At 48.7% G+C, this 72,089-nt stretch overlaps 1 protein-coding gene across 1 annotated transcript; it reads left to right on the plus strand.

Annotated features, from left to right (window-relative positions):
• Nucleotides 1-18,421: 18,421 nt before the first annotated feature.
• Nucleotides 18,422-45,671, plus strand: LOC132388547 (NACHT, LRR and PYD domains-containing protein 3-like). Its single transcript, XM_059960924.1, has 10 exons — nucleotides 18,422-18,711; nucleotides 20,466-20,562; nucleotides 22,441-23,053; nucleotides 23,630-23,796; nucleotides 25,372-25,543; nucleotides 25,644-25,709; nucleotides 29,726-31,460; nucleotides 44,439-44,525; nucleotides 44,681-44,851; nucleotides 45,147-45,671. The coding sequence occupies exons 1-10, from the start codon at nucleotides 18,422-18,424 to the stop codon at nucleotides 45,232-45,234; spliced, it is 3,486 nt and encodes a 1,161-aa protein (XP_059816907.1). The 3' UTR covers nucleotides 45,235-45,671.
• The last annotated feature ends 26,418 nt before the right edge of the window (nucleotides 45,672-72,089 follow it).

The following is a 72,089-nucleotide window of genomic DNA, read 5'->3' on the forward strand; positions in this document are numbered from 1 at the left end:
AAGTCAAGGCGGTGGAGACAGTCTTCATCGAATTTAGAAGGGATTTGCCGAGGTCTCGCATGGGAGGACTCTCAAGACTGTCCAATCACGCGGCATTAAACAAACTGGGTGATAGATTGTCTTGGTGGGAGAAACCGGAGAGTAGCAGCATCTGGTTATCTCTCTGACTGGAGCCCTGTGACTAGTGAGAAGATGCAGAGATCAGTGCTGGCTCAGTTGTTCTTCGTCATCAAAAGCAACAATCCACATCACACTGTAGTTATTCGGATGTTGCCTGGTCTGGGTGTCCTGAGTTAAAGGACAGATTGAGAGGATATTATTGAAACTATGAGGCATATGGGTAGGGTAAGTCCAAGCAAACTTTTTCCACTGGGACTGCAACCGGAGGTCATGGGTGAAGGGTGAAAGATGAAAAGTTTAAGAGGAACATGAGCGGAAACTTCTTCGCTCAGACGGTTATGAAAGGAGCGGCCAGCAAAGATAGTGCATGCGCACACGATGTCGCTGTTTCAGCGATCGTTTGGTGGGTAGGGGTATGGTGGACTGTGGCCCACACTCAGACCGGTGAGATTAGGCGGTTTAAATTCCTCGGCCGAAGCGTTGTTTCTGTGCAGTACTGTTCTATGACTCTTTGATTCCTTGATCTTCGATCCATAATGCAGACAACAGTCTGATTAAATGATGGCCCAGAATAAATATCAAAAGTTTAATTATTCACAACTAATTCCCTAAGAATATTCCAACGGTGCAGATATGCTTGAAGTCGTTTCACACTGTCCGTCCCACTGCACCACACGCTCCCTCACGCCGATCTTTCGTACCCATGGAACACACTCAAGATGCCGGAGGGACTCAGCAGGTCAAGTAGCATCTATGAAACTGAATAATAATTTGATGTTTCGGGCCAAGTTCCCTCTGTAGAATTGGAAAGGAATGGGGAAGAGGCCAGAACATTGATTTGGACGATGCGGGTTGTTGTTCTGAGCTCAGGGTCTGCGTTCCGGCTCTGCTGGTCCGGGCACATTTCTCAGAACAGGGAAGGGCTCTTTGCTGAAATCAAATCTAATCAGTTTAACAATTGCTCTCCCTCGAGTTGAACAAGGTCTCTTTAATATTGTATTTAACCATTGCAGCTGCAGGTAGAGAGTAGGAAATTTAACATGATTTAAAGAACATTACCTAGTATCTCGAACCCGTGACGTTACCATTAACAGTTGCTGCCCTGTTTGCTGCAGCTTTGCAGCATCTTGTGTTTACCTCAGACTCGCATCATCTGCAGTTGGCTTAAAATAATCTACAAAGACCTTTTAAATAAATCAGTCCATGGCTCTCCCAACCCCGACTTCCCTTAATGTGAAGGACATCACTTCGGAGCTGGAACCTGCGCGTTCCCAGTTACAGATTCATCGAATCGTTTCAGTGCTGCCGAGGTGAGGGTGAGGGGCCGGAGCAGAGTGAGGTGTGAACAGGATCAACAGGATGCTGAAAATCAAAGTGAGTGTAAGGGGAGACTGCAGGGAGAGAGAAACCCAGAGGGGGGAGGGTTAAAGAGAAAAGGGGAGGGAGAGGGAGAGAGAGATAGAGAGAGCTGGAGAGGAAGAGATGGAGGGAGAGAAATGGAGTGGACGGTTGGTGAATGGTTGTGTGAGAAGGGTGGAGAGGTGTGGAGATTGAAGGAAATTGGAGAGAAGAGGAGTCGGAGGAAGGAGTAAGGGGATGTGTGAGCTCAAGGGAAAGTGTGAGGGATAGGAGTAAAGACGGAGAGACGGGTGTCTGAGTTAGGGAGAGGGGCTGAGGATCGTGGGGTGAGAGAAGGAGTTGAGGGATGAGTGTTGAGTACGTGGGGGTGTGGTGGGAAGGGTGACGGACAGGGTAGTGAGCATGAAGGGCTGAGTGATAGTGGAAGCGAGGAGAGAGGGATGAGTAAGATGGCTGACAAGGGTAGGCTATGTGGACTATGCAGTGAGGATGAAGGGTGACGAAGAAAAATGGGTGTGAGAATGCCGTCAATGAAAGAGGGGTGAGGGAGGGATTCGGGGGCAGGAATGAAGGTGTGTGGAGCAGAGAGCAGGGTGAGTACGAGCGAGTGGCGATCAAGCAGCGGTGAGGGTGAATGCTGGTGAGTTGGGAGGGGAGAGGGAGAGGAATAGAGAAGAGACCAGTGTGAAAGAGACATGGATGAGTGAGACAGGCACTGAGTGTGGTCAAAATTATTAGACAAACTATTGATTCATGGTCTATCACAAGTCTATCACAAGTCTGTCACAGTGTGGAAAGCGGCCAATGAGTGAGTGGGCCAGTGAAGGCGTGGGGATTTGAGTCTGTGACTGGAGAGGCTTCGACGAGAAGAGGCGGAGGACGAGCTTCTCTCCAAGTGAGGTAAGGTCGGATAAGTTCTTTTCAAAAGTTGAGGCAAGTATTGGGTAGGTCATGGCAGCTGAGATCGGCCCCGTGGTTTGTTCATCCTGCAGCATGTGGGAAATCAGGGATACTTCCAGTGTCCCCGATGACTATGTGTGCAGGAAGTGTGTCCAACTGCAGCTTCTGGCAGACCGTATTGAGCGTCTGGAGCTGCGATTGGATTCATACTGTTGATTCCGCGATGCTGAGAAAGTCGTGAATAGCACGTTCAGTGAGTTGGCCACACCGCAGGTAAAGGCTACACAGGCAGAAAGGGAAGGAGTGGCCACTAGACAGCGTAGCAGTAGGCAGGTATTGCAGGAGTCCCCTGAGGTCATCTCCCTCCTAAGCAGATATACTGTTTTGTATGCTGTTGGGGTAATGTCTCATCGGGGAAGGCAGCAGCAGCCGAGTTCATTGCACCATGGTTGGCTCTGCGGCACAGGAGGGAAGGAAAAGGAGTGGGAAAGCTATAGCGATAGGGGATTAGATTGTAATCGGAACAGATAAGCGTTTCTGCGGCCGCAAATGAGACTCCAGGATGTTATGTTGCCTCCCTGGTGCAGGGGTCAAGTACGTCTCTGAGCGGCTGTAGGACATTCTGGAATGGGAGACTGAACCGCCAGTGGTCGTGGTGCACATAGGTACCAACGATACAGGTAAAAAAAAGGGATGAGGTCCTACAAGGTGAATTTAGGGAGTTAGAAGATAAACTAAAATGTAGGACCACCAAGGTAATAATCTCTGGATTACTACCAGTGCCACGTGCTAGTCAGAGGAGAAACAGGAGGATATTTGAGATGAATGCGTGGCTTGAAAAATGGTGCAATAGGGAGTGATTCAAATTTCTGGGGCATGGGAACCAGTTCTTGGGTAGGTGGGGCCGTTACAAACAGGACGGTCTGCACCTGGGCAAGACTGGAACCAAAGTCCTAGGGGGATCGTTTGTTACTGCTGTTCAGGAGATTTCAACTAATGTGGCAGGGGGATGGGAACAAGTGCAGAGAGACAGAGACGGGTGCAGAGAGGGGTGTAAAATGAGGGTAGCAGCAAAAAATAGTAAGGTGAAAAGTAAAAGTGGCAGGCAGGCAAATGCACGGCAAAAAGCAAAACGAGCCTCTTTTCAACATAATTGTATAAGGGCTACGAGTGTTGCAAAAACAAGTCTGAAGGCTTTGTGTGTCAATGCGAGGAGCATTCGTAACAAGTTGGATGAATTGAGTATGCAGATAGTTATTAAGTAATATGATATAGTTGGGATCATAGAGACATGGCTGCAGGGTGACCAAGGATGGGAGCACAACGTCCAGGGATATTCAATATTCAAGAGCGATAGACAGGAAAGAAAAGGAGGTGGGGTAGCATTGCTGGATAGAGAGGAGATTAACGCAATAGAAAGGAAGGACATTAGCATGCTGGATGTGGAATCGATATGGGTAGAGCTGCATAACACCAAGGGACAGAAAACGCTGGTGAGAATTGTGTACAGGCCACCTAATAGTAGTAGTGAGGTTGGGGATGGCATTAAACAGGAAATTAGAAATACGTGCACTAAAGGAACACTAGTTATAATGGGTGACTTCAATCTACATATAGATGGGGAGAGCCAAATTGGCAAGGGTGCTGAGGAAGAGGATTTCTTGGAATGTATGCGGGATGATTTTCTGAACCAACATGTCGAGGAAGCAACTAGAGAGCAGGCCATACTAGATTGGGTATTGAGCAATGACGAAGGGTTAGTTAGCAATCTTGTTGTGCGAGGCCCCTTGGGTAAGAGTGACCATAATATGGTGGAATTCTTCATTAAGATGGAGAGTGACATAGTTAATTCAGAAACAAAGGTTCTGAACTTAAAGAAGGGTAAATTTGAAGGTATGAGCCCCGAATTAGCTAAGATAGACTGGCAAACCATACTTAAAGGATTGAAGGTGGATATGCAATGGCAAGCATTTGAAGATCGCATGAATGAACTACAACAATTGTTCATCCCAGTTTGGCAAAAGAGTAAACCAGGGAAGGTTGTGCACCCGTGGCTGACAAGGGAAATTAGGAATAGTATCAAGTCCAAAGAAGAAACATATAAATTAGCAAAACAAAGCGGCACACCTGAGGACTGGGAGAAATTCAGAGACCAAATTAGGAATTAGGACTTAATTAGGAAAGCGAAAAAAGATTATGAGTAAAAGCTGGCAGGGAAAATAAAATCTGACTGTAAAAGTTTTTACAGATATGTGAAAATAAAAAGATTAGTCAAGACAAATGTAGGTCCTTTACAATCAGAAACAGGTGAATTGATCATAGGGAACAAAGACATGGCAGACCAATTAACTACTTTGGTTCTGCCTTCACTAAGGAGGGCATAAATAATCCTCCGGAAATAGTAATGGACCGAGGATCTAGTGAGATGGAAGAACTGAGGGAAATACATGTTAGTGGGGAAGTGGTGTTAGGTGAATTGAAGGGATTAAAAGCTGATAAATCCCCAGGGCCAGATGGTCTGCATCCCAGAGTGCTTAAGGAAGTAATCCAAGAAATAGTGGATGCATTAGTGATAATTTTTATAGCACCTTAGATTCTGGATTAGATCCTGAGGATTGGAGGGTATCTAATATAACCCCACATTTTTAGAAAAGGAGGGAGGGAGAAACCGGGGAATTATAGACCTGATAGTTTGACATCGGTGGTGGGGAAAATGCGAGAGTCGGTTATCAAAGATGTGATAACTGCACATTTGGAATGAGGTGAAATCATTGGACAAAGTCAACATGGATTTATGAAACGAAAACCATGTCTGACCAATATTTTAGAATTGTTTGAAGATGTATCTAGTGGTGTGGATAGGGGAGAGCAAGTGGATGTGGTATATTTAGATTTTCAAAAGGCTTTTGACCAGGTCCCACACAGGAGATTAGTGTGCAAACTTAAAGCACACGTTTAGGGGGTATGCTATTGATGTGCATAGAGAATTGGTTGGCAGACAGGAGGCAAAGTGTGGGAGTAAACGGGACCTTTTCAGAATGGCAGGCAGTGACTAGTGGGGTACCGCAAGGCTCAGTGCTGGGACCCCAGTTGTTTACAATATATATCTTAATGATTTAGATGAGGGAATTAAATGCAGCATCTCCAAATTTGCGGATGACAAGAAGCTGGACGGCGGTCTTAGCTGTGAGGAGGAGGCTAAGAGGATGCAGGGTGACTTGAATTGGTTAGGTGAGTGGGCAAGTTCATGGCAGATGCAATTTAATGTTGGTAAATGTGAGGTTATCCACTTTGGTTGCAAGAACAGGAAAACAGATTATTATCTGAACGGTGGCTGATTAGGAAAATGGGAGGTGCAACGAGACCTGGGTGTCATTGTACACCAGTCATTGAAAGTGGGCATGCAGGTACAGCAGGCGGTGAAAAAGGCAAATGGCATGTTGGCATTCATAGCAAAAGGATTTGAGTACAGGATCAGGGTTGTTCAACTGCAGTTGTACAAGGCCTTGGTGAGACAGCACCTAGAGTATTGCGTGCAGTTTTGGTCCCCTAATCTGAGGAAAGACATTCTTACCATCGAGGGAGAACAGAGAAGATTCTGCAGATTGATTCCTGGGATGGCAGGACTTTCATATGAAGAAAGACTGGATCGAGTTGGCTTATACTCACAGGAATTTAGAAGATTGAGTGGGGATATTATTGAAACGTATAAAATTCTAAAGGGATTGGACAGGCTAGATGCAGGATGATAGTTTCCGATGTTGGGGAAGTCCAGAACGAGGTTTCAAAGTTTATGGATGAAGAGGAAGCCTTTTAGGACCGAGATGAGGAAAAACTTCATCACACAGAGAGTGGTGAATCTGTGGAATTCTCTGCCACAGGAAACAGTTGAGGCCGGTTCATTGACTATATTTAAGAGGAAGTTAGATGTGGCCCTTGTGGCTAAAGGGATCGGGGGTATGGAGAGAAAGCAGATACAGGGTTCTGAGTTGGATGTTCAGCCATGATCTTACTGAATGGCGGTGCTGCAGGCTCGAAGGACCGAACGGCCGACTCCTGCACATATTTTCTATGTTTCTAATTCACTGAACAAATCCACAGTGAGGTTACGGTTCCCTGTCTCGCGATTCCACTTGGGGAGTTTTGCGCACACTGTTCCCCGTCTCCATCCCCGAGCAGGTGTTTTACCATGCACGGTTCCCAATCTCCGTAGCCCACATGCGGACTATTACCAGACACAATTCCCAGTCTCTCTATCTCGTTAAGCGCCATTATCAATCACCATATCCCAATCCCGGAGCTTTACCGTGCATGATTCACAATCATCATATCCAACACCGGGCGTTTTGCTGTGCAGGGTTCCCGGTCTCCCTGTCAAACTCCATGCCAAGCCCATTGACCTGCTCTCCATCCCCTACCAACCATGTATTTATCCAGGTTTCTCAAACAGATGTTGTTAGGATCACAGACAAAGTCAGGAATCACAGGTTCACCACGGTACGACTGATGTTCCGAGCTGCGTACATTTCAGTGCCAGAAGCATTGAAGGAAAGGCAGATGTGCTCAGGGCATGGATCAACACGTGGAATGGTGACATTGTAGCCATTCGTGAGGCTTGGTTGCAGGAGCGGCAGGAATGGCTGCTCTGGGTTTCCATTGTTTTAAATGCGACAGTGCATGTGGAATTAAATGCGGGAGGGGTGACGGGAAAATGTCCAGGCAGTGCACAGTCAGGAAAGACTGAAGAACTCCTCTGGGCAGAACTGAGGAATAAGAAAGACACGACCACATTAATGGGGCGATATTACAGGCAACCCCACAGTCTGTGGGATTTATTGGAGCAGATTCGCTGAGAGATTGCAGTCTGTTGTAGAAACATACTTTGTGGTGTTAGGTGAATTTAACTTTTCGCATATGCACTGGAACGCCCATATTGTAAACGGACTTGATGTAATAGATGGACCCCATACAGATTAGAGAGGAGGAATTATTTGCTGTCTTAAAGCACATTAGGGACGATTAATCTCCAGGACCTGTCCAGGTCCTCCCCTGCATGGTCTGGAGGCAAGTGCAGAAATTGCAGTGCCCGAGCAGAGATCTTTAAATCATCCATTGCGACATGTGAGGGCGCGGAGGACTGGTTCCACTGCTTCAGAAAACCTCCAAATATAAGCCAGGAAATTCGAGGCCGGGAATCCTGATTAAGTAGTGGGAAAGTTGTTGAAAGCTATTTTAAGGGACCAGATCTGTGATTATTTGGGTAGACTTTGGCTGATTCGGGATGGTCAGCATGGCGTTGAGCCTGGTAGGTCGGGCCTCAGCGTTCTTATAAAAGACAAGACAGTGGATGTTACCTACGTGGGCTTTAGCAAAGGCATTTGCAAAGGTTCCACTTGGGAGCTTAGTCAAAAAGTTTCGGTTGCTGGACACTCAAAATAAGGCGGTAAATTGAACGAGACAGTGGTTTGGTGGGAGAAGCTGCAATGTGGTTGTAGATGGTCGCCTTTCTGACTGGGGGCCTGTGAACAACGGAGTGCTGCAGGGATCAGCTCCGGCTCGGCTGTTCTTTGTCATCAAAACCAACAATCTGGATGATAATGTGGTCAACTGGACCAGCAGATTTACAGATAACGCCAAGACTGGGGATGTAGTGATCAGCATCTATGGAACTGGGTCATGTCGATGCTTCAAGCAGACACCCATCAGTGAAATTGGAAACGGAGGGGGAAGGGGACAGATTATGGATTGATTTGAAGGTTCGGGTTGTTGTTCTGTGAAACTCAGTGCTCGGGGCCTGTGTGTGAGCTGCTGCCTGTTCACGCACATTCCTCAGAACAGGGAGCGGCCCCACTCCAGAAATCAAATGCAACCGGGTCTGAAAAAAAAAAACGCCCTCAGGCAGACGCAAAGAAAGTCACTTCAATATCGTACTTAACCCTTTCTGCTGCAGGGAAGAGCGAGATGATCTCTGACATGATTTACCCAGGGTCCCGAAGAACGCGCAACATTAGCAGTTACAGTTGTTGCCCTGGTTGCCGCGAGTTTCCAGCACCTTATATATATCTCAAAATCGAACCATCTGCAGTTGACTAGAAAATATTCTTCAGCGATTTTTTTTTTAAGACCTTTCCCGGGAAAACCTCTGATTTGCCGGAAACCAATTCCACAAGTATTAACGGCGGGGTGTGAACCAACAAACATTGCTTGTGAAAAAGAGACACGCTGTTAACTGTGGGCGAGGGGGTTTCTTGTAAAAATAGTTGTCCGGATGGAACTGCAATAATCTCTACTGTTAGAGTTAATCAATTCCCCTGAATCGAGAGGCGCTGAGGAAATCTTTGACCAGATTTGTTACAGTTGAGTGTGAATATATATAGTCGGAGGTGTTTGGATTAATTTCAGCAGAAAGGCGGCTCCCCGCACCTCAACAGGTGAGTGACGTTGGAGCTGAAACTACCTACACCGGGCAGTCCTGTTTACACACAGGGGGCGGAAGCTCAGACCCTCCCAGAACCCGGGCTGGATCAAATTTTTAGCCTGGGACTGGCTGTGTTAAACAGAGAAACTCTGTCCCACTGGTTGCGATGAAAGAAAAAGGAGCGATCTATACGGTAATCCGACAGAAAGTTTAACGCAGCCTGTTTGTTTCCCTCTTTAGGGTTGCTACATTGACCCCACTCCCGCCTCCTCCCGCAGTCAGACCCGTCCTGACCCGGTGTGAGTTCGTGCGACCCGGACCGCGACAGTCCCGCTCTACCCCGGCTCACCCGGCCCCGTCCATCGGTTCACAGCCGAGCGGCCTCGGGAGCAGCAGCATCGACTGAACTCTCCGGACAGGGAGAACAAACCGGTTCCAGGCCCATTGACGTCACACCCGGATATCGGACTGTTTTCCCGGGACCACACTGATCACCAACCGGTTACGATATCAGAGGTAAGAGTTGTCTATGATTCTGCACAGCTATTCAGCGAGGCTCGGCTCTGTTCGGGATCGGGAGTGGATTTATTGGGAGAAGGGAGTCCTGACGTGTTCGTGCTAACGAGTCCATTGTCCAGATGGATGAAGAGACGCGAGCTGGGTACGACTGAGTGCGAGCAGAAGGAATCTTTCACCCTGGTAGAAACATATAAAATATCCCCCGGGACGGCGACCCGTCACCGATCTCTCTCGAACAAGAGAAATCAGCAGATGCTGGAAATCCGAGCAACACACACACAATGCTGGAGGAATTCTGCAGGCCAGGCAGCATCTGTGGAGAGACAGTCCGGTCACCTTGGAGGCCCCAGGTCGTGTTCTTTACTTCGCGCCATTGGTTCCACCGCTCTTCCCTGGAGCAGAAAGGGTTAAATACAATATTAAACTGCCTTCACATCTGAACCACAGTGTCTTGTCGTACCGGTTGTATTGGATTTCAGCGGAACGGCCGCTCCCTGTTCTGAGGAACGTGCTCTGACGGGCAGCCGCGTACACACAGACCCTGAGCACCGAGTCTCACAGGACAACAAGCCCCACCTTCCAAATCAGTCAATCATCTGCCCTCTTACCCTTTCCACTCCAGTCCTGATTAAGGGTCTGTTTACACCTATCCAGAGATGCTGCCTGACCTGCTGAGTTCCTTCCAGCATTCTGTGTGTTGCCATGGTTACGAAAGTTCCGTGTGCGGCGGTGGGCGGCGCTATTTCTAAGAAACGGCCCACAGTACCCACATTGTTAGAATCTTCTTGGGCAATTAAGCAAAGAATAATTCAACTTCTGATATTCTTTTTCGTATTTATTTCCAACTAACTAGTTATCTGTGCTTTGGATCAGCGAACAAGGAGATATTTGTGTTTTTTTTTAGCTACTTCTGCTGCTGGTGCTCTTTGTGTTCCTACTGTTTTCTGTGACATTTTCCACAGGTCAGGTGAAGTTTAACATCAGCGCCCAACAGTTTCAAAGCAAGGGAGCGAGATGCAAACTGCAAGCACCGTCTCTGTTTCCGGAATTTCCTATTTCAGAGCAATACATCTATTGTTCCTGTGTCGATTAAGGGTGTTTTGAACTCTTCTCCACAATGGCCAGTGGAAGCAAAGACGGTTTTGAAGTGATGCAGGGATCCATAAGGGGGAATACGTATTGAAATTTTAAATCAGTTCAGCCGTGATCTCATTATCTGCACAGCGTTTTCGAGGGGACGGGTGGTCCAATTATGGGTTTTGTTGCGTTGACTGGAAAAACTCTGACAATTCAATTAATGTGAGCTTACTAATATGTGAAGGGAGATATTATTTTATTTATATAGTTGAACTGAGCACAAGCGGTTTGCTTGATTTAATGATTTGCGTTCAGCTTTGTGTGTTAAACGTGTGCCCAGCTGTGTTAAGGTGTCGAACTTCTGACTCATTCAGTGAGCGAGCCAGCACAGTACGGGACCGAGGGACGCGCTCCCCGTTCCCCATCCCTGACTCTGCAGCCTCCACATCTGCCGCGCGCACCAGCTCACCGCCCCGCCCACTGCCCTCGCGCGCACCATCTCACCGCCCCGCCCACTGCCCTCGCGCGCACCGGCCCACCGCCCCGCCCACTGCCCTCGCGCGCACCAGCTCACCGCCCCGCCCACTGCGCTCGCGCGCTCCAGCTCATCGCCCCGCCCACTGCCCTCGCGCGCACCAGCTCACCGCCCCGCCCACTGCCCTCGCGCGCACCAGATCACCGCCCCGCCCACTGCCCTCGCGCGCACCAGCTCACCGCCCCTCCCACTGCCCTCGCGCGCTCCAGCTCACCGCCCCGCCCACTGCCCTCGCGCGCACCAGATCAGCGCCCCGCCCACTGCCCTCGCGCGCACCAGCTCACCGCCCCGCCCACTGCTCTCGCGCGCACCAACTCAACGCCCCGCCCACTGTCCTCGCGCGCACCAGCTCACCGCCCCGCCCACTGCCCTCGCGCGCACCAGCTCGCCGCCCCGCCCACTGCCCTCGCGCGCACCAGCTCAGCGCCCCGCCCACTGCCCTCGCGCGCACCAGCTCACCGCCTCGCCCACAGCCCTCGCGCGCACCAGCTCAGCGCCCCGCCCACTGCCCTCGCGCGCACCAGCTCACCGCCTCGCCCACTGTCCTCGCGCGCACCAGCTCACCGCCCCGCCCACTGCCCTCGCGCGCACCAGCTCACCGCCCCGCCCACTGCCCTCGCGCGCACCAGCTCACCGCCTCGCCCACAGCCCTCGCGCGCACCATCTCACCGCCCCGGCCACTGTCCTCGCGCGCACCAGCTCACCGCCCCGCCCACTGCGCTCGCGCGCACCATCTCACCGCCCCGCCCACTGTCCTCGCGCGCACCAGCTCACCGCCCCGCCCACAGCCCTCGCGCGCACCATCTCACCGCCCCGCCCACTGTCCTCGCGCGCACCATCTCACCGCCCCGCCCACAGCCCTCGCGCGCACCAGCTCACCGCCCCGCCCACTGTCCTCGCGCGCACCAGCTCACCGCCCCGCCCCGCCCACTGTCCACTTACTAATATGTGAAGGGAGATATTATTTTATTTATATAGTTGAACTGAGCACAAGCGGTTTGCTTGATTTAATGATTTGCGTTCAGCTTTGTGTGTTAAACGTGTGCCCAGCTGTGTTAAGGTGTCGAACTTCTGACTCATTCAGTGAGCTGGCCAGCACAGTACGGGACCGAGGGACGCGCTCCCCGTTCCCCATCCCTGACTCTGCAGCCTCCACATCTGCCGCGCGCACCAGCTCAGCGCCCCGCCCACTGTCCTCGCGCGCACCAGCTCACCGCCCCGCCCACTGTCCTCGCGCGCACCAGCTCACGGCCCCGCCCACTGCCTTCGCGCGCACCAGCTCACCGCCCCGCCCACTGCCTTCGCGCGCACCAGCTCACCGCCCCGCCCACTGCCCTCGCGCGCACCAGCTCACCGCCCCAGCCACTGTCCTCGCGCGCACCAGCTCACGGCCCCGCCCACTGCCTTCGCGCGCACCAGCTCACCGCCCCGCCCACTGCCTTCGCGCGCACCAGCTCACCGCCCCGCCCACTGCCCTCGCGCGCACCAGCTCACCGCCCCGCCCACAGTCCTCGCGCGCACCGCACGTGGCCAACTCATTTGGGCTTTTCAAGCCTCCTCGTCAGCTGTCTGGCTCCACTTCTTCAAGTATTGGCTTGTCCGATCTTCTTGCTGTCGGATGCACTCTTAACTCTTCAGCATCCAGTTTCAATGTCGTCGATTATTTTGTAATCAGCCTCACTAACAGTCCAGCTCTCACAGCCATACATCGCAACTGGAAATACCATAGACCCGACTCTCCGATTCTTCGTAGACGATGTTATGTCTCTGCGCTTCAGAATTTTATCTAAATTTCCCATTGCTGCCCTGTCCAGAAACAAGAGCTATTTAATTTCGTGGCTGCAGTTACCATCTATAGAAAGCTTTGTTACTGTGTCCACTTCCTTTCCATTTATTACCATGAAGTTGATAGGGCTGGCCGGTGTACTTAATATTGAGGAACAAGTCAACTTTCCCACTTCCTTCTTCCATGCTCATCAGAAGCTTCCGCAGATCCTTCTCACTTTCAGCCATTGGAGTTGCACCACCCGCATGTCTGAGTCTGTTAATGTTTCATCCGGCAGTTTTACAATTCCTCCCTCGGAGTGTCAGGCGCCCTGAGCCAATAGGCTGGTCCTGGACTGATCCCACTTTTTCCAATTACTGTTATTCAATTATTTATGGTTTTATATTGATATATTTCTGCACTATTCTTGGTTGGTGCGACTGCAATGAAACCCAGTTTCCCTCGGGGTCAGTAAAGTATGTCTGTCTGCCTGTCTGTCTGTCTGTCTGTCCTTCTGTCTGTCTGTCTGCCTGTCTGTCTGTCTGTCCTTCTGTCTGTCTGTCTGTCTGTCTGGCTGTCTGTCTGTCTGTCTGTCTGTCCTTCTGTCTGTCTGTCTGCCTGTCTGTCTGTCTGTCCTTCTGTCTGTCTGTCTGTCTGTCTGGCTGTCTGTCTGTCTGGCTGTCTGTCTGTCTGTCTGTCCTTCTGTCTGTCTGTCTGCCTGTCTGTCTGTCTGTCTGTCCTTCTGTCTGTCTGTCTGTCTGTCTGGCTGTCTGTCTGTCTGTCTGCCTGTCTGTCTGTCTGTCTGTCCTTCTGTCTGTCTGTCTGCCTGTCTGTCTGTCTGTCTGTCCTTCTGTCTGTCTGTCTGTCTGTCTGGCTGTCTGTCTGTCTGGCTGTCTGTCTGCCTGCCTGTCTGTCTGTCTGTCTGTCCTTCTGTCTGTCTGTCTGCCTGTCTGTCTGTCTGTCTGTCCTTCTGTCTGTCTGTCTGTCTGTCTGGCTGTCTGTCTGTCTGCCTGTCTGTCTGTCTGTCTGTCCTTCTGTCTGTCTGTCTGCCTGTCTGTCTGTCTGTCTGTCCTTCTGTCTGTCTGTCTGTCTGTCTGGCTGTCTGTCTGTCTGGCTGTCTGTCTGCCTGCCTGTCTGTCTGTCTGTCTGTCTATCTGTCTGTCTGTCTGTCTGTCTGGCTGTCTGTCTGGCTGTCTGTCTGTCTGGCTGGCTGTTGATTCCAACACTTCGAGTCCTCGATGCCAGCATTCCTCATGATGTGTTCAGGAATAAAACAAGCAGGGTGGCCGTATGCAGCCTTATCGCACTCGTATCCCAATCCTGAACCAGTTTGTTGTTCCGTGGTCAGTTCTAACTGTTGCTTCTCGATCTTCGTACAAGATTCTCATAAGGGAGATCAGATGTCCAGGTATCCCCTTTTCTTTAAGGATTTGCCACAGTTTATATGGTACACACTGTTGAAGGCTTAAAAATAGCCAATAAAACACAGATAAATACTTTTCTAGAATTCTCTGTTATCCAGTGTAAGTTATTGCAGGAGGCTTGCTTGCATGATCTTCAACAATACCTTGCTAGCATGTGAAATTAGTCAAATTGTTCGGTAATATGGCATTCCTTTACATTTCCCTTCTTGGGAATTGGGATATAAACTTTTTTTTCCAGTCTAAAGGCTATTTTCAGGTTTACCAGATTGCATGCAAATTGCATGCAGCACTTTCACAGCATAACTTTTATAAAGTTTTAAAAAATTAAACTGGACTCCTGTTTCATCCTGCAGCATTATTGTTGGCAAATTTTTCAATTCGACTTCACTTTCCAGAATATCTGGCTCCAGATCGACGAGAAAGTCACTGCAGGTGTATTTGCTATTGGAATATTTCCAGTATAATTCTTCCATGTACTCCTGCCATTTCTTTTTGATGTATTTGCTTCGATATAGTCCTTCCTTTTTTTTCTCTTTTCCTATACTCATTCTTGGATGAAATGTTCCTCTAACTTCTAAAATCTTCCTGAATAGATCGCATCTCATTTTTTCTCTAATGTTGGCTTCTTTAGCTTCTTTACATCGCTCCTTTATGGAAGTGTCCGCATCTTTCCCTGATATCTTCTTGAACTTCGTGTACAGTTGGAGGTATTTGTTCCAATCTCAATTGGCCTTCACTTCTCTTCACTGCTCAGCCTCCGCAGAAAGCCAATTTGCTTTCCTGGGCTCCTTTGTGTTTGCAATAGTTTTTGTTGGCACCTCTTGGACAATGATCCACAGTTCTTCCGGCTTTCTCTCCACCAAGTTTAATCCATGAATCTGTTCTTCACCCCCACGTCATTTTCTTGAGGGATGCGATCAAAATCAAACGTCTGGTACGTTGCTTTTCCTGGTGGTCTTCAGTTTCATTCTGAATATTGCAACAAGCGGCTCATGGTCTGAGATTGTCAGAGACCAGAGGGACTGATGAGTTCATTCAATGCGGCGACACGGGGCTGTGAAGCGTTGCTTGCCACGCTGTCCTTCAGCAGTCAGGGTACTGAGTGCAGGAGTTGGGACATTATTCTCTTTGAGTTAACGCGAGCCGCGCTGCCCAGTAAGTCCCCCAATTTAACCCTAGTCTTGTCAAAGGACAATTTACAAGCTGCCCGCCTGCACGTCTTCAGACTGGGGTGAAAGCGGATCACCCGGAGGAAACCCATGTGATCACGGTGAGAAGCTGCAAACTCTCAAAAACTTTCAAAAGTTGAAAGCGGGTAGTTCCAACTGTAAAGAGTTGTGTTAACCACTATGGAGCCTTTGTATAATTCGTTTGTGAGACTGCGTTTGCAGCACAAAGTATAGTTCTAGCTACTATGTATGAAAAGTTTTGGTTAAAGTGGAAATAGTGCAGGGAAGATTTGCATGTGTGTTGACAGGACCGGAAGGCCTCAGTGCTGGGGAGAGGATGCCACTCTAATTATATACTCCCTGGAATGCAGGAAACTGAGCAGCGACCTTACAGAAGTGTTTCAATTTATGAAGGGCAGTGAAGCCTCGCATCTCCCGTCACTCAGAGCTCTCTCACCCATTCTCTTATTCGTAATCCATCTTATCCTCAGCGGGCGGCAATTTTGCAATTACCCATAACTTCAGCACCCCATTCCCCGTTCCACCACTGTTGAGTGAATCACTGGCCAACTCTCCCAGTCCCGTCACTTCTGATCCCCGCTGCTCCCAGTGTCCTTGCTCCGATCTTTTGCCGTCCACCTCATCCAGGGTGGCGGCCATTTTGTGTTCGGTACAGTTGCCGCCCGACCATCCAACGTCGTCGAATACGTAGCACTCTAAACTCATTATCCGCTGACTCCTCTCGCCGTTCATTCAATCTTCACCATTCTCAACCATCCCTCCTCACCATCCTCACTTTCCCCTCGCTCTCCTCTCTCCAGGACGTCAATCTAAACTTCTGCCGGGAGATATTTTCCGACATGAACTGTAAAACCATCATCTACTAGGAGTGATGACCACCCCAGTCCCCAGGGTGTTTGCTCTCCTCCGTGTGTCGGTCCCTCCAGGCCCATTTGTAATCTGTTCATCACCAGCTCCCTCAGCAAACTTCGAGCCGAACGCAATATGCGACTGTCAACAGGGAGAATCTCCACGAATGTGTCTGACGGGATGAGGATCAACAACCGTTCCTTGTGAATTGATGTCAACCGTGGGCCACAGGATTCTTGTGGCGACGGCTGCGCGAATGGGAAATTAATAATTTTTTTTATGCTACCAATGTCAAAAACTCTCCGGAATCGCGAAGCTCTCGGAAAATACATGTCTGAGGCCCTTCAGAAATCCTGTGGGGGCAAATTGTCGAACGTGTTTGTTTGAGTTCAGCAGAAAGGCGACTCCCTGCACCGGGACAGGTGAGGGATGTTCCAGCTGAAACTCGTCCTGCGCTGGGAAGCCCCGTTCTCACACAGGGTGGAGCTCAGAACCTTCCAGAACCCGAGACGGATCAAATCCTCGGACTGGGATTCGCTGAATTAAACAAAGAACCTCCGCCCATTGGCTGTGATGGAACTGCAAGGAGCTGTCGGCCATGTACGCTTATTCCAGCTGAATCGGACCAGTGTATCAGTAATTTCCGAAGGACACTGTATAAACAAATAGCCTCGGAGGCAGCAGCTTAGACTGAAGTCTCTGTACATGGTGTGCACACCGCTCAGCCGGGACCGCACTGAACTCCGTCCGGTTTCAACATCGCAGTAAGTGTTGTCTCCGATTCTTCAGAACCAGGGAGCGTTCACAGCGGGATTCGGACCGGGAGGGAAGTAATGTCCCACGGGGCAGGGTTCCTTCTCTCTCTCTCTCTCTCTCTCTCTCTCTCTCTCTCTCTCTCTCTCTCTCTCTCTCTCTCTCTCTCTCTCTCTCTCTCTCTCGTGGCAATAGGGGTTGAGGGGCGGGGTGAGCGGTTACAGAAAGACACAGGCGGCAGGCGGTATTACGGAGCGAAAGCCATGATTTTATTGTACGCGGCAGAACGCTGGATGGGCTGAGTGGCCGATTTCTCCGTGGTATATTTACAGTAAAGATCTGACTCCAGATAATAGATGTCGAGCTCCAGAGTTACTGTAGCATTATTTACTGTAGTACAGGGTAGAAGAGAGCGCGTTGGGCCGTAGAAGGGGTCGGGCCACCGGGGGCGATCCTCAACGGTGCAGGAAGTGCTGGCCGGCTTGAGGTCCGAGAAACCCAAGGGGTCCCAGGGGAGTAGGGACCCTCCTGTTTGAGGGGATGGACAGGGAGAGTAGTCCACCGGGGGACGACCAGCGCAGTAGGCTGGTAGTGGCGGGCGTCCCGGGAGAGGAGGGGCGGCTGGTAGCGTGTGCTATAACTATGGGAAGAGGGTTTTTTCCGGCGGGAATGTGAACAGTCAGGGGTGTGCTGCATCTGTGGGGAAGGGGGACACTTTTGGAGGGATTGTGAGAGGCGAGGCGTCCTGAGGTGGGCAAGCCCCCGGGGCGACTAAGTACGGAGAGGAGTCGGGCTAGTGGGGCCCCGTTCTAGCGTTTGCCTACCGATAGAGGGAGTTTACGCAAAAACCATCCTCGACGCAGAGTCTCAGGTTACCTTATTGTACCGGTCGTTCTACAACAAATATCTAAAGCACTTGCCAGTAGCCCCATTTGAGGCACTGGAGATTTGTGGTGTAAGACAGGGTGATAATCCGCATTCCTGACAGTAAGATTGGAGTTCTCGGAGGGCGATGTGGGAGTTTCTGAAACCATTGAGACGCCGGTGTTGGTTTGTCCGGACCCGGTGGCAACAGGTGTCGCTCTGCCCTTCTACTGGGGACTAACTTCCCCCTTTGTGAACGTCTCCTGGGAGTCAGTAAGGAGAAGGCGCTGGAGAACTTTCTGGAGACCCTCTCCGTACATCCAGTGCTCCGAGCAGTGTTCCAAGAAGAGGGTGACCCCCTAGGGCTGCATCCTGTGTGCGAACGAGGCGAAGCCTAAAGAGATACGGTCAGGGGCGGTGGCACTAGTGATGGAGACCCCCAGATTCCCCGGAGTACCGGCAGGAAAAGCCCTGTTAGTAGACGCCCAGGAAGATCTCAAGGGGGAGACACGATTTCCGGCAGAGGTGCTGGTGAGGCCCGAAGTGCAGAGGCCTGAGGCGGATGGCCGTGAATGTCAGGAACACTACAGCAGGAGAAATCACCTTTAAGAGGGGATCCCGCTGGCGCAGTTGTTCCCGGTGACGGTAATGTCTAGCGCCCCTGCGAGGCCCACTAGGGGGGAAGGATTGGAAAGCAGAGGATTGTTGACCGCTGATGCCTTTAACTTCGGGGATTCTCCTGTGTGGCCGGAGCAGAAACGCAGGCTGCTGGAGAAGATGCTGAAGCTGGAGGATGCTTTCTCTCGTGGCGAGTTTGATGGGGGCTGCTCCAAGAGCACTCGCCATATCACCCAAGTGTCTGAGGACATCCCGTTCAGAGAGAGGTCGCGGCGACTGGGCCCAGCAGATGTGCAAGGCGAGCAGCTGAAGGAAACTGTGCAAGTTGAAGGAAACTGGAATCATCACTGAGTCCCGAAGCCCCTATGCGTCCCCAATAGTTGTGGCCCGGAAGAAGATGAGAAGGGTACACATGTGTGCGGACTATCGGACTTTGAACAGGCGAACTATCGCTGACCAGTATATCAAATATGGAGTATTAATCGTCCAGTAATAAAATCCAAAATTTGGCAATGCCAATCCACCTTCATTTTTTAACTTCTGTAAATGTTTTTTACCTAACCTAGCATTTTTATTCTGCCAGATATATATGAAGACATTTTTCAATGGACATTGTCCAAAAAAGATTTCGGAATAAAAATTGGTACCGCTTGAAATATATATAGGTGAAACATAGGTGAAATAATCACCTTAATAGCATTAATCCGACTTATCAATGATAAAGACAATGGTGAACATTTAGTAAACAAATATTTAATGCGATCAAATAAGGGTAAAAAATTAAACTTGAATAAATCTTTTTTTTGTAATTTTAATCCCTAAGTATATAAAATAAACAGTAACCAATTTAAGAGGCAAATTTCTGTAAATTGAAACCTGCCTATTTAGGCGGAACAATTCACTCTTATTAAGATTCAGTTTATACCCGGAAAAATTACTAAACTGAGCCAACAATGATATAACTGCAGTAATTGATTTCTCAGGATCAGAAATATATAATAACAAGTCGTCTGCATATTCTGATAACTTACGAATATCCATCCCGCAAGTAATGCCAAAAATGTCAGGTGATTCTCCAATAGCAATTGCCAAAGGTTCCAGCGCAATATCAAATAATAATGGACTAAGAGGACAATCTTACCTGGTACCCCGAATTAAGCAAAAAAGTGAGGTGCCGGAGACAATTTTCCACAATATCGACCAGTCACACACACAATATCTACAGAGTACAACAAAGACTGGTCATGAGTCGCTATGAGTGCATGGAAAGTTGTGTTCAACAAAACATTTTTAAGATTTTTGAAGATGATTGTCAATGAGGGTGTGGGAGTGGGTCTTGGACATTAGCAAGCTGCCTCATGACAGATTGGTCTGGAAGATAACGTCCCATGTGGTACAGAGAGAGAGCTAGTTGGATTCAAAAGTTGCCTTGAAGCTAGCAAGCAAAGAGTGGTGGATGAAGGTTTCTCCTCAGAGTGGAGGCGGGTAACGATTGGTGTACCGCGAGGCTACAGTTTGGGACATTTGATATTCGTTATTTGTTATCAATGATTAGAATGCAAGTGCACAAGGCTTGACCAGAAGTTTCGCCGACGACAGAAAATTAGCAGATGGTACTCACCGTGAATATTATCGTCGCTTATAGGGGATCTAAATGGGCAGAAAATGGTAAAGAGATTCCAAAACCAACCCGAGCAGCAACGGTTTCATGCTGAGGCTGGTGATTATGTGAAGGGAGCTGCCAGATGAAATGGATGAGGCAGACATAATTGTATAATTCCAGAAGCAGTTGGAATGTAAAGATGAAAGGAAGAGGTCCAAAACCATCTCAGTGTACACTGTGGTCAGCATTGTCTCCATGGGCTGAAAGGTCAGTATCTGTGCTCTGTTGCTCTGTGCCTCTATCGGAAGAATGTTCTAGATATCACTGGACAGACATACAGACATGGTTTGGATGTTGATGTTTGGCCTCTAAGCGAAGTGCGGCTCTGATACAGAGAATGGCTTTACTGTCACATTTGTAAAGTAGTCCAACTCTCTCTGACTCACTGTCTGCTTGTTGTGTGTAATTCAGGGCATCACCAGAAGGCGGTGCTGTCCTGCACCGGGATCAGAGTGCAGACAAGACGACGACAATCAACAACCGTCAGTCAGAATCAGAATGGCTACAGGTATGTCCACCTGGATCTTTATAACTAAACTTCTGCCCTGTTGGTGCACAATAGTTCAGATGAAAAAGCTTACACAGGCGCTAACGGGGCAGAGATAAAGTTTCATCCAGCAGTCTCATTGATCCCACTGGTAAAGTGCCTTTGTGTAATCGATCTGTCCCACAGTTCCAGCGCAGGGACCTGACACCAGTAATGGTCGAATGACTCCGCTCACCAGGCAAAGCTTCACCTGAGTGAAAGGAGCCGGAGACCCTGAATCAGCAGGTTGAGAGTGAAACACCAACAGGAATGTGACAGCGGTGTTGTTTGTTACGTAGAAGTCTACGTTCAGGGTTTGTTCCACATCAGGGCCTGTTTAGAGGTGAAAAACATCTTCAACTTACATTTATAAAATTCAGAGGCAGGTGATAAGAGCATTTCTGAGATTTCAGATATTGTGCGATTATACAACATTCCATGTTTTGTCAGGGCAGCACTCAACTCCCCCCTCGCTGCGCAAAGTAGATGAGGGGAAGTTTCCGAAATCTGTTTTCTGTAGCCGCGCTGAGAACATTGCCAGCCTTGGAAATGGCTGAAGATCAGGAGACACTTCATTTGTGTACTGCATCGGTCTGTCACTGTCTGGTATGGAGGGGCTACTGCACAGGACGGAGAGAAGCTGGCGGAAGTTGTAAGTCTTCAGGGAGCGGTGACTCAGAAAGGCAGCATCCATTATTAAGGACGTCCAGCACCCAGGACATGCCCTTTTCTCACTATTACCATCATGATGGAGGTACAGAAGCCTGAATGCACACACTCAGCGATTCAGGAATAGATTCGTCCTCTCTGCCATCCCATTCCTTAACGGACATTGAATCTTCGGACACCACCTCTCTTTTTTTAAAATCTATTTAATACACGTAATTGGTTTACTTTATTATTATTATTATTATTATTATTATTATTATTATTTTTATTATTATTATTATTATTATTATTATTATTATTATTATTATTATTATTATTATTATTATTATTATTATTATTATTATTATCATCATCATTTTTATTCATTATTATTTTTCCCCGCTAGAATACCTATTGCATTGAAATAATGCTGCTGCTAAGTTAACAAATTTCATGTCACATGCCGGTGATAATAAACCTGATTCAGATTCTGCTTTACGTGTGCAATGTTACCCTTCAAGCTCCCGTGTTCCGGGGCAAACTGTCCCAGCCGAACCATATAACACAAAAATTAAACAACCCCATCCTGTAACGTACTTGTCAATATCCTCGACACTTCTTCAAGCTGATTCACGTCCATCCTGCAGGTTAGCATCTGTAAAGCTCTCTCAGCGAGCCTTAAGGTTTAGCTGCTAGAAATGTACACAAGACTCTCCCTTTGGCAATGACTTGTATAGTTGCGACATGACAACCATTATCCAGGAGACGGGATGGGACCCAGGGGACCAGGCATCATGGGCTTCAAGGTTAAGGTCCACCTGTAACCGAGGGGACTGGACGTTGTCCATCTCAAGGCAGAGGTCAATTTTTGACCCAGGGGACAAGACAGTGTGTGACAAAGCAACCGGAGAACGTGGGATCTGGAGGATCGGACCACGAGTAATCCAGTGGCTTGTCTGTGAATGAGACAGGTGACTGGACAGTTTGTGATCCAGGGAGATTTATGTTTGTAGAAGATAGTCCCAGTGATAATTTCCGGTATCACCTAATGCCTTTCCATTTATAACCGCTGCTTATCAGTTTGTTCAACTAATGCGTAGTCGGTGATAAGTATTACTGCGTCTATCCAGTTATTTTTCTGGGAGTCGATGTATCCACTCACTGGCTTATCGGGATGATGATCTAGCATGAAGTGTGGTTCACATTAACCAGCACAATCCCACTCCAAATCCGGTCAGCAGGAGTCCCGGCTCCATTGCAGACACCCATTGCGAATCCTTGTTCGAGCATAAATCACTCCAAACCTGCAATTCATCACTTACTGCAGGTGGGAAATTAAATCTGGTACAGAAAGCACTCAAGAAGTTTTTACCAGGCAACTCATCGAGAAAAGATGATCGGGACACGGGAAGCAAGGTTCCAAAGCAGGGTCAGATTGAGAGCAATGTCCCAATGGAATGGGCCGCAGAGGAGGAGGAGCAAATTCAGCCCAGAGACAGTGACGTCAGAGACACTGAGAAGGACCCTGGAACCGGCACAAGTGAGGCGACTGCCTGTCAACCCAGAGACAGTGACGTCAGAGACACTGAGCAGGGCCCTGGAACCGGCACAAGTGAGGCGACTGCCTGTCAGCCCAGAGACAGTGACGTCAGAGACACTGAGCAGGACACTGGAACCGGCACAAGTGAGGCGACTGCCTGTCAACCCAGAGACAGTGACGTCAGAGACACTGAGCAGGACCCTGGAACCGGCACAAGTGAGGCGACTGCCTGTCAGCTCGGAAACTCATTAAACACGGAATTGTCAAGTGCCCAACAGGGAATGGGTGAGTGAAACATGAGGGTGATGTGTTCGCAGAATGAGGTGGGAGGTGGGCAAATGTGATTCCTTGTTGGAGGGTTGGTCAGAGGGGGGAAAAGTGTGGGCGTGGTGCATGCGGCGTAGCTTGGCACCGGTTACCGCACTACAGGAAATGTCCTACCTGTTCTGAGGATTTCCAGGATGTGTATCAGAGGAAATACAACTATCCGGATAAGAGAGTATTTCCAGGATATGAGTTATGGGAAATGTATTCGCCGGGATAGAGAGAGTATCTCTGGGAAGCGACTATCATTGACAGTCTTAACATTTATTGCCCATTTTAAAGTGAAATCGGTGAGTGGGTGGGACGGTGGGAGAGATAGGTTTCTGGTGAATGGGTTCCTTCTGGGAACGTCTGGCACAGCGCATTGATGGGTCGGTTTTTTAAGGCGAGTGTTGGAGATTAGGGCAAAATACGTGCTTCCAGCTGAAAGAAGGTAAACACTAAGGTTCAAGACATGACTGGTTTGTTGAGTTGGGTGAAGCAGTGGAGACAAGTGATATTTGAGTTTGTGACTACATTCTCATTTTATATTCGCAGAGCCAGAGTTTACAATCTCCGACCTCCTGGCAGAGGGGGGCGAGTATCGATTGTACCAACTGACCAAGTTCTACAAGGACAGACTCAAACATGCAATTGAAGAAAAAGTTGAAAGACTCGGTTGGATGTTGACAAAGGAGGGACATTTCAGTCGAGAAGAAAATGAGGTGAGTGTGTTTAGTGTATTGTCACTGAACTGCTGGTATCAGAAGAAATAGTGATCGATATTAATCTCCTGCACGTTCTAGGAGTTCTACATGGCAATGGAGACTTTGATCTCTGACTTGTCCTCAGTGGATCTGATTCTGCTGTTCAGGTGGGGAGCACTGGGAACTGCAGGTTCAGCGTCACCTTTTCCTCTCACACCTGCTGTATTTATCAGTTTACCGGACCTCAGTAAGACGTTTGACAAGGTTCCGCACGGATGGTTAGTTAGGAAGGTTCAATCGTTAGGTATTAATATTGAAGTAGTAAAATGGATTCAACAGTGGCTGGCTGGGAGATGCCAGAGAGTAGTGGTGGATAACTGTTTGTCAGGTTGGAGGCCGGTGACTAGTGGTGTGCCTCAGGGATCTGTACTGGGTTCAATGTTGTTTGTCATATACATTAATGATCTGGATGATGGGGTGGTACATTGGATTACTAAGTATGCAGAGGATACTAAGATAGGTGGGGTTGTGGATAATGAAGAAGGTTTTCAAATCTTACAGAAAGTATTAGAACAGTTAGAAGAGTGGGCAGAAAGATGGCAGATGGAGTTTAATGCTGATAAGTGTGAGGTGCTACATTTTGGTAGGACTAATCAAAATAGGACATGCATGGTAAACGGTAGGGCATTGAGGAATGCAGTATAACAGATTGATCTAGGAATAATGATGCATAGTTCCCTGAAGGTGTAATCTCATGTGGATAGGGTGGTGGAGAAAGCTTTTGGTATGCTGGCCTTTATAAATCAGAGCATTCAGTATAGAAGTTGGGGAGTAAAGTTAAAATTGTACAAGGCATTGGTAAGCCTACATTTGGAGTATTGTGTACAGTTCTGGTCACCGAATTATAGGAAATATATCAACAAAATAGAGAGAGTACAGAGGAGATTTACTAGAATGTTACCTGGGTCTCGGCACCTAAGTAACAGAGAAAGGTTGAACAAGTTAGGTATTTATTCTTTGGAGCGTTGACGTTTGAGGGGGGGATCTTGATAGAGGCATTTAAAATTATAAGGGGGATAGATAGAGTTGACGTGGATAGGACTTTTTCCATTGAAAGTAGGGGAGATTCAAGCAAGGGGACATGAGTTGACATGATGGGGGCAAAGGTTTAGGGGTAACAAGAGGGGGAACACCTTTACTCAGAGAGTGGTAGCGGTGTGGAATGAGCTTACAGTGGAATTGTCTAAGGCAGATGCAATATTGTCATTTTAAAAAATGGATACGTATATGGACAGGAAGGGAATGGAGGGTTCTGGACTGAGTGCAGGTAGGTGGGTCGAGGTGAGAGTGTAAGTGTACGGCACGGACTGTGTTACTGTGCTGTAATAGTCATATCGTTGTATGATATAAGTGCAAGCGCTGCATATCTGGACTGTTGAACAGGCATTCAGTCTAAAATTATTTTTGCATCTTATCAGGAAAGTCGGTCAAATTCACCTCAGCTCATTAATCCAGGATGAATATTAATCTGTGAGATTCGCCATGTCTGTCCAACTACTCCACAATAAATTAATTAATTGTTTGCTTTTATAGAAAGTCACTGAACTGACAGAGAAGGGAAACCGGACAGAGAGTTCCAGACTCTTCCTCAGTTTGGTGATGGACAAAGGCTCCCGGGCCCGGAGGGCGATGTGGGAATCCTTTGTGATGTGGAGGACTGAGTTACCGAAGTTGGACAGGATACTGAGGGAAATCCAGGAGCTCGGTATGTTAAAACCACACACTGAACACAAAGGGACATTGAACTAAATAGTTGTAATTATTTTGTTTTGTTTTCATGAACTCTTTTTTTTTTATTTAAACAGGTCCTGACCCAGAGGAATACATGAACATTGCACAAGGGTTGTCTGCGTTACCCACTGAACTGACAGGTGAGTGATGAAATGCTCAGTTCAAACCACATCTCAAATGTTAGACTGTGACTTGGCAGAATCTGGGAACGAAAATCCACCATCAATCATTCGCCGATCTCTGGTTTCAGGTTACAATTCAGATCATCTCTCGATGCAGCCTGAACATTCAAAAGTGTATTTTTCCAGCTGTTCCAGCTGGTAATGTATTAATCCACCCCTTGTGTCTCTGAACCCTTCGCTCCGGGTCCTAACGCTCTGGGAATCCCCACTCACCCCAGACAGGCTCCTGACACACTGTAAGACCCAGTCCAGGTGACCTTTCAGATTCCGAAGCACCTTCTCCTTCGTAATAGCAGCTACACTCAGTCCAAGTTTCTCAAACCTCTACTTGCCTCACATGCCACCGAATCCAAGCAACACCCTGGTGAACCTGTTCTGCACCCTCTCCAATCATCCCCAGTGCTGGACAATCAGAAGTGAACACAATACTCTAGATGCACCTTAAAACCATCAGACTTAGGCAGATAATTAAGACATTCAGCTCAGTGAATTTGCTCCACAATTCCTCTCAACCCCATTATCCAGCCTTCTGAAAATGTTGACGCTCCTCCGAATCAGGAACATAGACCTGCATTTTAGTATACCCATTGACTTGTCTTCCTCTGCCAACTATGACAATAATTGCACAGATTCACCATCCGCCAGCGAAAGCAATTTCTCGCAATATGGTTCCCCGCCAGCCAGGACAATTCACCACAGTTCTCAGGCATGTTAACCTTGTGTATGAGCCTCCCATGTGGGAACCTTGTCAAAGATTCTACCATTATCCAGGTAGACAACAACCATCTGTAACTTCATCCATCACATTTGTCACCTCCTGGAGGAACTCAATTAAGTTAGCCAGACACAAGCCCCACCCAAAGTCTTGCTGATGAACCCTCAGACATTCTCCCTTTCATACTCCCATGCGGCAGAAAATGTAAAAAGCTGAAGGTATGTCCCACCAGCCTCAAGGACAGCTTTAAGTCTGCATTTATGACTACTGAATGGTCACCTACTATGTTATTACTGGCTCCTAATAGTAAGAAAATTTGATATATAAAATTGTAACATTATGTATCTCATAAACAATAACCACTTATTTAGATAACCACAATACTTACAGAAAAGCAGAAAGAATACCTTTAGCGTATGAACTAATTTCAGGAACAACTGATAATCAATTATGTAATTCTATATCAAACACTGAGGAAAGCAGACATCTTTCAATGTTATACTGTATCAAAAAACATTTGATTCTCTCCCTTGGTTGGTTAACAGAAGTTCCAAGTATATATACGATTCATCCAAGCCCTGTGAAATTTCTACAACATCTAATAAAGCACTGGCGGACAATAATCACCTATTAACAACCACAAAGTAACAGCCACCGTTATCAAAATAAATGTAGGGATTTCCCATTGTGAATCTTTCAGCCCACTTTGGTTTTGTCCGGCTTTAAAACCGCTCATAATTTACTGAAACGGAGAAATCTCAGTGATCAAATCAGAAAAAAAAACAAATTATACCTTGACACAGCTATACATTGATGATTTGAAATTATTTGCTCTTGCATCAGTAAAGCTAAAACACATAATTCAAATAATGGAACTAATTTCCAAAGGTTTAAACATGAACTTGAGACTAGAAAAGTACAGAACATGAAATATAAAGAAAGGTGCACGAAAGCCGGCAGAATATCAAACAGAGCATCAGGATACAAGACAGCCGATCGATGAATATGAAACATATACGTATGATATGAATAAGCATAAGGTACAGCGACAATGGTGGATGATTTGAAGCAGGAGGGCACTCTACACTTTGAGGGGGAGAGATTAAAATATCTGTAAACACACCTGCCAGATGTGCCACGCAAATACTGATTAATCCCCCTGGGATGCCGTCCGGTCCTGCAACCTTGTGACTGTCCACTCGCAGGAAACACCCGCGTACTTGAGACCCAGAGATGACCAATGTGCAGATCGCTTTGGCGGCTCTCCTCGGGGGCTCAGTGTTGGCGATATCGAACCGGGCGTGAAAAGATTTAGTTCCTCTGGGCGAGAGGCAGCGGTGTTGGCAGCATCACTGCACTTAGCTCTAAAATCAGTGACGGTGTGTAGACCTTGCCATAAGCTGTGTGAGTTGTTGGCGGAGAGTTGTCCCCGAATTCTGTCTCTGTATTGTCGATTCACTGTCTGGATGACTTTGCACAGATCGGAGCTGCGTTTTGTTGAACTCCAACTGATCACCGGCAACATCAGCTGTCGGTCAGGAGGCAAGTGTTGTTCACACGGAACGGCTGATCCAGATTTGCTGGTCCGGGCAATCCTGACTGGATTCTGGTGGAAAATATTCCCCCTTGGTGACAATAACACACATCTGGGGGATGTATTACACAGATGTGATAATAACAGCCGGGAACTCCTGCAGGAACCTGAAAGGTTTACACAGCAGCACCAGGTACTCCAGATCTGGGGTACAAAAGGATTTGAGGGCATCCGGGTTTCCACCAAGCATTCCACTAAGATTTGTTCTCTTCCCGTGTGTGTTTGTGTGTGGTGCTGAATGATGGCACGATCATTGGTGACTGTTGGGATCTGCAGTCTTGGGAACAGTAGGAAAACGGGCAGCTGGGATGCAGGCGTTTGGCTCAGCCACTAATCTGGGTGGAAGCGTTTCTTCCGACAGGAGAAGGGGTAAAGGCGGGTTGCTGGTTCCTTACAACCAGTCGCTTTGGGCAGATGGGTCTCGTCGGCCGAGATTGGCAGCTCACCCAGCAACAGGAAAGCTCTGATCTCAAACATCCACTGCTCTGTAACTGTACCCCTCATGGGGAAGAGTTTGGGAGTAAACCCAGTGGATCTAGAGCCCCTGAGGCAGTCTGAAATAGTGTTCAACGCAGACTGGCATCTCCTGAAACACCTCTGGTGCCAAGCTGTGTCAGTCTCTGCCGTTCCTTTGTGTACATCAGATGCAGGGAGAGAGGGAGCTTGCGACATCGGCAGAAGCTTCCTCTCCATATCGGAGTGTCCTGGCTTGCAGGGACAGGACATCCTCGGTCGACTCTGACAGACGGAGGCCTCATTAGACAGAGCCCCACACCCCCACAGCAAGACTGATGAGTAGCAGTTGTCAAGACTTCACCACCCTCTCCCACAGACACGACGTACACCACTGAGACAGACGGAGGCCTCATTAGACAGAGCCCCACACCCCCACAGCAAGACTGATGAGTAGCAGTTGTCAAGACCTCACCACCCTCTCCCACAGACACGACGTACACCACTGAGCCAGACGCAGGCCTCATTAGACAGAGCCCCACACCCCCACAGCAAGACTGATGAGTAGCAGTTGTCAAGACTTCACCACCCTCTCCCACAGACACGACGTACATCACTGAGACAGACGCTTGTGGTTTCTTCCATTAACAGAGATTCCATCTTTTCACCAATTCTCCATCACTGTGACTGCAAACTAGCCAGTTTCTTTCTTGCCATTCCGAAGGGTTATCGACCCGCAAGTTCACTGCGATTGTCCCCCAGGCGCTGCCCGGCTTGAGTATTTCCGGCATATTCTGCTCTTGTTTTGATGCAAGAGCAATGGACACCCGGGACACCCCAGTGTGTAGCTTTGCCAAAATGCACGTTGTCCTGCTCTCCATATTTCCACACCAGATCAACATTAACATCAATGCTTTAAATATAGTGAAACTTTGTAACGGGAGTGCAGTCAGGATTGCAATAGGATATCAGGGGAATGTTCACCTTCATCAGTAATTAGTGTCAGAATATGAGGATTGGACATTTTTTCTGGGAGAATCATCGCTATCAGTTCCTGTGTCTGTGAACAGAATTTTACTTTCTGTCCTAATATCCATGGAAACATTGAATTAATTCATGTAATCTCAAACACTGAATATTGGAATGTAGTTATAAAGTTCTTTGTCAGTTGAGCTAGTTAACATTTTAACCATGTTATCTGTTCCCATGAAGATGTTCAACAGAAACACAAGGAGACTCTGCGGGCACAAACTGAAACACTGAGAGTGAACACGATCCTGATGAGGGAGAAGGTGAAGGTTTTCCAGCTGCTTGATCGATACACAAAGCTCACGGTCATTTCTACTCTTCGAGTTCGGAGATTGGTGGAACATGAGCTGCTGGCAAGAGGCAGAGACCACGAGAAGTGGAGACAGAAACATCTCCGCAGGGAGCTGGAAAAAATCCGGACTGATCAGTTGTTCCAGAGCAGCTTTTCCCGGAGTAAATCCAAATCTGGGAGTTCGGCAGCAGTGGCCGGAGTCCCAGGGATCGGGAAAACCACAATGGTACAAAAGATTGTTTATGACTGGGCCACGGGAAAAATTTACCAACAGTTCCAGTTCGTCTTCAGTTTCAAGTTCCGAGATTTAAACACAATCAATTGTACAATAAACCTCTCGAACCTGGTGCTGTTTTCCTATCCTTACCTCGGGAATGTCCTGAAATCACTGTGGAAGATACCAGAGGGAATGTTATTTATATTTGATGGCTTGGATGAATTCAACGACACAATTGATTTTGCTGACAGCCGGAAAAACATAGACCCTCAGGACTCATGCACAGATCCTGAATTCCGGTGCAAGGTGTCTGACATTGTGTACAGTTTAATCCAGGGCAAGCTGCTCCCAGGGTGTTCAGTGCTGGTGACCACCCGCCCCACTGTGTTACATTTACTGGAAACGGCGAAGATCGATGTCTGGGCTGAAATCCTGGGATTTGTTGGTGAGGAACGGAAGGAATATTTCATCAGGCATTTTGAAGACCAGACGGTGGCAGCAGCTGTTTTCAAACACGTGCAGGAGAACGAGATCCTGTACACCATGAGCTACAACCCCTCCTATTGCTGGATCCTCGCTCTGGCACTGGGCCCCTTCTTCGCACAAAGAGTCAGGGACCCGCAGAGAGTTCCCAAGACCATCACGCAATTATACTCCTACTATATTTACAACATCCTGAAAAACCACGGCCGTGAGATTGAGAACCCCCGTGATGTGTTACTCAGTGTGGGTCAGATGGCCTACAGAGGAGTGTCCGAGAAGAAGATTGTGTTTGCATACGGAGATTTGATCAAGTTCAATCTGCAGCCTTCCCAGTTCCTGTCCGGGTTCCTGATGGAGCTTTTGGAGAGAGATGATTCTGCCCAGAGCGTGGTGTACACATTCCCACACCTCACCATCCAAGAGTTTGTAGCTGCAGTCGCACAATTCCTGACTGTACATCCCGAGGATATCCTGAAATTCCTCACTGAAGCCCACAAGACAAAAGATGGGCGATTTGAGGTATTTCTCCGTTTTGTTGCTGGTCTCTCCAACCCAATGACAGCTCGGGGCCTGGAGGAGTTTCTGGGTCCATTTCCTCATCAAACAACCTGCCGGGTGATTGACTGGGTGAAGGAGGAGGTTAAACGCCAGAGTGGAAACACGAGTGACATTGGTAGAAGGAGACTCCTGAACACATTGCACTACCTGTTTGAGTCTCAGAATCGTGGACTGGCTCAGGCCACACTGGGATGTGTGGAAACACTTTCATTCAGTGGAATGACACTGACCCCGGTTGACTGCGCCGTCCTGTCTCATGCCATCGGACACTGTGATACTATAAAACACCTCAACCTGGAGTTCTGCAACATTCAGTGTGAAGGAATCCAGCGGCTGGGACCCGGGCTACACAAGTGCCAGGAGTTGAGGTAACTTGATTTATCTCTCACTCAGAACTGTGAAACTGTTCCATTGAGCTGTTTCAAAGTAAACGGATATGGGTAAAACTGCAGTAAATCAGATTGAGATGTATTGTGACAAATGCCACCCCCTTCATCGTATGCAATCACTCTTTCCCATCCTGTTGGATTTCTCTTAGCCATTACACTTCCTCTCGTCAGATTTCTCTTCCACACCCACGTTCTTACTGTGGGATCTCTCTTCACCATCCCCCCTACCCCTGTGGGATCTCTTTTCCCTACCCAATTCCACCAGCAGGATCCCTTTTCCTCATCCCCTCCCTCCTGTGGGATCTCACATCCCCATCCCCCTTCCTTCATTGATACCTCTCTTCCCATTCCCCCTTCCTCCTGTGGGATCTCTCTTCCCATTCTCCTTCCTGCTGAGGGACCTCTCTATCCCATTCATCTTCCTCCTGAGGGGTCTCTTTTCGCGATCTCCTTCCTCCTGTGGGATATATCTTCCCCATCTGCATCCTCATGTAATTTATTTTCCAAATCCCCTTCCTCCCTTTCGATCTCTCCTTCTGATTCAACTTCCTACTCAGGGATAGCTCTTCTATATCCACTTCCTCCTCTGGGATCTCTCTTCCCCATCCCTCTTCCTACTGTGGGGTATATGCTTTCCCATCATCTTCCTCCTGTGGGATCTCTCTTCCCCATCTCTTTCATCCTGTGGGATCTCTTCCCCAACCGCCTTCCTCCTGTGGGATTACTCGTTCCCATTCCCCTACCTCCCGTACGATATCTCTTTCCTAACCCCATTCCTCCTTTTTAATCTCTCTTCCCCATACCCCCAACTGCTGTCAAATCTCTTTTCCCCATCCCACATCTTCCTGCGAGATCTGATTTCCTCATCCCCACCTTCCTGTGGGATGTTTCTTCTCCATCCCCCTTCCTGCTGTGGGATCTGTCTTCCTACTCCCCTTCCTCCTGTGGAATCTCTTTTCCCCATCCGTTTTCCTCTTGTGGGATCTCTCTTCCCCATCCGACTTCCTCCTGTGGAATCTCTTTTCCCATTCCGTTTTCATCTTGTGGGAACTCTCTTCCCCATCCGACTTCCTCCTGTGGAATCTCTCTTCACAATCCCCCTTCCTCCATTGGGATCTCTTTTCCCCATAACCCTTCATCCAGTGGGATCTCTCTTCCGCATCTCCAGTTCTCCTGTGGGATATCACTTCCGCATCCCCAATCCTCCTGTTGGATCCCTCTTCCCAGCCCGAATCCTCCTGTGCGATCTCTCATCCTCATCCCCCTTCCTCCTGGAGGATCACTCATTCCTATCCCGTTTCGACCTGTGGCAACACTCTTCCCGATCCCCCATAGCCGTGGTATTGCTTATCCCCATCCCATTTCTTACTGCGGGACCACTTTTCCACATCCCGCTTCCTCCTCCTGTGGGATCTCTCTTCACCATCCACCTTCCTCCTGTGGGATCGCTCTTTCCATTCTACTTCCTGCTGAGGGATCTCTCTACCCCATTCAACTTCCACCTGAGGGATCTCTTTTCGCGATCTCCTTCCTCCTGTGGGATCTCTCTTCCCCATCCACGTCCTCCTGTGGTATCTCTCTTCCCCTTTCTCCTTCCTCCTGTGGGATATCACTTCACAATTCCTTTCTTCCTGTGGGACCTCTCCTTCCATTTCCTCTTCCTCCCGTAGGATCTTTCTTTCCTCTCCTCATTCCTCCTGTAGGAGCTCTCTTCCCCATACGCCCAACTGCTGTTCTCTTGTCCCCATCTCAGTTCTTCCTGCGAGATTACATTTCCTCATCTCCTCTTTCCTGTGGGATGTATCTTCCCCATCCTCCTGCCTCCTGTGGGATCTCTCTTTCCCTTCCCCCTTCCTCCTGTGGGATCTCTTTTCCCCATCCCCTACCTCCTGTGGGAACACTCTTCCCCAGCCCCCTACCTTCTGTGGGATCTCTCTTCCCATTCTCCTGCCTCCTGTGGGATATCTCTTTCCCATCCGCATTACTCCTGTGGGATCTCTCTTGCCAATCCACCTTCCTCCTTTGGGATCTCTTTTCCCCATCCCCGTCCTCCTGTGGGATCCCTCTTCCCCAGCACCAATCCTCCTGTGGGATCTCTCTTCCCAATCCCCCTTCCTCCTTTGGGATCTCTTTCCTCATTCCCCCTTCCTCCTTTGGGATATATTTTCCCCATCCCCTACCTCCTGTGGGATCACTCTTCCACATCCACCATCCTCCTGTCATCCGCAAGTCTCTCTTCACAATCCCCCTTCCTCCATTGGACTCTTTTCCCCATCCCCTTTCCTCCTGTGGGATCTCTCTTCCGCCGCACCCTTCCTCCTGAGGGATCTCCCTTCCCCAACACCCTTCCTCCTGTGGGATCTCTCTTCTCGAGCCCCCTTCCTCCTGAGGGATCTCTCTTCCCCAGCCCACTTTCTCCATTGGAATATCTTTTCCCCATCCACCTTCCTGCTGTGGGATATCTCTTCCCCATCTCTTTCGTCCTGTGGGATCTCTTCCCCAACCGCATTCCTCCTGTGGGAGTACTCAGTCCCATCCCCCTTCCTCCCGTACGATATCTCTTTCCTAACCCCATTGCTCCTTTTTAATCTCTCTTCCCCATACCCCCAACTGCTGTGGGATCGCTTTTCCCCATCCCACATCTTCCTGCGACATCTGATTTCCTCATCTCCACCTTCCTGTGGTATGTTTCTTCCCCATCCCCCTTCCTGCTGTGGGATCTGTCTTCCTACTCCCCTTCCTCCTGTGGAATCTCTTTTCCCCATCCGTTTTCCTCTTGTGGGAACTCTCTTCCCCATCCGACTTCCTATTGTGGAATCTCTCTTCACAATCCCCCTTCCTCCATTGGGATCTCTTTTCCCCATAACCCTTCATCCAGTGGGATCTCTCTTCCGCATCTCCAGTTCTCCTGTGGGATATCTCTTCCGCATCCCCAATCCTCCTGTTGGATCCCTCTTCCCCAGCCCGAATCCTCCTGTGCGATCTCTCATCCCCATCCCCCTTCCTCCTGCAGGATCTCCCATTCCTATCCCGTTTCGACCTGTGGCAACACTCTTCCCAATCCCCCCATAACTGTGGTATTGCTTATCCCCATCCCATTTCTTACTGCGGGACCACATTTCCACATCCCGCTTCCTCCTCCTGTGGGATCTCTCTTCACCATCAACCTTCCTCCTGTGGGATCTCTCTTCCCATTCTACTTCCTGCTGACGGATCTCTCTACCCCATTGACCTTCCTCCTGAGGGATCACTTTTCGCGATCTCCTTCCTCCTGTGGGATCTCTCTTCCCATTCTACTTCCTGCTGAGGGATCTCTCTACCCCATTCACCTTCCTCCTGAGTGACCTCTTTTCGCGATCTCATTCCTCCTGTGGGATATCTCTTCACCATTCTTTTCTTCCTGTGGGACATCGCCTTCCATTTCCCCTTCCTCCCGTAGGATCTCTCTTTCCTCTCCTCATTCCTCCTGTAGGAGCTCTCTTCCCCATACGCCCAACTGCTGTTCTCTTGTCCCCATCTCAGTTCTTCCTGCGAGATTACATTTCCTCATCTCCTCTTTCCTGTGGGATGTATCTTCCCCATCCTCCTTCCTTCTGTGGGATCTCTCTTCCCCAGCCGCCTTCCTCCTGTGGGAACTCTCTTCCACAGCCCCCTACCTTCTGTGGAATCTCTCTTCCCATTCTCCTGCCTCCTGTGGGATATCTCTTTCCCATCCACCTTCCTCCTTTGGGATCTCTTTTCCCCATCCCCGTCCTCCTGTGGGATCTCTCTTCCGCATCCCCAATCCTCCTGTGGGATCCCTCTTCCACAGCCCCAATCCTCCTGTGGGATCTCTCTTCCCAATCCCCCTTCCACCTTTGGGATCTCTTTCCCCATCCCCCTTCCTCCTTTGGGATCTCTTTTCCCCATCCCCGTCCTCCTGTGGGATCTCTCTTCCGCATCCCCAATCCTCCTGTGGGATCCCTCTTCCCCAGTCCCAATCCTCCTGTGGGATCTCTCTTCCCAATACCCCTTCCTCCTTTGGGATCTCTTTCCTCATTCCCCCTTCCTCCTTTGGGATATATTTTCCCCATCCCCTACCTCCTGTGGGATCACTCTTCCCCATCCACCATCCTCCTGTCATCCCCCAATCTCTCTTCACAATCCCCCTTCCTCCGTTGGACTCTCTTTTCCTCATCACCTTTCCTCCCGTGGGATCTCTATTCCCCATCCCCCATCCTCCTGAGGGATCTCCATTCCCCAACACCCTTCCTCATGTGGGATCTCTTATCTCGAGCCCCCTTCCCCCTGCCGGATCTCTCTTCCCCAGCCCCCTTTCTCCATTGGGATCACTTTTCTCCATCCACATTCCTTCTGTGGGATCTCCCTTCCCCATCCCCAATTCTCCTGTGGGATCTCTCTTCCGCATCTCCAATTCTGCTGTGGGATCTCACTTCCGCATCCGAAATCCTCCTGTTGGATCTTTCTTCCCCAGCCCGAATCCTCCTGTGCGATCTCTCTTCCCCAGCACACTTCCTCCTGAGGGATCTCCCTTCCCCAACACCCGTCCTCCTGTGGGATCTCTCTTCTCGAGCCCCCTTCATCCTGTGGGATCTCTCTTCCCCAGCCCCCTTCCTCCTGACGGATCTCTCTTCCCCATCCCCCTTCCTCCTGTGGGATCTCTCTTCCGTATCCCCAATTCTCCTGTGGGATCTCTCTTCCGCATCACCAATTCTCCTGTGGGAACTTTCTTCCGCATCCCCAATCCTCCTGTTGGATCCCTCTTCCCCAACCCAAATCCTCCTGTGGGATCTCACTTCCCCAGCCCCCTTCCTCATGTGGGATCTTTCTTCGCCATCCCCAATTCTCCTGTGGGATCTCTCTTCCCCAGCCCCCTTCCACTTGTGGGATCTCTCATCCCCATCCCCCTTCCTTCTGTGGGATCTCTCTTTCCCAGCCCCCATCCTTCTGTGGGATCTCTCTTCCCATTCTCCTGCCTCCTGTGGGATCTCTCTTTCCCATCCGCCTTCCGCCTGTGGGATCTCTCTTCCCATTCTCCTTCCTACTGTGGGATCTCTCTTCCCCTTTCTCCTTCCTCCTGTGGGATATCTCTTCACCATTCCTTTCTTCCTGTGGGATCTCTCTTCCCCATCCACCTCCCTCCTTTGGGACCTCTCCTTCCTATTCCCCTTCTTCCCGTAGGATCTCTCTTCCCTCTCCCCATTCCTCCTGTAGGATCTCTCTTCCCCATACGCCCAACTGCTGTTCTCTTGTCCCCATCTCAGTTCTTCCTGCGAGATTACATTTCCTCATCTCCTCTTTCCTGTGGGATGTATCTTCCCCATCCTCCTTAATTCTGTGGGATCTCTCTTCCCCAGCCGCCTTCCTCCTGTGGGAACTCTCTTCCACAGCCCCCTACCTTCTGTGGAATCTCTCTTCCCATTCTCCTGCCTCCTGTGGGATATCTCTTTCCCATCCACCTTCCTCCTTTGGGATCTCTTTTCCCCATCCCCGTCCTCCTGTGGGATCTCTCTTCCGCATCCCCAATCCTCCTGTGGGATCCCTCTTCCACAGCCCCAATCCTCCTGTGGGATCTCTCTTCCCAATCCCCCTTCCACCTTTGGGATCTCTTTCCCCATCCCCCTTCCTCCTTTGGGATCTCTTTTCCCCATCCCCGTCCTCCTGTGGGATCTCTCTTCCGCATCCCCAATCCTCCTGTGGGATCCCTCTTCCCCAGTCCCAATCCTCCTGTGGGATCTCTCTTCCCAATACCCCTTCCTCCTTTGGGATCTCTTTCCTCATTCCCCCTTCCTCCTTTGGGATATATTTTCCCCATCCCCTACCTCCTGTGGGATCACTCTTCCCCATCCACCATCCTCCTGTCATCCCCCAATCTCTCTTCACAATCCCCCTTCCTCCGTTGGACTCTCTTTTCCTCATCACCTTTCCTCCCGTGGGATCTCTATTCCCCATCCCCCATCCTCCTGAGGGATCTCCATTCCCCAACACCCTTCCTCATGTGGGATCTCTTATCTCGAGCCCCCTTCCCCCTGCCGGATCTCTCTTCCCCAGCCCCCTTTCTCCATTGGGATCACTTTTCTCCATCCACATTCCTTCTGTGGGATCTCCCTTCCCCATCCCCAATTCTCCTGTGGGATCTCTCTTCCGCATCTCCAATTCTGCTGTGGGATCTCACTTCCGCATCCGAAATCCTCCTGTTGGATCTTTCTTCCCCAGCCCGAATCCTCCTGTGCGATCTCTCTTCCCCAGCACACTTCCTCCTGAGGGATCTCCCTTCCCCAACACCCGTCCTCCTGTGGGATCTCTCTTCTCGAGCCCCCTTCATCCTGTGGGATCTCTCTTCCCCAGCCCCCTTCCTCCTGACGGATCTCTCTTCCCCATCCCCCTTCCTCCTGTGGGATCTCTCTTCCGTATCCCCAATTCTCCTGTGGGATCTCTCTTCCGCATCACCAATTCTCCTGTGGGAACTTTCTTCCGCATCCCCAATCCTCCTGTTGGATCCCTCTTCCCCAACCCAAATCCTCCTGTGGGATCTCACTTCCCCAGCCCCCTTCCTCATGTGGGATCTTTCTTCGCCATTCCCAATTCTCCTGTGGGATCTCTCTTCCCCAGCCCCCTTCCACTTGTGGGATCTCTCATCCCCATCCCCCTTCCTTCTGTGGGATCTCTCTTTCCCAGCCCCCATCCTTCTGTGGGATCTCTCTTCCCATTCTCCTGCCTCCTGTGGGATCTCTCTTTCCCATCCGCCTTCCACCTGTGGGATCTCCCTTCCCCATCGCCCTCCCTGTTGTGGGATCTGTCTTCCCCATTCACCTCCCTCCTGAGGGATCACATTTCACGATCTCCTTCCTACTGTAGTATATCTCTTCCCCATTCCTTTTGTTCCTGTGGGATCTCTCTTCCCAATCTGCTTCCACGTGTAGAATTATTATCCCAATCTCCCTCCTCCCTTTCGATCTCTCTTCCTGATACAGCTTCCTACACTGGGATCTCTCTTCTATATCCACTACTTCCTCTGGGATTTCTCTTCCCCATCCCTCTTTCTCCTGTGGGATATTGCTTTCCCATCCTCTTCTTCCTGTGGTATCTTTCTTCCCCACCCTCCTGAGGGATCTCTCTTCCCCAGCCCCCTTCCTCATGTGGGAACTCTTTTCCACATCCCACTTCCTCCGGCAGGATCTCTCTTTCCTATTCCGCTACCACCTGTGGGAACTCACTTCCCAAACCGCCATAACTGTGATCTGGATTAGCCCATCCCATTCGCTGCGGCGGGATCACTTTCCCACATCCCGCGTCCTCCTGTGGGATCTATCTTCCCCATCCCCCTCCCAGATGTGGGGATCTGTATTCCCCATTCAACTTCCTCCTGAGGTATCTCTTTTTGCGATCTCCTTCCTCCTGTAGGATATCTCTTCCCCATTCCTTACTTCCTGTGGGATCAGTCTTCCCCACCTGCTTCGACGTGCAGATTTGTTTCCCAATCGCGTTCCTCCCTTTCGATCTCTCTTCCTGATACAGCTTCCTACTGCGGGATCTCTCCGTAATATCCACTTCCTATTTTGGGACTTCTCTTCCCCATCCCTCTTCCTCCTGTGGGATCTATCTTATTCATCCTCCTGCGGGATCTCTCTTCACAATCCCACTTCCTCCTGCGGAATCTCACTTCCCCATCCCCCTTCCTCCTTTGGGATTATTTTTCCCCATCCCCTTTCCTAATGTGGTATCTTTCTTCCGCATCCCCAATCCACCTGCGAGATCTCACTTCCCCAGCCCCCTTCCTCCAGTGGGATCTCTCCTCCCCAGCCCCCTTCCTCATGTGGGATCTTTCTTCGCCATCCCCAATTCTCCTGTGGGATCTCTCTTCCCCAGCCCCCTTCCACTTGTGGGATCTCTCTTCCCCATCCCCCTTCCTTCTGTGGGATCTCTCTTCCCCAGCCCCCATCCTTCTGTGGGATCTCTCTTCCCATTCTCCTGCCTCCTGTGGGATCTCTCTTTCCCATCCGCCTTCCGCCTGTGGGATCACTCTTCCCATTCTCTTTCCTACTGTGGGATCTCTCTTCCCCATCCACTTCCTCCTGTGGTATCTCTCTTCCCCTTTCTCCTTCCTCCTGTGGGATATCTCTTCACCATTCCTTTCTTCCTGTGGGATCTCTCTTCCCCATCCACCTCCCTCCTTTGGGACCTCTCCTTCATATTCCCCTTCTTCCCGTAGGATCTCTCTTTCCTCTCCCCATTCCTCCTGTAGGATCTCTCTTCCCCATACGCCCAACTGCTGTGGGATCTCTTGACCCCATCCCAGTTCTTCCTGCGAGATTACATTTCCTCATCTCCTCTTTCCTGTGGGATGTTTCTTCCCCATTCTCCTGCCTCCTGTGGGATCTCTCTTTCCCATCCCCCTTCCTCCTGTGGGATCTCTTTTCCCCATCCCCTACCTCCTGTGGGATTACTCTTCCCCATCCGCCTTCCTTCTGTGGAATCTCTCTTCACAATCCCCCTTCCTCCATTGGGATCACTTTTCCCCATCCCCCTTCCTCCTGTGGGATCTCTCTTCCGCATCTCCAATTCTCATGTGGGATCTCTCTTCCGCATCCCCAATCCTCCTGTTGGATACCTCTTCCCCAGACCGAATCCCCAGTGGAATCTCTCTTCCCCAGCACCCTTCCTCTTGAGGGATCTCCCTTCCCCAACACCCTTCCTCCTGTGGGATCTCTCTTCCCCATCCCCCTTCCTCCTGTGGGATCTCTCTTCCGCATCTCCAATTCTCATGTGGGATCTCTCTTCCGCATCCCCAATCCTCCTGTTGGATACCTCTTCCCCAGACCGAATCCTCCAGTGGAATCTCTCTTCCCCAGCACCCTTCCTCTTGAGGGATCTCCCTTCCCCCAACACTCTTCCTCCTGTGGAATCTCTGTTCTCGTGCCCCCTTATTCATGTGGGAACTCTTTTCCACACCCTACTTCCTCCTGCAGGATCACTTTTTCCTATCCCGCTTCCACATGTGGGATCTCTCTTCCCGATCCCCCTTCCTCCTGTGGGATCTCCCTTCCCCATCCCCCTCCCTGTTGTGGGATCTGTTTCCCCATTCACCTTCCTCCTGAGGGAGCACATTTCGCGATCTCCTTCCTACTGTAGGATATCTCTTCCCCATTCCTTTTGTTCCTGTGGGATCTCTCTTCCCAATCTGCTTCCACGTGTAGAATTATTATCCCAATCTCCCTCCTCCCTTTCGATCTCTCTTCCTGATACAGCTTCCTACACTGGGATCTCTCTTCTATATCCACTACTTCCTCTGGGATTTCTCTTCCCCATCCCTCTTCCTCCTGTGGGATATTGCTTTCCCATCCTCTTCTTCCTGTGGTATCTTTCTTCCCCATCCTCCTGAGGGATCTCACTTCCCCATCCCCAATCCTTCTGTTGAATCCCTCTTTCCCATCCCAGTTCCTCCTGTGGGATCTCTCATCCGCATCCGCAATCCTCCTGTGAGATCTCTCTTCCCCAGCCCGAATCCTCCTGTGGGATCTCTCTTCCCCAGCCCCCTTCCTCATGTGGGAACTCTTTTCTACATCCCACTTCCTCCGGCAGGATCTCTCTTTCCTATTCCGCTTCCACCTGTGGGAACTCTCTTCCCAAACTCCCATAACTGTGATCTGGCTTAGCCCATCCCATTCGCTGCGGCGGGATCACTTTCCCACATCCCGCGTCCTCCTGTGGGATCTACCTTCCCCATCCCCCTCCCTGCTGTGGGGATCTGTATTCCCCATTCAACTTCCTCCTGAGGGAGCACATTTCGCGATCTCCTTCCTACTGTGGGATATCTCTTCCCCATTCCTTTTGTTCCTGTGGGATCTCTCTTCCCAATCTGCTTCCACGTGTAGAATTATTATCCCAATCTCCCTCCTCCCTTTCGATCTCTCTTCCTGATACAGCTTCCTACACTGGGATCTCTCTTCTATATCCACTACTTCCTCTGGGATTTCTCTTCCCCATCCCTCTTCCTCCTGTGGGATATTGCTTTCCCATCCTCTTCTTCCTGTGGTATCTTTCTTCCCCATCCTCCTGAGGGATCTCACTTCCCCATCCCCAATCCTTCTGTTGGATCCCTCTTCCCCATCCCACTTCCTCCTGTGGGATCTCTCATCCGCATCCCCAATCCTCCTGTGAGATCTCTCTTCCCCAGCCCGAATCCTCCTGTGGGATCTCTCTTCCCCAGCCCCCTTCCTCATGTGGGAACTCTTTTCTACATCCCACTTCCTCCGGCAGGATCTCTCTTTCCTATTCCGCTTCCACCTGTGGGAACTCTTTTCCCAAACTCCCATAACTGTGATCTGGCTTAGCCCATCCCATTCGCTGCGGCGGGATCACTTTCCCACATCCCGCGTCCTCCTGTGGGATCTACCTTCCCCATCCCCCTCCCTGCTGTGGGGATCTGTATTCCCCATTCAACGTCCTCCTGAGGGGACTCTTTTTGCGATCTCCTTCCTCCTGTAGGATATCTCTTCCCCATTCCTTTCTTCCTGTGGGATCAGTCTTCCCCACCTGCTTCGACGTGTAGATGTGTTTCCCAATCTCGTTCCTCCCCTCCGATCCCTCTTCCTGATCCAGCTTCCTACTGCGGGATTAATCTTCTATATCCATTTCCTCCTCTGGGATATCTCTTCGCCATCCTCTTCCTCCTCTGGGATATCTCTTCCCAATCCCCCTTCATCCTGTGGGATCTCTTCCACATCCACCTCCCTCCAGTGGGATATCTCCTTCCTATTCCCCTTCCTCCGGTAGGATCTCTCTTTCCTCTCCCCATTCCTCCTGTAGGAGCTCTCTTCCCCATACGCCCAACTGCTGCGGGATATCTTGTCTCCATCACAGTACTTCCTGCGATATTACATTTCCTCATCTACTCTTTCCTGTGGGATGTTTCCTCCCCATCCTCCTGCCTCCTGTGGGATCTCTCTTTCCCATTCTCCTGCCTACTGTGGGATATTAATTTCCCATCCGCCTTCCTCCTGTGGGATCTCTCCTGCCAATCCGCCTTCCTCCTTTGGGATCTCTTTTCCCCATCCCCCTTCCTCCTGTGGTATCTCTCTTCCGCATCCCCAATCCTCTTGTGGGATCCCTCTTCCCCAGCGCCAATCCTCCTGTGGGATCTCTCTTCCCAATCCCCCTTCCTCCATTAGGTTCTCTTTTCCCCATCCCACATCCTCCTGTGGGATCTCTCATCCGCATCCCCAATTCTCCTGTGGGTTCTCTCTTCCCCATTCCCAATCCTCCTGTGGGATCTCTCATCCGCATCCCCAATTCTCCTGTGGGTTCTCTCTTCCCCATTCCCAATCCTCCTGTGGGATCTCTCTTCCGCATCCCCAATCATCCTGTTGGATCTCTCTTCCCCAGCCCAATCCTCCTGTGGGATCTCTCTTCCCCAGCCCCCTTCCTCCTGAGGGATCTCCCTTCCCCAACAGCCTTCCTCCTGTGGGATCTCTCTTCCCCAGCCCGCTTCCTCATGTGGGAACTCTTTTGCACACCCCACTTCCTCCCGCAGGATCACTCTTTCCTATTTCGCTTCCACCTGAGGGAACTCTCTTACCAATCCCCCCATAACTGTGGTCTGGCTTAGTCTATCCCACTCGCTACTGCGGGATCACTGTCCCACATCCCGCGTACTCCTGTTGGATCTATCTTCCCCGTCCCTCTTCCTCCTATGGGATCTCTCTTCCCCATCCCCCTGTCTGCTGTGGGATCTGTCTTCCCCATTCATCTTCCTCCTGCGGGATCTCTCTTCCGCATCCCCGATCCTCTTGTGGGATCTCTCTTCCCCATTCACATTCCTCCTGAGGGATCTCTTTTCGTGATCTCCTTCCTCCTGTGGGATATCTCTTCACCATTGCTCTCTTCCTGTGGGAACTCTCTTCCCCATCTGCTTCCCCATGAAGATTTATTTTCCCAATCTCCTTCCTCCCTTCCGATCCCTCTTCCTGATCGAGCTTCCTACTGCCGGATTAATATTCTATATCCACTTCCTCCTCTGGGATCTCTCTTCCCCATCCTCTTCCTTCTGCGGGATATCTCTTCCCAATCCCCATTCATCCTTTGGGATCTCTCTTTCCCATTGCCCTTCCTCCCGTAGGATCTCTCTTTCCTATCCCCATTCATCCTTTTTGATCTCTCTTCCCTATACTCCCAACTGCTCTGGGATCTATTTCCCCCATCCACCTTCTTCCTGAAAGATCTCATTTCCTCACCCCCTCCTTCAGGTGGGATGATTCTTCCCCATCCCCCTTATACCTGTGGGATCTCTCTTCCCCATTCCCCATCCTCCTGTGGGATATCTCTTCCCTATCCCCCTTCCTCCTGTGGGATCTCTCTTGCCCATCCCCCTTCCTTCTGTGGGATATCTCTTCCCCATCCCCTTTCCCCCTGTGGGATTTCTCTTCCCTATCCCCCTTCCTCCTGTGGGATCTCTCTTCCCCAGCCCCCTTCCTCCTAAGGGATCTCCCTTCCCCAACAGCCTTCCTCCTGTGGGATCTCTCTTCCCCAGCCTGCTTCCTCATGTGGGAACTCTTTTCCCCCATCCCTTTCCTCTAGTGTGTTTCCATCCGTTCCCTCTGGTGGGGGTCTCTTCCTCCATCTCCCATCGACATTTCCCAATTCACAAATCTTCCTCACACGGGGGCTATATCACGTCCATCCCTGCCGCTTCTGACACTCTCTGGTCAGTAACACTTTTCTAGCCAATGGGGAATGATACAGAATATGTGGAGTTCCCAGAGTCACAGCAACAGACTAAATGACTGACATTGCGGGAATACCCTGGAGCTGGGCAGTGGGGGAAATTGACAGTGATGGGAACTCCGATCAGTGATTTACGGAATAGTTTAATGTTTCCTGAAATATCCGCGTGAGAGAATTACCCTCAGACCCACGGTTTGTATCACTTTGTTCACCAATTTGTCTGTTTGTGTTTAGACTTGGGTGGCATGACCTGGGAGATTCTGGAGTGAAACTGGTGTGTGCGGCTCTGAGGAACCCGGAGTGTAAAATACAGAGACTGTGGTAAGTACCAGACTGTGGGAGATTGTGTTTACAGTCACTCGGTGTCTGACACTGAACATTAATGTGATCAGTAATTGTGTTACTGATAAACACTGGGGATCTGTACCGTCTCCTGTCTCTCTGAGTCCTTCACCCTAACTCTCTCTCATCTCCAGGCTGGGGGAAGTCGGTCTCACAGATTCTGGGGCCGAAGATCTCGTCTCCGCTCTCAGTACAAAACCATCCCTGACGGAGCTGGACCTGAGTAATAATGAACTGGGAGATTCAGGAGTGAAACTGGTGTCTGCGGCTCTGAGGAACCAGGAGTGTAAAATACAGAGACTGTGGTAGGTACCAGACTGTCGGAGATTGTTTTTACAGTCACTTGGCTGAACCTGACATTCAACACTCTGACAGACCGATCTGTCTCCACTCTCCGCCGCCTCACACTGACCCTCCCGAGTCTGGAGCGGATCCGGTGAGTGATTGTGTTGATGTTCAATGTGAATAAATATCAGCGGATCCGCGGGTTTTCTGGTGATATTTGTCTGTGAGTGTTGTTGAAACATTAACCCCGGTCCCCTGTTACTGACACTGTTGTGTGATCTGTTTATTCCATCTTCATTCTCCCTTCTGTTTCAGGCTGTACGGGAATCGGTTCAGTGAGACCGGGAAGAAGGAACTGAGATCTCTACGGGGATTCAGAGCCGGACTGGAAGTGTTTACATGAACATCTGAATGTGTCAACATGCCCGCCGGATGGAGCCGATTTCCCCCTCCCCTTTAACTCCCCCTCCCCTTTAACTCCCGCCCTTACCTTTAATGGCCAGGCGCGGGGGCTGATTGCCAACGGTTTTAACGGAACTGGCTCCGGTCTCGAGCTCGGTGATATCGGAAGCGCTCCCGCAGTGACGTATTTCCACCCGTTGTCCGGCGGCGCAGCTTCCGCCGGATGTGCGGGTTCGAGACTCTCTCGCCTGACACCCCGGGGATTTACCCGGACAGGAGGAGCCCGGGGGGTCGGGGATCATTCTGGGACACCGGTGTCCCGGGAGAGAAACATTTTGCTCCGTTTGCTGGGGACGGTGCATTCGGCCGTCTGGCCGATACAATGATGTTAAAGTGACAAATCCCTCAGCAATGGCCTTGGATCCGCAGCGATCCCGGTCACGGCCCTGGAGTGTGATTGGATGCAGAGTGACGGCGAGGAACGGGACTGATTAATCTACCGGTCACCCGTTGTCACCGGTCGGTTAATTCTGTGTGACTTAGAGTGAGTCGGGAACAGTGTGGCGACCCATTTTCTGCGCAGGCGCGCCAGCTCACAAATAGCCAGTATCTCTGACGTCATTTCCGCCGGAGAGGGCGGGTCCTCGGGATTAAATGCCAGCGCCGCGAAGTTTGAATAAACTAGTCTGGAACAGATTTATCGACTGCGTGTCGTTGTCTCTAACTCTGTGTGTAGAACGTCGCTACAACAGCTTATTTATTCCCGCAAATCAGCAGCTCACATACTGTTTAATTTGCATTTATCATGATGAAATCAATAAACCGCTGTAACTTCCTGCTTTCGTGTCGGACTTGAGTTTGGTTCAGGATTCTGCTGCCCCCCCGCACCCTGTGCACTGCAACAGTGGGTCGGAGCTCCTCACACTAACACAGTAGCGTCTCAGCTCCAGGCTGAGGGATGTCGGACTGGCAGAGTCTCCGTGCACAGGAACTCGTCTCAAATTAACCCCCTTCCTGGCTAACCGTCCCCCCTCCTGTACCCCGCAGAGAGTTATTATTGTCTGGAGTTTCAGAAATGAGTCACCGAGGTCCCGGATGGAGGATGGAATACCGGCGTGAAACACAGAGTGAATCTCCCTCCACACCGTCCCATCACAGACTCCCGGGGTCAGTCACAGAGTGAATCTCCCTCCACACCGTCCCATCACACACTCCCGGGGTCAGTCACAGAGTGAATCTCCCTCCACACCGTTCCATCACACACTCCCGGGGTCAGACACAGACTGAATCTCCCTCCACACCGTCCCATCACACACTCCCGGAGTCAGACACAGAGTGAATCTCCCTCCACACAGTCCCATCACACACTCCCGGAGTCAGACACAGAGTGAATCTCCCTCCACACAGTCCCATCACACACTCCCGGGGTCAGAGTGATTCTCCCTCCACACTTTCCCAGCACACATTCCTGTGATCAAACACTAGCTGATTTCATCTGTGTCCAATCTTTTCACGTTCCCCGTGGTGATACATGGAGACGGGCTCAATGTAACCCTCCGGCCTGGCCAACTTGAGAAATCTCGTTTAAGTTGATGTGTTGCCCGGTTAAAAATCAATCCCACGAAACGACGAGCGGTATACCATTTGCAACTAAACGATTGAGCTTTTTCATTCTTCATTTGACTCCATGGTCAGTACAGGAAACAAAGAGGAAAAGGACCCATTTTAAAGAAACAGTCTAATGCGCTCCTTGGAGCTCACTGTTTTCCCGTCCGTCCGTTCTCCATCGATTTTCCCCGGGCGTGGTCGACTCCCGACCCCATTCCCAGTCCGCTCAGGCCTGCAGTCTACGATATCCCCGTTCTGGCATCTTCTCTCTCCATCTTCTGCCGAACAAATACACGCGAGTCCCTCGCTCTCGGGCTCACAGGAAAGAAAACCCCTCCCAACCATGGGACGCCGCACATTCTAAAGCCCCCATTTTCTCTCGTCGTAACACAAACACACTGCTGCTACAGAGAAACCGTTACATTAGCAGTGAAAATTTCCCAGCGCGCTTCAAGCACATTAATGAAAGGGATTAAATTTCACAGGATTTTGTTTTCACAACAGTCGCCCACCGATTCGTTATTTACTGGGCTGGAAAATGCGGAGACGGGTGAGTTTGGAAGTGTTACATTTCTGTGGTGTGGGAGTGAGACGACGCCGTAGGGAAAGAGTTGGGGAGTGGGGTAAGTTTGGAGACTGACAAAGGGCCGTGGGGGGAGAGCGGGACAGTGGGATTAACTTGTTGGCTGATGCAGTGTTGTCGGGATTGATTTGGGAATTGACCCGCGGTATCATGGGATTAGTTCAGAGGCTGACAAGGGGCTGTGGGGAGAGCGCGGTATCATGGGATTAGTTTAGAGTATGACGAGGGACTGTGGGGAGAGCGCGGTATGATGAGATTAGTTCAGAGGCTGACGAGGGACTGTGGGGAGAGCGCGGTATCATGAGATTAGTTCAGAGGCTGACTAGGGGCTGTGGGGACAGCGAGGTATCCTGAGATTAGTTCACAGGCGACATCCGGATGTGGGGACAGCGCGGTGTCCTGAGATTAGTTCAGAGTCTGACTAGGGGCTGTGGGGAGAGCGCGGTATCATGAGATTAGTTCAGAGGCCGACTCGTGGCTGTGGGGAGATCGCGGTATCATGCGATTAGGTCAGAGGCTGACAAGGGGCTGTGGGGAGAGCGCAGTCAGGTTCGTTATCGCTTCATCTGTGAGAAGTCCGCACCTTTGTGTCCGGATATTTCTGAAAAGCTCCGGAGTCTCTGTCAAGAACCAATGGGACCGACTTGAAAATAATGATAAAACCCTCTTTCTCCTCCATTTCTCTTAACCACTCACACTCCCCCTTCTTCCACGTCGCTTCTCCTCGCACTTACCCTATCTCCTCTTTCCTTCTGCCGCAATCTTACTTACCATCTTGCCCTCTCTTTACCCTCGTACCTGTAAAGTATTGCTCTCATCCCTCTCTTACTCCCGCCTCCTCAGCTTCTTCCCCATTTTCCTCACCCCGCTTTCTTGCCTTCCACTAAGTGAATTCCCACTTCTGTTCCCGGTCTCTCCCTCGATTCTCTACTCCGTCTCTGCCCTCTCTTCCCTTCCCACTGTGTCCCTTTTATCTAACCCAACCCGCTCCCGGCTTCTGTCTTTAGCTACTCTCACCTAAATCATGCGCGTTAATATTCTCGATATCCCAGTCTTGTGTAAATAGTGTGCACGCATTCGCCTGATCTGTGTCCCTCGTGGTTTTCTACACCTCTGCAGGTTCACCGATAAATGTCTCAGATTTCCCAACCTCGCTCCATAACTCAGTCCCTCCCTCCCGGCAGCATCTTCCGTAATCTCCCTCTGCAATCTTTCCAGATCGTTGAGATTTTTCTTACAGCAAGGCAAGCAGAACTGAACTCCATATTCCAAGGACGGCCTGACCGACGTCATCTGCAACTGTAAAGTGACCTCCGACCCCCGTACTCAGTGTCCTGACTGATGAAGGCCAGCGTGTCAAATGTCCTGTCCACCTGTATCGCATCTTTTCTACCGGATTCACGGGCTGTTTTATTATTTGTGACTTAGACCACCTGAGATTTGATCTTTTCAAGGGTCAGCAGGGAGCAAATATGTAAAATTACTGTTAAATGGAAAAAGCTAATAAATGCAGCAAAAATGTGGAGGTGGTGCTCATGTGTTCAAGAATATGGTGGCGGAGGGGAAGAAGGTGTTCCAGGTTCATTGACTTTTCAGTCTCCTGTTTGTTGTCAACCCTCCTTCCGAGACGACCATTCTCATAACCGTCAGCCACGACTTGCTCTGCAGCCCTCCCCGTTTCCGCCACCGCCGCCTTCTTCTACACACCCTGTCTCCATCACCCCTCCGTCCCGTACTCTCCGTGCCATCTCAGTTATCTCCTCCTTCACCAACTCCTTTCCCCGTCTCCATTCCCTGCAGGTCATTCACAGTTCCATTAACCCTCTCCCTCCTCTACACCTCATCCTCTCTCACTGTTTATATGGGATTCTGGGGTGGGAGAGGTGACGTCTGGTGTTACACCACCCAGCCCCCTTCCACCGGATATCGACCTCTCGGTTCTGAGCCTCTGCACTGTTCTGTGTGATCGTTTGTTTCGACAACACTTCAACTCAGTGACTTATATCTCACCACCACGTCCATTCTCCCAACAAAACCACCCCCACTTCCAATTCGTTACTGGGAGACCGTTTCGCTGAAAACCTACGCTCTCTCCGCCAGTGAAAGCAGGATCTCCCAGTGTCCACACATTTAATTCCACGTCCCAAGCCCATTCTAATTTATCTATCCATGGCCTCTACTGACCAGGTGAAGCCACACTCAAGTAGGAGGAACAACATCTTATAGTCCGGCCGGGTAGACTCCAACTTGATGGCATGAACATTGACTTCTCTAACTTTCGGTAATGCCCTTCCTCCCCTTCTAACCCTATCCCTGACATATTTAGTTGGTTGTATGTTTCTCTCTCTCTCTCCATCTCCCTCTGGTGCTCCCCTCCCCCTTTCTTTCTCTCGAGGCCTCCCGTCCCATGACACTTTCCCTTCTCCAGCTCTGCATCACTTTTGCCAATCATCTTTCCCGCTCTCAGCTCCAACCCCCCCCCACCCCACCATCTGGTCTTCATCCTATCTTTTCGCATGTTCTCCTCCCCGTCCTACTTTCAAATCTCTTACTATCTTTCCTTTCATTTAGTTCTGACGAAAGGTCGCAATCCTTAACGTCAATAGTGCTTCTTCCTAGAGATGCTGCCTTGCCTGCTGCGTTCCACCATCATTTTGCGTTTGTTGTTTGAATTTTCAGATTTCCTCGTGTTTGCCACTTCCAGTTCTCTCCTGTTCTCTGTACACCCCTTGAACAGAAACACACTCACATTCTCCGAGCCGGCGCACAATTCAAGACTTCAGGAACGGCGGAGTTCTGGGAATTGGTGACAGGGAACGAGCTTCCGAACATGGGAATTTCTGAAGGGACCCGGGGGAGTAAGCTTCAGATTGTAACTGAATCAGTGTGTTTGGGATAGGACTGCCCGGAGAATGCGTCACCCAGTGTCTAACATCAGGAGTGTGTGATGCGAATGTGTGGAGAGAGTTTCACTTTGTGCCTGAACCCGGGAGTGCGTGATGGGATGGTGTGGTGAGATTTTCACTCAGTTCTTGAATGTGTGAGTGCGTGCGTGCGTGCGTGTCAACAGTACAGCTCTGGAATAGTCCACCTCAGCTCAGTGTGTGTGTGTGTGTGTGTGTGTGTGTGTGTGTGTGTGTGTGTGTGTGTGTGTGTGTGTGTGTGTGTGTGTGTGTGTGTGTGCGTGTGTGTGTGTGTGTGTATGTGTGTGTGTGTGTGTGTGTGTGAGTGTGTGTGTGTGTGTGTGTGTGTGTGTGTGTGTGTGTGTGTGTGTGTGTGTGAGTGTGTGTGTGATGAGCCAGATAAGCCGAAAAGAGTGGCGGGAAATTGGATTTGAGTGGAAGTCAAAGGGTTTACCTCTTTGCATCTTGGTGACTGAAGGGCAAAAAAAAAACTGTTGTTTGATTTGTTTTCAGCTTAATTATTGTTTCCTACTTTATAATCGCACAGTCATGACAGTAACAATGCCTGGTAGGAGAATAGAATGCTCCTCTTGCAAGATGAAAGAAAGCCATCCAGCTGCACCTTCTATCACTCGGCGTTACAGGGAGAGAACCGAAAATGGAGGAACTCGGGAACATTCGGAAAGCTGAGGGGTGATAGGGAGGACATATAAAGAAGTATTAACACTCAAGGTGTAGGATGCAGGAAACCAGGTGATAAACAACAAGGTTAAAGCAATTAAAGCCCAAAGGCGATGCAGAGTAACAGGTAGACCACTTTGGATACTACTGGATGGGAGGTGAGAGGTGCAAATGACTAAGCAAGAGAAAGTCTCACCGGTTAGTTCTCTGGCACAGAATATGGTTCTGAGGCTCAGAAAGGAGGGGGTGAAATGTCTTGAGCTGTATCGATAGTGTTGTCTTTGTTAGGGGAAGGGAAGTGAAGGTTATGTGGACGAGAAAAAGATTCCTTGATGGTATGCGGTCCATATGCTCACCAGTTTATAGGTAGGAAAAGGGTTCCGGTTCACCAAACTTATGTATGTGCAGGTGTAGCCAAAATTAGAAAAAAATCTTTTTAAAATGTGGCTAAAAAGTTAGGTTTGGAACGAGATCTTCAGACACTGGCCTCTCTTCCTCGGAAGGTGCGACCCCTACAGACGGGACGAATTCATTTTATTTCATTTCAATTCAATTCAATTTAATTTTAATTGCAATTACATCACATATGACCGCCAGGGCCAAGCTGCTAAACACAAAACCAACTGTCACACGAGGCACAAAGCACACATAATATGTAGAAAATAGAACGTTTGCAAGCATATGTGGAATACGAGTGAATTACTTTCATGCTTTATGTACACGCACATACAAGCACGCGCGCGCGAATTTATTTATACATAAGCAACTTGTGGTCCTGGGCATTATAAAAGACACCAAAATCTACGAGCTGCAACAGCTGAGCTTGTCTTCTGCCGAGCGAACACTTGGGAACAGCACAGAGTCCTGCCTGGCGGCCGCGCTGCACCTTCCTTCATGGTACAGCTTCTTCATTTTCTCCGCCATCTGGAAACTCTCTCAGTTTACACCTGAACTGGAGGTGAACTAATGTACCACTGGGAAGGTTCGCAATTAAAAAAACGGGTCGTTGTGCTGTTTAAGCTAGAGTTGCAGGGGGATGATAACCAGAATGATTAATCAGATTGTAGAGTCAATGTTGGGACAGATGTTGTTAAGACTTCAAATAATGTCAGCAAGTAAAATGTTGAGCCCGTTGGGTCTCATGTTCTCAGCTGCGTCCATTTAAAAGCAATAAGTATTCTACGAAAGGCAGATGAACTGAGGCCAGGGGCCAAAAATTGGAAGTACCATAGTTTGGCCAATAGTAAGACTTGGTTGTAGGAGGGCAGGTTTGCATGCTCAACCTTCCAGTGCACCGCTGTTTTAGTCGTGCAAAAGCACATATAATTTAGGCTGAGTCGAGGCTTTAAAGGTGAAAGTGAGGAACAAGAAAGGTGTGAATTCGATCATGGGACTACATCGTCGACCAGCGAACAGTCCTGGACAGTTAGACGAGCAGATATGTGGGGAGCTTGTAGTCTCTTGTAAGAGACATCAGGTTGTGACATTATGTGATTTTTACATTCTTGGTATTGACCTTGAGCCTCATACTGTGAAAGGACCGCTGGGATAGATTTCTTAATCAGTTAAGAAAGGTTCGTTAAGCAGTAGGTAACAAGTCCCAGTGAGAGAATGCAATACTTGATCTCATCCTGTCGAATCGGACAAGCCAGGGGACAGAAGTTTGTGTCGGTGATCACTTTGCCTCTAGTGATGGTAAAAACTTTATATACAGTGTAATTATGGAAAACGATAGGTGTAACCTCGAGCTAAGTTTCTTTTTGAGGTTTATAACAATACGAGACGCAAATAGACTAGATAGCTTGTATCCTGTACTAACAGGGTGGAAATGTCTCATACCAGAGGACCTGTATGAAGGTGAGAGGAGGAAAGTTCAGAGTTTCGCATGGTTTTATTGTCACAGACATTAGCGGGTGATTGGAAAGTGCTGGCAGCGCTAGTGGTGGAGGGATCCTGGAGGCGTTTAAGTGCCTCTTTTAAAGGCACGCGGGTGTGCAGGGAATGGAGGGAGACGGATGTTGTGTCGGCAGAAGGAATTCACTTTAATTGGTATATCACAACTCTTGGACCGAAGTGGCTGCCTGTTATGTGATGTACGTTCTCTGCTCTGTAGAAAGAGCAGAGTGATTTGAGCTCATCGTGTGGGAAGAGCAGAGGGTTGGGTAGAACACGGAACTTGACGATTTATCGATAAACAGAGCGAACAACCAATTCACAGACGGCATAGGGTGTGAAAAAGACGCACAGTGACACCATCTTCAAAAGGGCACTGAAGAACCCCTTACGGTGTTTCTGTGTCACCGACACAAACCTGGTCGTGATAGGAACACACCCCTCATCTTGACACCCACACACTGACAGATCCTGCACTGCAACTCGGAAACTTCCTGGCTGTGTGCATAACACCCACCCTCCACAAAACCTCTCCCGGCATCCGTCAAACACTCCCTCTCCAACACTACTCCTCGTCTTCGTCACACATTCCCTCAACTACACCACTCCCGTCTCCGTCACCCGTCCCTCCCTTACAAGCTACCACGTTTTCGTGACAAAGTCCCTACCCTGCACACATTCCGGTCTGATTCAGTCTGTGTCTGAACCCAAGATGTTGGATGGGACATTGTGCAGAGATTTTCGCTCAGTGTTTGAAGATCTGTGTGTATGTATGCGTGTGATGAGCCAGAGTAGAGGGATAGAGTTGCGGGCAATTGGATTTGAGTGGAAGTTAGAGGTTTTATCTCTTTGAATCTTTAAAGAGGAGGGTCTTAGGCGAGTAAAGGTAAACAAAAAAAAACTGCTGGATGAATTTTATTAAGTTTAATTATTGTTTCTCGCTTTATAATCACACAAACAGAGCAGTATCAATCTCTGGCAGGATTACTCCAGAGCCCCTCACAACTTCACCTGTAAGAAGCTGAGGGCGTGATAGTGAGGACATATAGAAAATTATTAACAGGTGAAGGATGCAGGAAACTGGGTGACAGAGAGGAAGGTGAAAGGGGTTAAATAGCCCGCAGAGACACCTTGTGGCCAACCCGTTCAATAACAGGTAGACATCTTTGGATACTTCCGGATGGGAGGAGAGAGGTGCAAATGGCCAATCAGGGGAAAGCCTCACTGGTCATGTCTTTGGAACTGACTATGTCTCTTTGGCGCAGAAAGGGTTGTCTTTACTAGGGAACGGTAAAGATGTAATGTGGACGAGAACGAGATTCCTCGATGCTATGTGGTCGTTATCTTGGCCAATGTCTCGTTAGGAAAAGGGAGCCAGTTCTCCAATCTCATGTATGTGCAGGTGAGGACATGACTGGAAAGAACATTCAGTTTATAATTTGGCAAAAGAAGTGGGGATGGAACGAGGTGTTCAGATATGTGTATCACTGGGCTCTCTTCCTCGGAAGGTGCGACCTCTACCAGCGAGACGGTTTCATCTTATTTCAATTCAATTAAATTTAAGTTTAATTGCAATTCCATCAACCATGGGTGCCCGTGAATACAGCCAGGACCAAGCTGCAAAACACAATGCGAACTGTCACATAATGTGCATGGAAGAGAAAGATAGAAAGCACCTGCAGGATTTCAGTAAAATACTCTCACTCATTATGTACACACGCACACATGCACGCGTGCGCGCATATATGTCATAGACACTTTAAAAGCCACTGAAATCTACAAACTACAACAGCTGACCTTGTCATCTGCCGAACCGACACCAGGGGCAGCACAGAGTTCTGGCTGGAGGCCGCACCCCACCGCCCCACGTCGTGGGGCGCACCCCTCCGCCATCCAGCAACTCTCACTGTTTCCACCTGAACCGAGGTGAAACTAATCTCCCAGCGGGAAGGTTTGCCTTTAAAAAAGGGGTCGTTGTGGTCTTTAATTTAGAGTTGCAGGGGGATGATAACCAGAATGATTGAACAGATAGTCGAGTAATTGTTGGAACAGTTGTTGTTAAGACCTCAAACAAAGTAAGGAAGCAAAATGTTGAGCCCCCTGGGACTCATGTTCTGAGCAGTGTCCGTTTAAAAGCAATAAATATTGTACGAGAGGCAGATGAGGGGGTAGGGGCCAGCGACTGCAAGTATGACAGTTTAGCCATTAGTAAGATTTGTTTACAGGAGGGGCAGGTATGTTAGCTCAACCTTCCAGTTTACCGCTGTCTGAGTCGTGATAGTGCACGTAGAATTTAGGCAGAGGCGAGGCTTTCAAGATGGAACTGAGGAATAAGCAAGGTATGAAATCGTTCAGGCGGCTACATTGTTATGTTTCACAGGGGACAGGTAATGTTCCAGCTTTTTAGAACACCGGTCAGGTATTTGGGGTTACGTGACATTTGACCTGCGCACCAAGCAGTCTCTCATATTATCATTCTCCTTCCAGTTCCTCTGTCTCATCTCCCTATTACTCTCCTTCCCCCTCCTTCGCCTCCTCACACTCCGTCCCCTTTTTACCCCCCCCCCCCGATGCAAACGCCCTCACACCCCGTTCTCTCCCACCACAACTTTCCTCGTTTTTTCTCACCGATTCCTTTTCCTTTTCTCCCCCTGTTTAGTGAGGTAGCATCCATTGTTTTTTTTGTGCAGAGATTTCCACAAGTTCTCCACACTCTGAGAATAACACTGCGTCCTCATCTCCATCCGAAATCTCCCACCCCGCATCCTGAGGCTATGCCCCACGGTGTCGTCTGACCTACAGTGAGAACAACTTCCCTGCCTCTATCTTATCTATCCCTTTCATAATTTTATATATTTCTACTAGATCTCCTCTTATCCTTCTGATTTCCAGAGAGTACTTTCCCAGGCGACACAATCGCTCCTTACAGTCTAACTCCCTCATCTCTGGAATCAACTTCGTGAAACTACTCAGCTCCGCCTCCAAAGGCAGTACATCCTTTCTGAAGCAGACCAGAACTACACACAGTATCCAGATGTGGCCTCACCAGTTACACTGTCCGGTTGCAGCTTAACCTTCCTGGTCATAATTTCCATTCCTCTGGCAATGAAGGACACCATTTCATTTGCCTGCTGCACCTGGAAACCAACATTTTGTGATGCATGCACATGCAGTCCGAGGTCCCGCTGCACAGCAGCATGCTGCAGTTTTTTTAAACTAGTTAAACAAAAATCTACTGGTTAGGGGTGTTCTGGATAGTGTGGAGGGCTGTTAAAGTTCACAGCTTGACATTGATAGAATGCCAAACTGGGCTAAGAATTGGCAGATGGAGTTCTACCCAGATAGGTGTGAGGTGGCTCATTTTGGTCGGTCAAATATGGTGGCAAAATATAGCAGAAATGGTAAGACTATTGGCAGTGTGGAGGATCAGAGGGATCTTTGGTCCGAGTCCACAAGTAGCTCAAAACTGCTGCGCAGTTTGATTCTGTTGTATCGAAGGTATACAGTGAATTGGTCTTCATCAACTGCGGGATTGTGTTTCAGTGCCGATTTGCAGTGGTCCAGCTATGTAAAGCCTTTGTCAGGTGTAGGGGATGACGTGACATTTCACGCGGGTTACGTAGCCGTCTCTCATATTCCAACTTCCAATTCCTCTATGTCATCACTCCCCCGCCCCCATTACCCGCCTTCCCCCCTTCTTCGGCCCATCGCGATCCATCCGTTTTTCACCCACCCCGCATTTACCCTCCCTCACTTCCCGTTCTCTCTCACCACACCTTTCCTCCCTCCGTCTCCCCGATTTTTGTTTCCTTTCGTCTCCCTGTTTAGTGAGGTAGCGTCGATTGTTTCATTATGCAGAGATCTCCACAAGGTCCCCAGTCTCTGAGAATAACACTCCGTCCCCATCTTCGTCCGAAATCTCCAACCCCGCATCCTGAGGGCATACACCTCGTTCTCGTCTGAACTACAGTGAAATTATCTTTCCTGCCTCTATCTTATCTATCCCTTTCATAATTTTATATGTTTCTATAAGATCTCCTCTCATCTTTCTGAATTCCAACGAGGACAGTCGCGGGCGACACAATCGCTCCTGACAGTCTAACTCCCTCATCTCTGGAATCAACCTCGTGAACCTCCTCTGCACCGCCTCCAAAGGCAATTTTTCCTTCCTCAAGCAGTCCAGAACAGTACACAGTTCTCCAGATGTAGCCTCACCGGTACCCTGTACAGTTTCAGCGTAACCTCCCTGGTTTAGTTTCCATCCGTCTGGCAATGAAGAACACCATTCCATTTGCCTGCTGCAACTACAAACCTAAATTTGCTGATGCATGCACATGCAGACCCGAGTCTTTCTGCGCACAGCATGCTGCAGTTCTTTTAATTATGTTGTTCCCTTCCGCAGTTGCTGACCTTGCATTTTTTAGTTATTCGTTGGTCTCGCGAGACCATGGATTTTCGCCTTGGAAGGCTTCCAGGGAGCAATCAACTTCCTAACACTTTGCTTCATCCATCCACCTCCAAATTTCACCTGTCGTCTGGCGTTTCTCTTTCCCCTCAGGTATAGTAGACAGTGTTTTAAGCAAAGAGAGGAGGAATGGGCTAAGAATTCTATACTTGAATGCGTGTAGTGTCAGAAATAAGACAGATGAGCTTGAAGCTCAGATGAAAATGGGGAACTACGATATTGTTGGGATAACGGAGACATGGCTGCAAGGGGATCAGGCCTGGGAATTGAGTGTACCAGGGTATACGTGCTATCGTAGAGACAAAAATATGGGAAGAGGGGGTGGGGTGGCCCTGTTGGTGAGGAATGAGATTCAGTCCTTAGCAAGAGGTGACTTGGGAACATGGGAAGTAGAGTCTGTGTGGATTGAGCTGAGGAACAGTAAGGGTAAAAAGTCCCTAATGGGTGTTGTGTACAGGCCCCCAAACAGTAGCGTGGATATTGGGTACAAGTTGATTAGGGAGTTAACATTGGCATGTGCTAAAGGTAATGCAATCGTTATGGGAGATTTCAACATGCAGGTGAACTGGGAGAATCAGGTAGGTGCTGGACCCCAGGATAAGGAGTTTGTGGAGTGTCTAAGGGATGTTCTTTTGGAACAGCTTGTGCTTGAGCCAACCAGGAACGAGGCTATTTTGGACTTGGTGATGTGTAATGAACAGGAATTGATAAGTGATCTTGAAGTAAAGGAGCCATTAGGAAGTAGTGATCATAACATGATAAGTTTTCATCTACAATTAGAGAGGGATAAGGGCAGATTAGAGGTGTCAGTGTTGCAATTAAATAAAGGAGACTACGGAGCCATGAGGGAAGAGCTGGCCAAAGTTAAATGGGTGGATGACCTGGCAGGAAAGACAGTGGATCTGCAGTGGCAGATATTATTGGGCATAATACAAAAGATGCAAAAGCAGTTCATTCCAATGAGAAGGAAGGATTCAAAGAAGGGGCAGGGGCCACAGTGGTTGACAAAGGAAGTCAGAGATTGTATAGCATTAAAGAAAAAGAAGTATGACAGGGCTAAGATGAGTGGGAATACAGATGATTGGGAACGTTTTAAGGAACAGCAGATCTTAACTTACAAAGCAATACGGAGAGAAAAAATCAGGTATGAGCTCAGTGTAGCCAGGAATATAAAAGGGGATAGCAAAAGCTTTTTTAGCTATGTGAAGAGAAAGAAGATAGTTAAGAACAATGTTGGCCCCTTGAAGAATGAACTGGGAGAAATTGTTATGGGAAACAGGGAAATGGCAACAGAATCTAATGCGTACTTTAGATCTGTCTTCACCAGGGAGGACACAAGCAATCTCGCAGATGTATGGATGAGCCAGGGTCATACGATATCAGAGGAATTAAGACAGATTGGCATTAGGAAAGAAACTGTGATGAGTAGACTGGTAGGACTGAAGGCTAATAAATCCCCGGGTCAAGATGGTCTGCATCCGAGGGTTCTAAAAGAGGTGGCTCAGGAAATTGCGGATGCATTGGTAATCATTTTCCAATGTTCCTTAGATTCAGGATCAGTTCCCGAAGATTGGAGAGTGGCTAATGCTGTCCCACTTTTCAAGAAGGGAGGGAAGGAATAAACGGAGAACTATCGCCCTGTTAGCCTAACGTCAGTCGTGGGGAAGATGCTTGAGTCCATTATTAAGGACGAAATAGTGGCACATCTAGATGGCAGAAATAGGATTAGGCCGAGCCAGCATGGATTTACCAAGGGCAAATCATGCTTGACTAATCTGTTGGAGTTTTTTGAGGGTGTAACAAGGATGTTAGACGAGGGTAAGCCAATGGATGTTGTGTACCGAGATTTTCAGAAGGCATTCGATAAGTTGCCACATAGGAGATTGGTGAGTAAAATCAGAGCTCATGGCATTGGGGGCAGGGTTTCAACATGGATAGAACACTAGTTGGCAAATGGTAGCAGTGAATGGGTGTTTCTTGGACAGGCTGAAGGTGACTAGTGGGGTACCACAGGGTTCTGTATTGGGACCACAGCTCTTTACGATTTATGTCAATGATTTAGATGAGGGCATTGAAAACTATATCAGCAAGTTTGCTGACGATACTAAACTGGGTGGCAGTGCGACATGCGAAGAGGACGTTAGGAGAATGCAGGGTGACTTGGATAGGCGGAGTCAGTGGGCAGATACTTGGCAGATGTCATTCAATGTGAATCAATGTGAAGTTATCCACTTTGGAAGCAGGAACAAGAGGACAAAGTACTTTCTGAACGGTGTAGAGTTAGGTAAGGGAGAAATGCAAAGAGAGCTAGGAGTCCTAGTTCATCAGTCAATGAAGGTGAATGAGCAAGTGCAACAGGCAGTGAGGAGGGCAAATGGAATGTTGGCCTTTGTTACAAGGGGAATTGAATAAAAGAGCCAGGATGTCCTTTTGCATTTGTACAGGGCCCTGGTGAGACCACATCTGGAATATTGTGTACAGTTTTGGTCTCCAGGTTTAAGGAAGGACATTCTGGCAATTGAGGAAGTGCAGCGTAGATTCACTAGGTTGATTCCTGGGATGACAGGGCTGTCTTATGCAGAGAGATTGGAGAAATTGCGCTTGTACACGCTGGAATTCAGGAGATTGAGAGGGGATCTGATTGAAACGTTTAAGATAATTAAAGGATTTGATAGGATTGAGGCAGGAAATATGTTAAAGATGTTGGGAGAGTCCAGTACCAGAGGGCATGGATTGAGAATAAGAGGTCAGTTATTTAATAAGAGGTCAGTTGAGGAGGAGCTTCTTCTCCCAGAGAGTTGTGGAGGTGTGGAATGCACTGCCTCGGAAGACGGTGGAGGCCAATTCTCTGGATGCTTTCAAGAAGGAGCTGGATAGATATCTGATGGATAGGGGAATCAAGGGATATGGGGACAAGGCAGGGACTGGGTATTGATAGTGAATGATGAGGCATGATCTCAGAATGGCGGTGCAGACTCGAGGGGGCGAATGGTCTACTTCTGCACCTATTGTATACTGTATATATTGTATATTGTATAGATCACCTTTCAAATCTACTCCTCTGCTTTGTTTCCCCTCCAGACCTGCTGAAGGGCTTCGGCCCGAAACGTTGACTGTATTCTTTTCCATAGATGTTGCCTGGCCTGAGAAGTTTCTCCAGAATTTGGTCTAATCAACCACCCCTCGTTTTGTCATGTATTTAGTAATATGGGGAAGTAACGTACAGCATACAAGACTATATATACCATTGATCCAGCTAATCGCATTCAGCCGACTCAAGGAGTTGAATAAATCTCCAGTTGAATTCTATGCACAGGGGATGAAGTTAAAATGTGGTTGTCTTAGGAACGCATTCCTGCGAATGACAGGGGCACGCTGTTACATTATCACACTGTCAGTGTTAAGACTCCAGAGACAATAACATTATCATCATGGTCAACGGTGGTCAAATTCATGTGCACTCTCAGACTCAGCAGCAGTATGCACGTCTCTCGAAAATGCGTGTGAGTCAGAAAATCTGCGTACTTCCCCAAGTAAGGACGCACATTCGGCGACCCAGACGAAGAATCATTTCAAACACAAAATGTCTGCCTTGACATTAACTGCTCCACGCATCCCAAAGGTCGTGAGCACATCACCAAATTCGCCGACACACACAGATCAACCAAAACCCTTATGAACTCCCAGATGCTCCCACAGAAACGTGGCGACTCCATATTCGCCGAAAGACCCCCAAATATGCTATCCCCAAATACGAGCGCATCCCCAAAACAAGAACAAACTACAGAAGCCGTGTGAATCCATGTGCACCCCGAGACCCTGTGCAATCCATTTTAGCTGACACGCAATACCCAATACCCAGTGCAGATCGCACCCTAAACCCGCTGACACCCCCACATGCCCATGAGATTTTTCCGAGCAAGATACATTCGAAACAGTTGAGAAAATGACATCGTCGACGAAAACAATCCGCACTCAACACATTCGTGTGCAAATGTTGATCCGCCAACACACCCAAATCAATGTGTATACCCAAATACGTGTGCACGGCCATATCTGAGACTAAATTTCGAGTGATGTCTAAGTTTCTTCCTTAAATCTCACTGGAGGTTCTTTTTTTCGCCTTCTCTTAAATTGCACTAATTTCTAAAAGCGCAGCGCGGTACGTTTAAAAGTAAGTTTAAAATATGTTACAGTATTGATTAAAAATTATACCAATAGTCTGTAAAGTTGCCCAGCGCTCCGGATTATCGGAATTTACTTTAGCAGAGGCTTTGCTTCAATAAATCAAAACAGCCCGCCGTGAATCCACAAAACATGTGCATATCACCAAATCAGTGCGCACTCCAAACACACTGACACACCACATATATAATAGACAATTCATGTCCAACAGTTCAGAAAATGGCTGTTCCAATATTTAAAATTCGCACCACTCGAAAATATGATTGCAACTGTTGATTGGTAAACAAACAGCCCCTGGAATATACGAACATCACAACATCTAATTACGTCCCCGTAATTGACTACAGACCCCTAAATTGGAGCGTATCCTCAAATCCTTGTGCATATTTGCCGCCAAACCCTAAATCTACGCATACCGAAATTCAGTGCTCACCCCATATATTTGTGGATTCAATTTTAAATCCGTGCGCATTCCCAAATCCAAGTTCACACCATAGCAGTGTGCACCCCTTATTCTCCGAAAATGCCCAATTCAGTGCGCACCCCAAAACCGCTGACATTCTGACATGCAGTTTAGAATCCTTTCAAGAATTAATTCCTGGACATTAAAATCTGCACACAGCCCAAATTCATTTGCAACTTCAGATCCGCCAACACGCCCAAATCTTTATCTCACCTCAAATCCGTGTTTACATGTACACAGTCCCAAATCCATGTACACCTCAAATATGGGCACCATCAACTAGGAGCGCACCCTAAAATTCATGCGAATATTATACCCGCGGAGAAACCCACTTGCACATTAGATTATCCCAGAGGAAGTATCATTTAAAATAATTCACGTCAAATTTCAAATTAAATTCATTATTCATGTGATCGAAATGAAACAACTTTGAGATTCGGCACACTTTCACACCGCAGGCACCGCAAATACGTGAGAAATCCGTGCGCATCTCCAAATGCAAATGCATCCCCACAACTTCAAAACCGTGGAAGCACACGCGTTAGATTATCTCAAAAGAAAAAAAAAGACAAATGAATGTGGAGGTTTCAGCGTGTTTGGGCTGCGCATGGTAATGCGCACCAATTTGACGATGCACATGGATCTGGTGATGAGCACCAATTTGACGATGCACACGGATTTGGTAATGCGCACCAATTTGACGATGCACATGGATCTGGTGATGCGCTCCAATTTGACGATCCACATGGATATGGTGATGCGCACCAATTTGACGATGCACATGGATTTGGTGATGCGCACCAATTTGACGATGCACACGGATTTGGTGATGAGCACCAATTTGAAGATGCACATGGATTTGGTGATGAGCACCAATTTGACGATGCACACGGATTTGGTGATGAGCACCAATTTGAAGATGCACATGGATTTGGTGATGAGCACCAATTTGACGATGTACATGGATCTGGTGATGAGCACCAATTTGACAATGCACATGGATTTGGTGATGAGCACCAATTTGACGATGTGCATGGATCTGGTGATGAGCACCAATTTGACGATGCACATGGATTTGGTGATGAGCACCAATTTGACGATGCACATGGATCTGGTGATGCGCACCAATTTGACGATGCACATGGATTTGGTGATGAGCACCAATTTGACGATGCACATGGATCTGGTGATGAGCACCAATTTGACGATGCACATGGATCTGGTGATGCGCACCAATTTGACGATGCACATGGATTTGGTGATGAGCACCAATTTGACGATGTGCATGGATCTGGTGATGAGCACCAATTTGACGATGCACATGGATTTGGTGATGAGCACCAATTTGACGATGCACATGGATCTGGTGATGCGCACCAATTTGACGATGCACATGGATTTGGTGATGAGCACCAATTTGACGATGCACATGGATCTGGTGATGCGCACCAATTTGACGATGCACATGGATTTGGTGATGAGCACCAATTTGACGATGCACATGGATCTGGTGATGAGCACCAATTTGACGATGCACATGGATTTGGTGATGAGCACCAATTTGACGATGCACATGGATCTGGTGATGCGCACCAATTTGACGATGCACATGGATCTGGTGATGCGCACCAATTTGACGATGTACATGGATCTGGTGATGCGCACCAATTTGACGATGCACAAGAATTTGGTGATGCGCACCAATTTGACGAGGCACATAGATTTGGTGATGCGCACCAATTTGACGATGCACACGGATTTGGTAATGCGCACCAATTTGACGATGCACATGGATCTGGTGATGCGCTCCAATTTGACGATCCACATGGATCTGGTGATGCGCACCAATTTGACGATGTACATGGATCTGGTGATGAGCACCAATTTGACAATGCACATGGATTTGGTGATGAGCACCAATTTGACGATGTGCATGGATCTGGTGATGAGCACCAATTTGACGATGCACATGGATTTGGTGATGAGCACCAATTTGACGATGCACATGGATCTGGTGATGCGCACCAATTTGACGATGCACATGGATCTGGTGATGAGAACCAATTTGACGATGCACATGGATTTGGTGATGCGCACCAATTTGACGATGCACATGGATTTCGTGATGTGCACCAATTTGACGATGCACATGGATTTGGTGATGAGCACCAATTTGACGATGCACATGGATCTGGTGATGCGCACCAATTTGACGACGCACATGGATTTGGTGATGTGCACCAATTTGACGATGCACATGGATTTGGTGATGAGCACCAATTTGACGATGTACATGGATCTGGTGATGCGCACCAATTTGACGATGCACATGGATCTGGTGATGCGCACCAATTTGACGATGCACATGGATTTGGTGATGCGCACCAATTTGACGATGCACATGGATTTGGTGATGCGCACCAATTTGACGATGCACATGGATTTGGTGATGAGCACCAATTTGACGATGAACATGGATTTGATGATGAGCACCAATTTGACGATGCACATGAACATGGTGATGTTCGCTGATTTGGGTTGCCTTTTTCAGTCGTTGGACACAGATAGATTTGCTGAGTGGACGGATCAAAATTTGCGTGCGGATTATTAATATCGAGGCTGCCATTTTTTACATTGTATTTTATTGATTGTTTCTCCGGGAAAATCTGATTTACAAGTGGCGGAGTCCGCGGGTTTAGGGTGTGCACTGAACTTACGATTGCGCAATTTTATTTCTTGTCGACCGGGTTGCACACGGTCTTGTGGTTCATGTGGATGTGGGGTTGTGCCTGGATTTCGGAGTGTTCTCTAATAAAGGGTTGCAAACTGAATTAGGGGAGTGCTCCGATATCGGGGTGCGCACCTTTTTAGGGAGAGCAAATTTAGGGTAGGGTCTTCACGTTTTTGTAAGTGCATATCGATTTGGTGACGTGGTGGTTTTTACCAGACAGACATTTTCTGTTAACAATGATTGGGTCTTCTAATATGCCTGAGGATGTGCGCAGATGTGGGGGTGCAGGATTTTAGTGTAGTCTTGAATATGGGGCTGCACACGGAAGACTTTGGCGCACAGATGGCTTGCTAAACACGAGACGGTCATTTTCTGTATTGATTGATAATCCCTTATGGCTCTCGGGTGTCAGAGAGTTTGGGGTGCGCACCGAATTTGTGTTTGCGCAGATTTAGGGCTGCTTCGACATATATGGGCGGCAACCGATTTGCGATGCGAACGGATTTAGTGAAATCACCGGATTTGGGGATACACATCAGCAGGTTTGGTGATGTACACGGTCTTCGATGCTCCCGGATTTGGTGTCCTGACAAATCTCACGGTTGCTTAATTGATAAACTTTACTTTATTAACTTTATTAATAAATACACTTCCACTTTTCTACTCTGCTCTTGCTATGATTTTTAAGTTGGAAGTTGCTACTTTCTGAACTATTTGAAATTATTTCTCCTCTCGGATAACCTAATCAGGTTCGGAGTGCGCACCCATTTTGGTGTGCATACGGATTTGGGAATACACGTGGATTTTGGTTGTCGGAGTAATTGGGTATAATGCCAAAATTGAAATTGCTTATTTTACAGATAGTCGGATAAATAATGCACTTTAACGTTGTTCTTGCTATTTTTTTTTTAAAGTGGATTGAGCTATCTTCTGAACTGTTTGAAATGTTTCTCTTTCTAGGATAAACAATTGTACATATAGGCGCGGACTCGGATTTGGGGGTTCTCAGAGATTTTGACATGTGCGCGGCGAGTTTGGGTACACACGGATTTGGGTATGTCGGTGTATTGTGGGGGCTTGACGAATTACAATGTTGTTTCACTTATATATACTTTAATAATAGAATTCGGAAGTTTGTTTTAGATTTTTGAATGCGAGGCTATTTTGTGAACTGTTTGACCGGACTCGTGATTTCGGATAATCCAGCGTACATGTGGGTTTGTCGTCTGAATTGGGGTGCATGTGGATTTAGGTCGAGCTCTTACTCGGTCATGCGCACAGATTTATGGTTGAATACGGACTTGGGAATGTGCGCAGATTTAGGCGTCTGTTGTTTAATATGGCGGTGAACAGTTTACACCCAGATCTGTGTGTGTCAAACTATCTGGAATTGCAGATGCATTTTGAGATTCGTGCGGATTTTAAGGTCGAAGCAGTCATTTTCTAATCGATTTGAAATGATTCCCTCTGAGATAATCTATTATGCATGTTGGAGAATCAGCGTGTATGGAGAGAGCACTGATTTTTGGGATTACGCAGATTTAGGGCGGTGTCGACAAATATGCCCTCGCACACCAGTCTGGGGATGTGAACAGATTTAGTGATGTGTCCAACAATATGGAGGTGCAAACTTATTTGTAACGCTCATTGATGAGCGAGGAGCGTGCAGGCCAGTATGTGAGTGTTTACTGGTTTTGGCAAATATATCCTCACACACTACTCTGAGGATGCGAACAGTTTCAGTGATTTGGATTGTTAGATATCGGAAGGTTGTTTCATTCAGAGATAATTTCAGAACCAATGCTCCCTGAAATTTTCACCAGTATTCTTGTAACTTTATGCTGGAGGCAGCCATCTTGTGAACTGCCCGAAATTTTTCTTGCCCTGTGATACTGCATGGTGCGTGTAGGGGTGTCAGCGGATTTGCGATGCCCATTAAATTGAACATTAACACAGAGTTAAGGCAAAATAGTCAAACATGTAATGCCTTTGATGGCTGGATCTCAGAAGAATGAGGGGGACGGATGTTGTTTTTGGAAATGATTGAATGTTTAAAGGCATCGATAAAGTAGATGTGGAGAGAAGGTTCCCTGTGGTGGGACAGTCAATACCAGCGGACCTACATCGGAATGGCGGTCCGTCCTTTCAGAACGGAGATTGGGAGCGTTAGGTACACGTAAATGTGTGTGATAAAACCATCAGCAGCAATAGAACGGACCTGGAGTCTGCTTTTGCTGTTAACTAACATTATTCAATTAGAAACCACATAATATAACATCTTAAACCAGGTAAATCGAAAATTAGCAGAGTTATGCTGATAGAGGCGAATAAAATAAAGTTCCCAAACTCATTCAAGTTCGGCAGGCAAGAGTTACAGTCTGCCGATGGTCTGGAAGAAAGTTCAGTTCAATCCACAGAACTGAGGTGAGAGAGACGTATTTGTAATCTGAATAAACAGGGGTCGTTGGTCTTGCCGTTCTCCTTTGAATTCTTCAAGTTAGTCAAATGTGACTCCCCTAAAGGTACCGACTTCAGTGGAAAATCTACTAACCCAGGCCAGGGTTAAACACACCGGTAGTTTGCACAGCGTCACCCTTGCACTCACTGTGACGGCCTCTGATCAATCTCACTTGATCGATCCACAAACCACCCTCGCGTGCACTGGAAGAATTCATCCAGTGACTCCTTCGTCACCGGCCTCTGTGAGTCTCTTCTGTTTGTCTGCCAGAAAGACAGTCGACATCACTCATGCTGAACATCAGCTGTCCATCATGTAACTCCTCCTCTCTCTCCATAGCAACTCGGTCAGCAGTAGAAGACTACGTCTCTCTCTCTCTCTCTCTCTCTCTCTCTCTCTCTCTCTCTCTCTCTCTCTCTCTCTCGCTCTCTCTCTCTCTCTCTCTCTCTCTCTCTCTCTCTCTCTCTCTCTCTCTCTCTCTTTCTCTCTCTCTCTCTCTCTCTCTCTCTCTCTCTCTCTCTCTCTCTCTCTCTCTCTCTCTCTCCTTAAAGGCATAGTCCATAGCGAAAGAAACTTAAGATCCCATCAAAGGAGGAATTTATTTCCTCACAGTATGGTAAGTCTGTGGAATGGGTAGCACAGGCGGCTGTGGAGTTTGAATTTAGATATATTGAAGTCAGAGGTTGACAGATTCTTGATTACTCAGGACATGAAGGAATATGGTGAAAAGGCAGGAGATTGTGGCTGAAGGGGACCTGGATCAGACATGATGACATGGCGCAGCAGACTCGATGGCCTAATTCTGCTCCGATATCTCATGGTCTGATTTGAGGCTGTGTTGCCGAGTGTCAGCATCTCAGTGGATCTGACCTGGTGGGACCAACCGAGAGTGAGGGAGAGGGACAGACTGACAGAAACGGAGGAGAGGTATAGTAGGATAAGTAGGAACAAGTGAAAGGGGTAGTGGTGCACAGTAGGGGGGAGTCACGGAGTCCAGGTATGTTTTATCGGATGGATGGGGTAATATAAATCTGTCCTGATGTCGGAGAGGGAGGAGATGACGAAGTCATAGAAGGTTGTAGTTGAGCAAGTACAGGAGTTGGAAAGTCACGTTGCAGTTGAAAAAGACGTTCGAGAGGGGCACCAGGTTCGGTTCTGCTCGCCCCTTCTCTTCTGTGACCTCTGACCCGAAGGCCGATGTGAGAATCATCACTCAGATGACTGAACACTCGCCCGTCCCCGGGTTCCGAATCTCTACCTGGTGGGCCACTGGAAACCTTTGCCACCACCAGGCTGGACTGTTCAAGGACTCGGTGGTGAGGAACGCTCATAAAAGGTTCGCATTCATTTCCCGGGCAAGGATTTAATTTTAAGGCTCTGCTGAGGCCTCATTTGGTGTGTGCTTCCCTGTCACTTTCACTTTAAGACTCGGACTGACAGTTTCTGCCTCTCACAATCCTTCCTGGAATGTTTGTAATTCAAGCGCTCATGCTGAGCACTCAGTGCTCAACCGTAGGAAATCCATTTCCAGCGCTGTTGGTTGTGATCCGACACCTCCCAGTATTCTCATGAAACAGCGCCTGGCCTCCAACTTCGCAGCTACATCTTCGCCAGAAAACAGCCTGGCCGAATCCACACTTGCCAGATCACTCCTGCCGACAAAACAGTCAGCCTTCATTCAATTTGAACTAAACCCGAGGTCATAAATACCCCTTTCCATAATCACCTTGAATCTAATGGCAATATCATCCCTTTAAGACTCGGGCTGGTTCGGGATGCAAAGTGCTCGCCTGCACAAACTTTTGACCCCTGCCTTGTTCCATTCCGCAGGAGGAGATCCAGTATTGCACACTCTAGTTGGAAATATCTACCTACTGATGAAGGAAACTTTCTTGAAACCATTTGAGAAACTACTCCACTGGACCTTTCACGGAATGGGGCTCACAGTTAATACCTGTTAAAATATCACAAACTTATGATTCTCTACAGATCTGCTCCTCTGAATCGCCGACACTATTAGGTGATTGATAATACGGCCCCATGATCGAGTTCGTACCTTTCTTATTGCTCAGTTCAGTTCAAAAATCCTCAGCTAGACGTGTTCCCCGGTCTGTCCTGACCGAACGCCGCCGTGACATTTTCCCTGACTGCAAAGCCGCCCCTCATGTTTGCATTGTTTGCTCATTAGCTCGACTAAAACAGCCGAATCCCGGAATATTAAGCTAACGGTCCTGCCTGTCCTGCAACTAAGTCTCACTATTGGCTACAATGCCATACTTCCAGACTTTGACCCTCCGCCCTGAGCTCATCTGCCTTTCGTACAACACTTCCTGCATTGAAACGTAGGCAGCTCAGAACGTGAGTCCAAACAGGCTCAACATTTTGCTTCCTGACTTCGTCTGAGGCCTTAACGACATCTGTTCCAACAAGCTTTCTTCTATCTGTGATGGCATTACGGTTTGCATCCCCCTGTATCTCTAGTTTAATGCCCGTCCCACCCATGTTTTATGGCAAAAATTCCCGCTGACATATCAATTCAACTCAAGTTGTTGTGTAAACTGTGAGAGCCGTTCGCTGGCAGAGGAAGGGAAGGAGCTGAGCACGGCGGGGCGGTGTGGCGTGACCTCCGGGCAGGAGTCTGTGCTGCCCCCCAGTGTTCGCTCGGCAGAAGACAAGCTCTGTTGTGGTCGACGGCAGATATCAGTTTTATTCAGTTAACCGAAGGCCTCAAACTGCTTTGGTATTTTTCTGTTTTATTCATATTTTTATGCCTTCTGCCGTGTTTAAATGCTGATACCGTGTTTTGCACCACAGGAGTAACGCTGTCACCTTTGGCTGTATTCATGGATGTTCATGTGTCTTCCTGACCATTGAGGCATACCTCGACTTGGTCATTTTAACCCGTCTATCCCGCCCAGAGGCATATAATCTGGTGTGACTGTTATTGTGCAATTTGGCCACAGGGAGACGCTGTACTTTGTCTGGATGTTTAACCCCTTTGAATCTCCGGACCGTCACCCTGTTTCCTGCGAACTGAACATTCGGTCTATTTTCCTCCCAATATTACCCGATGGAGAGTCATCGTATAATGACAAGGTGATGAGAGGCATTAATCGTGTGGATAGTCAGAGACTTTTTTCCCGGGGCTGAAATGGTTGCCACGAGAGGACACAGGTTTAACGTGCTGGGGAGTAGGTACAGAGGAGATGTCAGGGGTAAGTGTTTTACTCAGAGAGTGGTGAGTGCGTGGAATGGGCTGCCGGCAACGGTGGTGGAGGCGGATACGATAGGGTCTTTCAAGGGACTTTTGGATAGGTACATGGAGCTTAGAAAAATAGAGGGCTATTGGTAAGCCTAGTAATATTTTTTAAGGTTGGGACGTGTTCGGCATAACATTGTGGGCCGAAGGGCCTGCATTGTGCTGTAGGTCTTCCATGTTCCTATGTTTCTATCTTTATTTTATCTTGCTAATGAATCCGCCTTGCTGATTGGTTGTTGTTCATACAAACGCGAGGCACTGGTTTATAATGCACACATTTCCTAGCTCCCGAAATCTGTTTGGAGGCTGTCCCAAGGGGGAAATATATATGAGTCTCTGACACCGTCAGTCAGACCCTGAGCGAGACTTCTCCATATCATCGCATCATACACACCCGGAGTCAGACGCTGAGTTAAGCTGCCTCACCAGCATGACATCACACAAGTTCCGGGTCAGACAAGAAGTGAAGTTCCCTCCGCGCTATCCCAAATTTTCGGAAAAGGAGTGAAGCTCCATCTCACAGTCATATAGCGTCAGAGAGACTGAATCTCCTCCCACACTGACCAATCACACAGTCCTGGGGTCAGACGCAGAGTGCGTCTCCCTCCACGCCGTCCCATCACACACTCCCGGGGTCAGACACAGAGTGAATCTCCCTCCACACCATCCCATCACACACTCCCGGGATCAGACACAGTGTGAAGATCCCTGCACACCGTCCCATCACACACTTTCAGGAGCAGGAACAGAGATTAGTTCAACTGCCTCTCCAAGCCCAAAACCCGCACAATCGCATCACACGCTACCCATGTCAATCGTTGAGCTCATCCCCCTCCGTCCTCCACTCTCCTCTCTCAGCAATTCCCAGCGCTCCGTCATCCCAGTCGTCTGGAATTCTGTCCCGGATACTGCGAGTGCGCGTGACAGGATGTGGATTATTCAGCGCGCACGTGCTCCCAGTTTTAATCACCGACTCCAAATCCCGGGCTGGGGTCCGTCCCTCTGCAACATGATGGTAGACTCCCTCATCCGGAAACCACAGTCGGTAGCAACGTCACCGACAGACAGGTTGTGTTGAGGAAGCGGGGGTGGGGGGGCTGCAGAAGCGCTCAGACAGATTAGGAGAATGGGAATAGACGTGGCAGATTGAATACAGTGCCGGGAATCGTATGGTCATGCAAATGAAAAAAAATAACAAAATCGTAGAATATTTTCTGAAGTGAGGGATATTTTTTTAACCCAGGCAACCGGTTCATATTCTATACCTTCACAGAATGGTCCGGGTCAATTTTGAGCCGGCCCAAGAATCCGCTCATAACAAGTGTCTATACAAAAGTTTGAACAGCAGGACTATTTAGTATGTATAAATAGCATATCTGACGTTAATAAGTGTATGATGAACCCTTATTTAATGTTTCTAACATCTAAAATCCATTTCAATAGATACGGGTCAAATTCGACCGGGAGCAGTCTCAATGTACAAACATTTGTAGCACCAGTACAGAAGTATAAAACTTCAGGGTGTTTTTACTGTTGTCAAATGTCAGAACGGGTCAAACATGACCGGCACAGTGTGTCAGGGTTAAAAACAATCTGCGGTGCAGAGGGATTTGGGAGACTTCGTGCA

Source organism: Hypanus sabinus, unplaced genomic scaffold (genome assembly GCF_030144855.1).
Source record: "Hypanus sabinus isolate sHypSab1 unplaced genomic scaffold, sHypSab1.hap1 scaffold_345, whole genome shotgun sequence".
In the NCBI taxonomy this organism is placed as follows: domain Eukaryota; kingdom Metazoa; phylum Chordata; class Chondrichthyes; order Myliobatiformes; family Dasyatidae; genus Hypanus; species Hypanus sabinus.

What these genes read in the sequence shown, in the direction of transcription:
- LOC132388547 (XM_059960924.1), top strand. Translation starts at nt 18,422, where the DNA reads ATGTCTAGCGCCCCTGCGAGGCCCACTAGGGGGGAAGGATTGGAAAGC. An exon ending in GAGCAGCTGAAGGAAACTGT is followed by an intron (nt 18,712 to 20,465) that starts GCAAGTTGAAGG and finishes TGTGTAATTCAG; the next exon opens with GGCATCACCAGAAGGCGGTG. An exon ending in GAGGGAAATCCAGGAGCTCG is followed by an intron (nt 25,544 to 25,643) that starts GTATGTTAAAAC and finishes TTATTTAAACAG; the next exon opens with GTCCTGACCCAGAGGAATAC.